This window comes from Amblyomma americanum, chromosome 1, assembly GCF_052857255.1.
Source record: "Amblyomma americanum isolate KBUSLIRL-KWMA chromosome 1, ASM5285725v1, whole genome shotgun sequence".
NCBI lineage: Eukaryota > Metazoa > Arthropoda > Arachnida > Ixodida > Ixodidae > Amblyomma > Amblyomma americanum.
In genome coordinates, this window is record NC_135497.1 from 177808746 (window position 1) to 177869693 (window position 60948).

A 60948-nucleotide genomic window follows, 5' to 3' on the forward strand; every position below is an offset into this window, starting at 1 on the left:
AATCTGAATGCATGTGTGTGCCTCCCAGATTTTTGATGTTTTGGAAGAAGGGTTCATGCAGGAGTAAGGTGGTTTGGTGTTTTGTGGCGTAAGCGTGCTTAGACTTTTCTTTCCGGCACTATTTCCATGCAATAGAGAAAAAATAAGGGGGAGGGGGGTGCATAGCTCAGTGGTAGAGCTTTCGACTGCAGATCGGCAGGTCCCTGGTTCTGATTAGGGCGTCCCATTGTTTCCTTTTTCCGAGATGTAAGCTTTTTTTTTCTTCAGCTTCCTTATTTCAGCATCTTGGGCCACCCTCCTTTCGTCGTCTGTAGTGCTCAATTGGGCGCAAAATTGGTTCAGTCGGAGTAGTATCAGGTGCTTGGCGTGGCTCGGTACCAGGAAGGCAAATTCAATGCCGTCATGCCATTATCTTCATCAGCCAAGTGAAGTGTCTTCAAAGGCCTCATTCAAAGATATTGTTCCTTCGGCAGCCGCAGCCATCATGTCCCGTGAATTTTTCCTCCGTGGCTCCCGTAATGGGGTCTTGACACCTGGGTTTCTGCCGGTCCCTTTCACGTTTTTTTTTTCTCCCGTAATCTACGCTTAGCCTGAAATATCATCTGGAACACATTGTGCGCACTACACATCCTTTGAAAATATATTATCTTCTATTGACTTCTGCTAAGCTATCGTAATTTCGAGTTTGTTCAATGGCAGAGGCTGTCCTCTTTCTATCTCTTAACGTTTCCCTTATAAATATATGGGCGCGCTACCCTGAATCTAGTTTGATTTGCTTGCTTCAGCCTTAAATTTAACCCTTCCAGGTGAATACTCGTGGTACACATCTGCTCTTTACTGTTCCTTGGGGATGGGGGAGGGGGTGGCTGTGTCTAAGTTGCTGTTTATAACATGTGAGTTGCTACCTAATGCACTTGAGTCCATTGTTATCGTCGCGGTGATTTATCTTTCATGGTCCGGATGTGTCGTGTCTGCTTTGTTCAGGGGGATGTCCTTTGTTACTACACAGGGTAAAAAGCGCAAAATACGGTCACGGAGGCACGTTTTACCCTTAGGAAATGTTTCACCAACTCGCTTCTTGGTCATAGTGTTCGTTACTTCTCCCAGCACCTCAAAAGCTATCGCAAGATGTCAGTTTCTTTCCCGACTGTACGCCAAGGCTATAGCTTCCGTTTTCCTTTCTAGGCTTTTACGCATGCGCTACGATTCAAACCTAGAGTTACAGAGCAGGAAAATAGCATCAGCAAAGGAGGCATTATTAAGGTGATGTTGTATAATTCGTATACTGAGTTATTTAAACATCCAGCACTTAGCACATGCAGCGAGTAACACTGGACAGCCTGCGTCTCTTTGCCTGCCATCCTTTCAGAAAGGTATTCTTTCGGTCATGCTGCAGAATAACGTGGTCAATGGGGGGTTTATGTATATACTTTAGTTTATAGCTTATTTATATAAGCTTCCTTCAAGCTCTCATTAATCAATGTATGCTAGACTGATAAGTATCAGCAGTCCGATGCACGCATAACTGCAAATTTGAAGAAGCTGATATTCTAGCCTATTGTCCTTGTGTCAGAGACGAAATCTCTGACGTCTTGCTTCCCTTTGGCGGTGTAGGACTTTCGATTCATCGTCACCTTCCTAGGTGGCAACCTCACCGGCGCATCAGCTCTAATTAATCATATCATTTTACTCTTCATGGACATGGTTTACCTGGGAACCTTGGGACTCTCTTGTTTAAGCTGTGTGCTGTGTGATGGTCGCCTAATGTCTGCACCATCGTGGGCGGGCCCTCAGTTCTTACTTACTGCTCAACGTGCAGTTTTGACGAGACAGTCACTTCTCGCTGTCTGATGCTTCACTCTGTGCGTGCTCTGCTTTTCGGATGAAAGCCTCCGCGGTGGCTTAGTGGTTATGGTGCTCGGTTGCTGAGCCGAAAGACGTGGGCTCGATCCCGGCCGCGGCGGTCGCATTTCGACGGAGGTGAAATGCTACAGTCCAGTCTACTGTGAGATATCAGCGTGAATTAAAGAGCCGCAGGCGGTTGCAGTTATCTGTAGCCCTCCAATACGACATCTCTCATTGCCTGAGCCGATTTGGTACGTTAAGCCCTATAAGCAATAAAGTCAAAGCAAAGTTTTTGGCATAGGGCCGGCAACATTAAATATCAACGACAAAAATATGCTTTACCATCAGTTTATTAAAACAAAATATCCTGATATCTGAAAGAAATTTAAGGCGTTCGGAAATAAATTAAACATGGAAGTTAAAATAAGCAGATCTAGGTACATTTACTCTGAATTCCAGAGTTGCCAAAAGAAAACAGTTTTAAAACGCACGAAACTTTCACCTAGAATCGAGAAGTTGTCAATAACTGACTGTGAAGTGTCTGGCTGCGCCCTTGCATATTGCTTTAATGAATATTTACTTCATTATTCTGATCATGGTATACTTGAAGATTTTTACAATTGTGTGTCCGTTAGAAATAATTCATCTGCTTTTCTAAGCCCTGTAACAGAAGATAAAGTTACAGCAGTTTTTTTTTTTAAATAATAGTTCAAGTTGCGACGCTGAAGGAGTCCAGACACGTCCGCTGAAATATGTGTTGGATGTCTTTTGTCCATATTTAACCCCTATTTTTAACCTTCGCCTAACGAGTGCATATTCTCCAAAACGGATGCAAATCCCTAAAGTATCTATGCTCTTCAAAAAGGGTGATCCTAATCATGTAAATAATTACTGGACCATTTCCGTCTTACCCATATTTTCAAAAGGCTTGGAGAAGCTTATCCATTATCAGCTTTGCTCGTTCTTTGATTTACACAAACTTCTTTCAGAGGCTCAATATGGATTTAGGAAGAACAAATCGACAGAATCAGCTTTGCTGGAACAGAAGGAATTTATTTTGTCCGAATTTAAAAAAAAACTTGATACTAGGCATTTATGCTGACCTTTCTAAGGCATTCGATTGTATTCATCCCTCCACTTTGTTGAAGAAACTGGAAATTTATTGAATCCGAGGACATTTTCTTGAACTTATCAAATCATACATCAGTTTTCTACAGCGGTTCGTTCAAATCGAAACGTACCGTTCTGATTTAAAATCGATAGTTAAAGGTGTTCCTCAAGGCAGCATTCTTGGTCCGCTTCTTTTTAACATCTGCATCAATGATCTTACTAACCTCTCTACTAAACCTAAATACGTTTTGTATGCCGACGATGGTAGTGTATTTTTATCTGCTCCAGATTTCCATATCTTACACAATGACGCGAATTCTCTCCTTACCAAGCTTAAAATGTAGTCAATAGTGAACCATTTAAACATAAATGTTAACAAGACAAAAGTTGTAATATTTAGACCTAAATCCAGGCAGTTAAATAATCATGTAAGCTCAATTTATGGTGGTGCACCAATAAAAATCACAAATAATATTAAAATTCTGCGTGTTACATTTTCTCAGAGCATGCCATGGGATAGTCACATTGATGCTGTTTTAACTTAGCTCGAGCAGTTGGCATTATTTCTCATTACAGATCATACCTCCCACATCAAGTAAAGATCCTGCTTTATAATTCCCTGTTTTACTCTCTTCTTAATTACTGTTTCCTGGTATGGGACACAACCACGTATACAAATTTGCAAAAGATCTTTATACTTCAAAAAAAGCTTATCAGAATACTTTTTATCCGCCATGCAACAGTCACTCGCAAGGTCTTTTCTCCAAAGCAAACATAATACCAGTATTGAATCTTTACAATTATAAGCTAGCACTTGCATTCCAGCACGAACTAAAATATCATTTGAATCTCTGCATGAGTGGTCAATACTGGAAAAGAGCACTGTCTGTTACCCTGACAGTCATAAAAAAGAGGGGATTGTACCAACTCCTAGAACCTACTACGCATTGGAAAAATTATCCTTCACACTTCCTATGCTATTAAAGAGCTATAAAAAATCCGGGAATGACCTGCTTAAAATATCTAAACATGAATTACGACAACTTCACTGCATTTATTCTTAAAAACTGCAGCACGGCACCTGTATTCCTATAATGTTTATATTTAATCCTCTGTTTATTGTACTGCCTTGTACCTACTGTTTTTCAATGTATAGATTGTTGTTCTATTTTCTTTGTTTCTATTTCACTTTTTGATCCCCTTATTTTTGGCTCTGCGAAATAGCGAAAAGACTATACGTATATTTGTGAGTACTTTGATTTGGGCTAGTTGGTTCATATCTTGAAAGAAGTTAGGACGGCGCTAAAACGACAAAGACAAAGAGGCACGAACACAACAGGACGGGCGCCCGTCCTGTTGTGTTCGTGCCTCTTTGTCTTTGTCGTTTTAGCGCCGTCCTAACTTCTTTCAATATTTGTGAGTGTCTTTGCTTGGCTGTTGTTGCCCTCTAGACGGAGGCTGTGGGCCTTTGTAAAGCTGCCGTTTACGAGGAGCTTTTACCCACAACCTCCTCCGTCATCCCGATGGAAATAAAATTATTATTATTATTATTATTATTATTATTATTATTATTATTATTATTATTATTATTATTATTATTATTATTATTATTATTATTATTATTATTATTATTATTATTATTATTATTATTATTATTATTAATAATTGCCATTAAAAGATTTAATTTTTAAGCTTGTTGGTATTGTGACATCACATTCATCTGATTTAGAGGAAATGAATAAGGTTTTCCTTCTAATAAATGGGAAGAATAAATGAATGATACAACTGGCATTACTTGCTATTCTGGAGAACATTTTCTTCCTTATGGCCTTGCGTTTCAGAGTGACCAAGCCCTTAGCGCAATTTTCAAATTTCTAAACGCAAGTGGATTAGGCGGCCGATTATCAAACAATCCGTCCAGCAGTGACGCCCAACTTGCGCACACAATTTGTGGTTTGTGTAGCTTATTTGCCACATGTAACCAAGAAACGCAATTGGAGTTGTTTCTGAGCCGTGCAGTGGAGCACTTATGGTAGTCCTTAAGAAAGCTACGGAGAACCTTTTTTCACAGCTTTCTAGAGCTTTTGATCCCAGGAGGTGCTGTAAAACACCAGTTTAAGGCTGAAAAGATAATCCCTTTGCGGATTATTTTTTGGCGAAGTCGGTAGCAGGCTTAGTGCTGTGTGCCTTTCTTTGTCCAAAAAAAGCATCCTTGGGAATCTTTTAGTTCGCAGAAAAAAAACACCCTTATTTTAGCGACAGTCATCACTCGTAGCTCGTTAGCGCACCGGTGCTCCATCGCTCGGTGCCGTGGCAGAATTGATGGGCGGCCCGAGGGAGTAGTCGGAAGAACTTCGCGAAAATCGCCACGAACGCAAGGGTAAGCGACCAGTACGAGGTAATCCGGAGTTGCACGACCGCGAAGTGGATCGGAAGCCTTAACGGAGACATGACCCTGACGTTTGAGCCCGCCGTGCCGAGAAGACGAGCGAAAGGTGGTCGAAATTATTCCGGAGTCCTCCACTACGGCACCTCATTCTTCCTTTCTTCTTTCATTATCTCCTTTATCCCTTCCCTTACGGCGTGGTTTAGGTGCCCGCAGATATGAGACAGATACTGCGCGATTTTCTTTCCACACAAAAACCAATTATAATTAAAGGCACCTAGCTCCCATTTCTAGGACCATCGCTCCGTCAACGTATAGAGCGCAAGGATGGTGAAGACCACATACTCTGTGCGGGCGAACAACCGCCAGCGTATGCGTCAGCGCCATCTAGAACGCAACCTCCAGTGGGAAGAACCCGGCCAGCTCAACTACCAGCCATACTATCTGTATAGACCTCGTATAGTGCTCGGTGCAAGAAGTTAATCCCATGACCGCTTACTTCTCGAAACAGAAACCGGTATTAGTCCAAAATTCTTCAGGCCACAAGGTTTGCTCTGCAGCTGCATTGTGGAGCATTTAAGGCTGTAACGACGAGAATGACTCTTTTACTAGCCTTTCAAGGCCGTTTGGTCTTTAAGAGTTCAGCGAGTGCTGCAGTCTATGCGGCTCAATAGAAAACTCTGTGCTCCTAAGACGTTTGACCAAGACTGCAGAACCTACAGGGTCATATGTGGATTCATTGCGAATATAGCTCCCAGAACATCATCCTATCACTGCCATTATCACCATCATCTCAGTCGGTTAGTGGAAAGATTAATATGCAGCTTGAGCTCAGGTACGCAGCATATTTTATGGTCGCCCGGTAAGTTTCGTGCCCTCTCCCATTAGCTTCTTTTCATGTGCAAATTCATTCTTGAACCCCGCCTCTGATTTAACAAGTGTAGAAAATAAAAAGAGGAGTCAGCGTATCAACGGTGAGAATCGTCAAGGTCCACCGTCGCTCCGGTGGAAAACACAGACCGGTGGGTAGCGTAATAGATCATCAGTTACCTCAGTCCTATTATTATCTGCTATCCAAGCAAGTTCGTAATTCTCAGCCAGATTTCCTTGGTGTTGCATTTTCGCCTACAAGACACACCCCGACCAGCTACGAGACACCAACCGCTGCCAGTGACGCTAAGAAGACTAACGTGTCTGCTGTGCCTTCCGGAAACAAGAATGATACTCCGGATCAGGAAGTTTGAAAGTTTGTGAACTCCGGGTACCTGTTAAGTTTTTTTCCATTGTTCTGACAGTTATTTTCTGTCGGCTGCTAAAAACAGATTACACAGAAGATCTTGTGCGTGCTTATTGCACTGGTCATAAATCTGTGCACTACATTTGTAATGTTTTCCTGGATCATTTGTGGGTGAAATGCATGATACCACTTGCAATGGGCGGCGGAATTTCCAGGCAAACGGCGTACTCTGTCTTGTCACAACAGGGCTACTAAAGGCCTATGTCATTCACATTCCAATGTTCTTTGTTTCTTGAGCAACGCAAACGCCTCTGAATTTTCTTCACGCTACAATCACCTGTCTTCCGTATAGCTTTAAAGAAACTTAATGCCGTGCATTTTGAAGTAACATCCGCTGGGTTGCAGCCGTGAAAGATGATGCGGAACGCTCAATTGGTACTCGTGCGCAAGCGAACAGAGGAAAATTCTGATGGCGATAAGCCGTGTATGCACCTTTCATCACTGCCGCGACAGTGGTACTGAAGCGTTGCCGTGAGAGTTCAAGCCATGACTGAAGACGAACAGAAGAAGTCATTGTTTGGTCCTACGGCAGCTTTCATTCCTCCAGAGCAAGTTCTTCTTACCCAGACAGCGCAGAGCGCGTCGTATCTCTCGATGGAGCCTTCGCTGTTCAGGCTATCGGCGGTCTCCGGACGTGGTTTTCCCCTTGTAAGAACGCTGGTGGCACAGCGCATGGCCTCAAGTGGTTTGGATGTGTTCCCATCTCGTCCAGCCACAAAGCCGGCATCATCGCAGAGGTATGCCACGTCACCACTGATCATGCGCAACTATCTAATCATCCTGGCCTGGACACCACGCACTGGGCGTTTCACGCGAAGCCAACTTCGTCGCATCGGGGCTCCGTCGCTTCCAGTGGCCAAAATTCTGCTGTGAAGATAACGCACTCGGCCTACCAGGACCGCCGACATCTTTGCCCTGGGGCTGCGTGTCTTCTTGCATCGGCTGCTGCTGATAACCCGCAAACAAACGGCGCCACAGTTGAGCGCCCTATGTGTCGGGCTCTGGTAGACTCCCGGCATCTAGTGCCTGTAACGAGTGCCACTCCAGGCGTCCAGATCCACCGGCGGTACTTGTGGGCCGGAGTCACCCTGCACGAACAGATTCCCCAGTGGCACGCATTTTATGCAAAACTCTTCGAGCTGCAGCAGAAAAGCTAGGGAAAGAAATGACCCACGTCACGTCCTACAGGTCGGACGCCCTCGCGCCCACTTGTTCATTGCGCTAACATATTTTTTTTATAGTTCACGGGCTCGCGGATACTATAACAAGTATTTATTTGGGTGCAATAAGTACATTTCGATTGTAATTCATGCGCATAATTTCTGACACAGTCCTACTTGGGTTGCCTTCGTTCTAAAAAAAAAGGTTAGTTTTGCCCGCATAGCACATTCACTGACACGTCTCCAAGGCATATCCATAATAAGTTAAGCTAGGCCATTTTATCGTGCGGGAGGGGAAGGGGTGCGGAATAACAGGGATTTAAACTCTTAGCCCTCTTAGCCCTCTTCTACAGTGTCGCTCATTGCCACCATATGCAGCTTTAGGACGTTAAACCCTACATAAAATACAATACCATACCTTAGCATACCACACCGAGCCGCCGCGGTGGCTCAGAGGTTATGGCGCTCGGCTGCTCGCCCGAAAGACCGGGCTCGATCCCGGCCCCGGTGGTCGAATTTCGATGAAGGCGACATTCTAGAGGACCGTGTACTGTGCGATGTCAGCGCACGTTAAAGAACCCCAGTTTCTCGAAATTTCCGGAGCCCTTCACTACGGCGTCCCTCATAGCCTGAGTCACTTTGGGACGTTAGACACCCATAAATCAAATCATGCCACACAACACCATGCCATCAGCTGCCGGCAAAAATTGAATGTATTTGCGCACTTTTGTGCGTAGGCCATGCGCGATTAGGAAATCAAAGCGCCACTACAGGCACTTCATCTTTCCCCTCCACCTGCCTTATAAAAAGGCCCCCTCATCTAGACCAGGGCAGGAAACAGCGCAAAAGACAAGGATATGACACTACAATACAGGCGCTGAAGTAACAACTGAGGTTTATTGCCAAGCAAGAAGTGTTTTTAGGTAGCAAAAAACAGAAACAAAAGTGCGCCAGTCGGGCTACTGCCGCGTCTGGTGTTCTCGGCAACGAACAAACGTGCACAGCTCTGCCGTATGTTCAGCGCAGATGCTACGTGGGACACACACGGTCGCTACATAAACAACCGGTTGTCAGAGCACAAAAATGACTTCCGGACTGGAACCGGGAGTAATTTGGCAGTGCATTTTGCGTCGTACGATGGCTGTATTCTTTCTTGGACGCGGGGAGCATGACAAGAGCTTACAAAGAAAAGCGAACACGTGAGATATACAAAGCGCTGTTCCTTCACAAGATATGTCTAGATTGTGTGAGTACCCCGGATATCGCCCTGCACAAAAAGTAACTTGCTTACCTGGATGACCACTTTGCTGCTTGTTGACACTTCAATCATTCATTCCCTTCCATCACCGCTACTGTATATAACATTATGCACTATTGTTTCTTGTTTCTCTCTATTTTAGGTATTAATGTTTGTTTTATCTTCTCTCACAGTTTTTAACTTAGTTTTCATACGCCATCTGGCACGTTAAAGTTACCCCTCATGCTCTTGATCGGCTGATAGTAGCCCGACCGGCGCTACTTTCTATCTGTTTTGTGGGACTTAGAAACATTGCTTGAATGAAAAAAAAACCTCGATTGTTTGTTCTACGCCTGCGTTTTCTTGTCACTTTTCATTCTTTTGCGCTGTTTCCTTCATTTTACTTCACGGACCAACAAGCCCGCCAAAGAGACCTACAGGATCGAAGCAGCCTAAGCAAAACAATTAGTATAGGCCACAGAAGAAGCAGCAGCTGCGCGCTTCGTTACGTACTAGTGAATTTCATTATTGGCAGACTTAGAGCCTAGCAAAGACCACCCGAGTGTGACGCAATGAGAGCGCTTGCTGACCATCCAGGACGAGGAAGCGCAACGATTTCTCGTACGCCGAGCCGCGATGGCAGCTGTCAAGTGCGGCATCCTAGACCAAGGATCGACCAAAGCTCCCAGTGATCCGTAATGGTCAAGAACACTTCAAATTGGTCACAGCTTAAGTTTTTTCCATCCATTCATTCATTATTGAGATTACGTCCTTGACACAAAACTTTGCTTTTTTCTTGTTACTAAGGTGCACAGGTGTCTGAAAACATGGATGCGTATGCAGCGCGCCAACCGGAGGAAGGTTTATGCTTAGCCTTGGCACTTCAAAAAGCGCGAACAGAGCTCTGGTGCGTCAAGCGACTTCACTACTGTTGCAAGAATCTCTCAAGGATGACAGTGGGAGGCACAAACCCTGGAACGCCAACCATCTGATGTCACTTCCTGGAAATCTGTTCTCCCAATGATGTAGAATACTCCATCTTCCGATTCCACATTCTGTCTCGTCTCACAGGTTTTTGAACGGTGATTTTTGCTCAAAAAAGCTCGGAACCTAAATTGTGACGCACACTCAGGGGAAATCCTTAATGACCTGCTTGCTGATAATATTTCATGTGAAATATAAAATAAGAAAACAATGTCCTCAGAAAGGGGATTAACAGTGCGGTCTTGCGCGTTCTGTAAGGCAGGGCTAAACGATTACTCCACAGAAAGTTTATTTATTACGGCACAGTACCAATAAGAACCTTGTTACAAAATTTATCCCATTTGCCGCGATGAGGCGCAGCTTAACCACAAGCTGTGGGAGCGAGAGACAAAAACGTGTAGTGCATACAATGTTATGGTGGGCCCTCATTCCAGGCTTGCATTGGCTTTTGCTACTGGTCTTGGCCGGTTCACGAGCGAGAGCTGGTCTTCCGAATGTGAGCTGGACAGTGCCGGTCCCAGTCCTCAGTTGCTGGGGTACTGATACTTGGTATAGTTGTGTTTTTCTGGCATGCCCACACCATACGGAATAATTCAATCACTTCTCCACAGAAGGCGAAGTATGGATCGTACGAATTTGGAACATGTAGCTGAATCTGACAGGATTTATATTATTCGATTGTAATTACTTAAAATGACCGCTTGCTCCCTGTTTAGATCTTTGTGTGGTTCGGCGTTTACTTTCTTTGTTAATCTCATGTTCAGGAGTAAATCCCTGTGCCTTAATGTTCGGAATAATCATGTTCCTGCGAATGTTGTGGGAGCGGGGGAAATAGCGCGCGGGCAGCGTCACAAGCGCCTTTGTTTCCAACATCCCCAGAGTGTTCTCGTGTCCCTTTATTTGAGTCTTAATTTAAAATTTGTATTCTTTTTGTTTCTGAGTATTCTGTTTGCGTGTTTAGCAATCCTTCCTCTTGTACAGTTACGGCATGGAGTCTCGGAGTTCGTAATTACACACGAGACCTTCCTGGAAACCATCGCCAAAGCTATCGCCGCTTCCTCAGCCAGTGCGATTCTCTGGCATCGAATTGATGTCCCATTAACTAATTTCCCTTGCGCATCTGTGCATGCTATCGTTGATATCCCGTTGACCGATCCTGCTGCGTCCACATAAATTGTCTTTTCCATCGAGCTCCAGGTTCTCCTGATGGCGTTCACCCTAGCCTTTCTTCTTTTCTTACGATATTCGTTGTGCATATTTGTCGAAATGGTCCGCACCTCGATCTTGCTTCCAAGATGATCTCCCTAGTATTCTCTGTCCTGCGGATACCAAATGCATGGGAGCCCTAGTCTATCGCGTACGTCCCTTCATTTCCTGCTTCCTGAAAGCCGTATCCTCTGCGATATCGATGGCCTTCAATAATTCCTTCTACTGTATTGTGAATTCCTATGAGTTGTAATATTTCTGTTCCAGCGCTGACTGGGATACGAAGTGCTCTTTGTTATTCTTTGCGCAGTATGACGTCCAGCTTGTTCTTCTCACTTTTCTTGCATTTCAGATAAGATGCTGTTGAAGCTATCCTGCTAACAATAAAAGCCGGTATCAACGTTATGGTTTTTTTTCTTTAAGTCCATGCTTGTGGTTTGATACCGTACTAATAATTCTCGCAATTGACCAGCTGTTGCTCGCAATTTCCGAATCACTTCCGCATAGTTGCCCTAGAGGTCTGGTAACAGACCTTAATTTTTGCAAGTGGAATCTCTTGAATTTGCGTTACCCCACAAATACTACAGAAGGGTCAGAGTCTCCTGTCCTCCTAAATATTAGTAACCTCGATTTGTTGGGTGCGCATTGGTGTCCACAGCTTTTTGCGTATTGTTGCAAGGCATCTTGCGCACATTGGAGTCTTTCCGGCGTGCTCCCAATTGACCCTCCGGAGGTCCAAATCGTAACGTCGTCAGCATATAGCAAGTGTTTGACACTGTATGCTGTCCAGCCTACTCGGTAGTTCTAACAGAGCAATGTTTTGACAAGCAAAGGGGACAGCAATGCCCCTCCGGTGTGCCCCTATCTCCCAGTCACGTGAACGCCGACTTTACTTGTCCTACACTGAGCCTAAAATTATTTGATATAATTATACGCTCTTACGCCACAGTTGCAGTCCTGTATCTTTGTGAGTTTGATATCATGTGTGACATTATCAGTTGTACCCTTGAGGTCTAATGCTAGAATTTCCCTGCTGTGATAGCCTCTAGGTCTGTCGATGATTTATTCTTTTAGCTGTAAAACTGCATCTTCAGTCGAAAGATTTGTTCTGAACCCTAGCATCGTGTTTGGGAAGAGGCCTCTTTAATTTCAATGTCTGTAAATTCTTTTATCTCTTTTTTCATCAACTTGCCGGCTCACGACGTTAGCGATGTTGCACTCCACTGCAGTCTACAGGATAAAGTGATCGCTTTCCAAGTTCTCCTTCGAATCCTGCCAGACTGTATGTCTTAGATTTTTACCCAGGGTTAAATCCGTATTAGTGTTCTTCGAGTCTCTATTGCCCAGTCTAGAAGTGTCTGTTCGGTCCGTTAAGATCGTTAGCGACTGATTAGTGATTGCATCTGCTGAGTGTTTTCCCTTCGCAATCTCATATGAGTAGCCCCATAGGTAGCTTATGGCGTTGAAGTCCCCTGCAATTAGCAGTGGGCCTCCATTAGCTGCAATTTTGGCTTTTCTAATAATTTTCTCGAACCTGTGCCTTGTATTTTTCGGCCTCCTACAGATGTTTACGATCAAAGTAGTCTTATTTTCAGTACGAAGTGGTAACATTTCAATGCGGGTATGTTCTACTCCCTCCACTTCAAGATATATAATTTGGGAAATGTATTCTTTGCGTACTAATATGCACGTGCTTTGGTCAAGATGAAAGGTCTTCTGTCCGATTTGCTTCGCGTCCGCATTGGTCTCCAGCAGCTCTATTAGGGAGGGTTTGAGATCAACGCTAATTATATATTGCTGTAATGTGGCCTGTTTTTTCCTAAATCTTCCGCAGTTTCATTGCCAAATTATTAATTTGTTCTTTTGATTATGACTGTACATCATGTTCCAGACACTCATCATGATAACTTAAAACCCTATTGGAAGTCCAACTTTTCACCAAGGTCCCTTTGACCAGCGTTGTTCGTGCCTTGTTTTTTTTTGTCCATCTTAATCTTAAGGTCGCTATTTCATTTTTCTCTACGCCTACCGCCCGTTGGAGCTGATGTTGGCTGAGCAGTAACCGCTGGATGGCGAGTTGCATTTGTTCCAGGCTAGAACACATCAGCAAACTTTCCTCTCTAAATTCTGCTTCCATCAGTACGATCATATCCTTGATATCTTCAGGCTATTTCCAGGAACCTCAGTTTGTTTGAGTTCAGAGCTAAGGAGGATAGACTCCACACCATAGATTTTCATGGTTCTTTTTAAATTTTAAATTTCCTCCTTTAATTTACGATCTTCTCTCCTAGGTATTCCAGTTCTTTTTTCAGCTGTATACATTCATTGTTGTTTTCGACCAACTGGGGCCCTGAGGCTACTCGTGCTGCTCAACTCACCTCTTCCGCTCGTTTCTCCGTGGTGCACTCCTTAACTCGCTCCGTTTATCCGCCTCTGCTTCTGTCGATTGACGCCCAGCTGATCGACCGCGAGTGACTGCTTGATTTTTGGCCTCCGGCTGCGCCCGCCTCGAACCTAGTCCTGGACCTTGAGTCCCTGCACTTCGCAGCTCCGAAGTCACGCATCTTCTCCTCCTCCCTCTTCTTAGTAATGAACGGAGTCTTGAATTTTTGCCCACAAATTTTCGAGCTTGTCTTGTGCTCGCCGTTACACGCTGAACAGAGCACTACACCTTCATGTCCCACAGCAGGATACCGTGTCCCGCACAGTTCACAGCTCGTTTCCTCCGAGTGGGGACAAACGTCAGCCCTGTGGCCCATCTTCCCACACCGGTTAAAGGCCGGTGTCGTTTTCTTGTACATGTAGCAGGGCATTTTTCCACCGTTGTAGTAGACTTGAAAGGGAACTCTGCTACCCGAGAAGGTGACTGCCACTGTGGCCGTTTTTCTAACTTTCCTTATAGCGAGGATTTCCTTCCGTTTGGCTGTGATATTTCTTCGGATGTCTTCTTCAGTTTTCATCCTTATTAATGCCCCTCAGTACTCCCATGGGAATTTAATGTACGTGGAGGCCTGATATTTTGACCCGTTTAACATAATCTCTTCCTATCCGAGTATTAGGCGAGCCGCTTTTATATTATGTGTCCCCACCACGATGATATCCCGCTTCAAACTGAGCCTGACTTTGATCTCAAATTTATGTCGAGCAGGCCAGTAGCTGATGCAGCGCCGGGGATCTCGGAAAGCCTTTAACTTGGCCAGGGCTTTCATGTCATCATTCCGGCCCAACACCTGCCGCTCCTGCTTGGCTTTCCGTAGTGCACTCTTGGAATGTTACTTAATGCACTGAAGCGAAGTTGGATCCAGAGCTTGCTTTCCTCCATCACCTGCTTCTTGAGGACTCCCAACTTGCATCTCGTCTGTATTGTATCATATACGATCCCCTCCATGTCGCCACGCCTGGCCGAGCGCCTCCGCCAGCTCTCGTAGAATGCCAGTTTCTGAACTCACAACTTAGTGGTTGGTATCCACGCACTCGTGAAAACTTCGTGTATCCCACCACTTTAACTGTTCGCCATCGCAGCCGCTGAGGTGACAACAACAGCGAGGCTTTTTCAGACCGCCTCAGGACAGCGTCCAAGCAGATGCACTTCATCTTCTTGGCAAGCTGTGCGACTGTGGCGTTGAAAGAACGGAATCGTGAGTCACTTCCACGCCCTGGGCGAAAAGTGACTTCTACAGGATTTTTTTAAAATTATTATTGGTGACTTGCAAATGCCGCGTGGTCTGAAATTAAGTCTATTAAACGGTTTTTGTTCCATACATGCAGAACGCTTGATAGTCTGTGAAAATTAACCGCTGTGTGCTTTAGGAATAAACAGTTGCCCTTGTACTCGAGAATTCTCACGCCCGTGGAATGCAGCGGTAACCTTCCTCACTTGATGTAGAGCACTTCGAAATAAGCAGAGAAACCTCACGTTCCTCGAGGCGGCTCGTCTACGTTCTGCCAAACTAATTTCATCTGTGTATAAAGCGAAATGCATTACCAGTAGAGACCGCAGCATTCCCGAGCCGAAGCCAGTTATGCCAGAGGTCCATCCGCAGCAAGACCTTCCGTTTCGCTGCCCAAATGGGTATTTTAAATACGAATAAAAGTTTTTACGCACGCACGCAGACGCTTATTCCACGTGCTGGTTGCATGCGCAGTCGTTGGCTGTATGGTCAGACTGGGTATATATTTTGAATCACATCTTGCCGGCACCAGCGTTACTGTTGCGTTACTTCTTCACCCGACTACTTCCGCTTCAGTTAGTGCAGCGAAATCTTGCAATTCAGTTGGGGCTGATCGGGTGAATTGGGCGGGAACCCCTTCGATGCGGTTCTGTTCGACGCCTGCTGCTGATGCATCGAAGCAGGTGGCCCTGCTGGCGACATATACCTGGCGCCACAACGCGCGCTACTTCTGTACGGACGACCCACCCAAGCAGACATTCGACACTGGCCACCTGTCCTCGTCGCCTATAGCCAGCATCAACGTTAGTCAGTTCAGAGGGTAAGTGCTGTCTGAAAATTGTAGAAAATTTGGGAAGGGCATAAAGAGAGCATGCCCTTCTTCTCGAAAAAAAAACAGCCGCTCAAGATCGGTATGCCGCGTTTTTTTCATCGCTCAGTTGCCGACGCGTGTGTAGCACTAACAAAATATTGGCTCCTTCATCCAGAAATTACGAAGGAATCAAAGAAACAAATCATTACGTCCACATTGCTAGTGGCGTGAAAGAACAAGTCGATGGCCTCGAACAAAGTCGAAGGCATATAGACAGTAGACAACTTTTTATGCAACAAATGTCTTCCTATTTTTCCCGCAACGTTTGTCAGAAAATAGGAGGAAGTGTTCACGGTGGCTGGAAATGCACAGTATCACACTCTTTTTTTTCTGCGCTACTTGCTCACTCCCGCTACCTCCTTAAATCTTTTGTCTTGCCTATCTACGCTGATGAGCAGCCTGCGCCGTCACATCCGACAAAAAAAAAGAAAAAACCAGGACACTTGCCATATGGCAGCAGGTCTTTCCCATTAACAAGCTAAGCCCGTTTCTCGCTAGCAGAGACATGCGCAATAATGACATTCTGCTTCTTTTTAAACTTGTGGTTCTTTTTAAACTTGCCATGTGGCAGCTGGTCCTTGAAGTTAACAAGCTAAGCCCGTATCTCGCTCACTGAAACATGCGCAATAATGACACTATGCTTCCGGAAAATACGCGCAAGCGCCTCGCTGATTCCTGCGACATACAAGAGAGCGTCTCCTATAATTTTCATTCTTTCATTACTTCTGCTGTAATCCAAATCAGGCTGCTTCCGGGAGACGCAGGCGAAGGAGGGGGCGGATGAACCAGGGAGTGCTAGTGCCATCACCAAAGCGTCGCCGGAAGCTACTGGATTCCTGGACTTTGAACCCCACCCAGAATCGGTTCCTGTCTCCTTTTATACAATAAAAGTTTTTCTCTCTCTCTCTCTCATATTCCTAAAAAGAAAAGGGGTTTGTAAACCCGGATGCGTACGCCAATTTAATTACTGTGAACAAAGGAGCCTTAGCGCCCACGAGACGTCATTTCTTTTTTTACCTCGTCCAATGACCACTGAACTTCCGGCAAAGAAGGACAGCATTATCAGAGTTGTAACGAAGCTCAGACAGTAGAAGGTACTTAGCATCGGGGTCCAATCTCTTTGCCATAGTCCTAGACACGTGTTTCCTTTTAGGCTTGTGAAACAAATCCTCTTTAACATGAGGGTGGCTGTTTGGGCGAGTGGGTGTATAATGACGAAATGTAGCGCTCGATCAGACAGGGCAAACGAACCGGACACCATAGCGCATGTGGTGTCCTCTTCGTTTTGTCCTGCCAGATCGAACGCTACATTTCGTCTTTTAAACATCTTGTAATATCTGTCTGCTAAAATTGTTTTTTTAGACATTCCTGTAGCGTTTAGCCCTATTACAACATAATGTATACTAAACTGTTAAATTACATATGTGAAATTACGATGCAAAATTCGGCACAGGGCCCCCGTGCTCTATCTGCCGGAAGAAGAAAAGCAGCGAAACAAAAGAAGCGCAGAGATCACGCTAATGGCCCCTTAGGCGCCCGCTTTACGAGGCCTCGTTTTTGTTTCCGCGCCGCTGTGGACTCTTGAACCGTGTCAGGGCTGGACACCCTCACCATACTGGCCCTTTTGAGCACATTCACGGAGCTCTCAAGAGGGTATACTAATCTGATCGAAGGCCGAGGCCGCCGCTGGAGCAACGCATCATATTTCTGCAGTCCAGTCCATGGCCCGCACTTATTGCCTTGACCTCCCAGACTCTTCCAAGCACAACTGGCAACTTACACTGTGTAAGTGACCAGACGCTCACGAAGCACTTGCTCGTAAGCTGCTCCAGTTGAAATCGACCCGTCACAGGATCTAACCAGCCCATCAGTAGCGTCCAGAAGCGCTCGTTGTCTTTCTGATGGAAACACCAGCGGCTGACGGCACTGCCATGAATGTGGGAGGTCCGCAAATCCCGAAAAATGCAGAACTGAAGCTGGAAGAAATAGAGATGGCTTTAGCGCTCCAAGAACTTCAGATGAATGAAAGAGATTCGCCGCAAGGACCCAGAAGAAAGAGGCGCAGACATGCTTCACCGACGAAAGAAGGCAGGAATGAAGTGGCGGCCAAATCTGGCAGAGCTCAAGGAACGTCATTAGAAGATGGCACTGGATCAACGAAGGCTGCGAAGGGACCCACGAGAGGACTCAAGAGATCGTCGTCCGCTGATTCGATTGCGGTCAATTCAAAGGCCAGGAAGGTCGCCGACGAGGTTGTAAGGGCAATCCGTTTCTAGCCCAAAAACGAAAGTGGTAGTCATGAAGCGCGAAGACCAGTAAGGTGTTCTGGACCTTGCAGTGGCCGAAAGAAGTAAAATAAAGGGGTCCACTTTGCGGCCAGCCACCCTGACAGCCCTTCTTGCGTGAGGAAGTGAGCATGCGTCGTCATCTGTGACAGACTTCTGTGTAGTGACGAAACTCTTCGGTGCTTTAGTCACATACCTGATAGTTTGCATGCCCGTATGTCTGGTTGAAACATGTATTTTCTTCAGTTTTTTTTTCAGTGCAGACTGCGAATAAATGTTTATGAAGGAACGCTTTTTGGAGTATCAACGCTTTCGCGTTCCTGGTTATGTTTCAGCCGCTTGTGTACGACTCTGAAACCACTGAAAGTGAACGCATAAAAGTCACAGAGGGCTCACGCAAAAAATAATTTGTGCTGCATATAGCTTAATGTGCTTTGTGAGCTTTTGAGACGGATAGGTTAATACCAACAAAAGTTATGGGACACGCTGAACCAAACTAAACTCATAGCAGCTGAAGAAATTGTTCGGCAGAAAGCGGCTGAGCCACCTCGACAAACGTGAAGTTTCTCTGCTTAGCTTTGAAGTACTCTCCATCACGTGGAGAAAGTTACCGCTGCATTCCACGGGCGTGAGAAATCCCGAGTACAAATTATCAATCATACTGCATGTATAGAACAAAAACCATTCAATCGGCTCAATTTTAGTCCTCAGGGCATTTGCACGGCTCCAATAATTTTTTTCAACGCCTACAGAAGTAACTCTTCGCTCAGGGCGTGGAAATGACTCAGGATTTCGTTCTTCCAATGGCGCATCCCGACAGCTTACGTTTAACCTGCGTCACATAGCGGTGAATAGGATAAATATTGTAAGAACGTTCCTATTGGTTCTGTGCCGCAATTAATAAAGAAAATTTTCCATGGCGTAATCGTTTAGGCCAGCCTTTTTGAACGTGTAAGACCCCAATTTTAATCTCCTTCCTGAGGAAATTATTTTTCTTGTTTATTTTTGTACATAAAGAATTAAAAGTATGCAGTCATTAGTGACTTCCCCTCAGCGTGCGTCACTATTTAGGCTCCGAATTTTTCTTGAGCGAGAATCACCGTTTGAAAAACAGTGAGACGAGACAGGAGGTGAATTTGCAAGTTCGTCTATACTACATAGTTGGGAGAACGGAATTTCCCGGAAGTGACATCAGTGGTTGGCGTTCCAGGGTTTGTGCCTCCCGCTGTCGTCCTTGAGAGGTTCTTGTCACAGTAGTCAAGTCTCTTTATGGACCAGAACTGCGTCTGCCCTTTTTGAACTGCTAAGGTTATGCATAAAGCTTCATCCGGTTGTCACGCTGCATACGCACCTCTGTTTCTAGACACCTGTGCACCTTTGTAACAAGAAAAAAAAGTTGAGTGTCAAGGACCTAATCCCAATAATGAAATGAGCTTGTAGGTAACGAAGCCTGCAGCTGCTGCATCTTCTGTGGCCTATACTAATTGTTTTACTTAGGCTCCTTCGATCCTATAGAGATTTTTGGCGGGCTAACAACTGAAGTTTGTTGTCAAACATGAAAGGTGTATAGGTGACACAAAACAGAAACAAAAGTGTGCCAGTGGGTCTACTATAAGCTGATAAATAGCATGAGGAGTAAATTTAAGGTGCCACATGGCGTATGAAAACGAAGTTAGAAACTGTGAGCGGAGATAAAATTGACATTCATGGCTATAAAGGTATTAGAAACAAGAAACAATCGTGCATCATGTTGTACAGTAGCGGTGTTGGAAGGGAATGAAAGATTGAGGTGTCAGCATGGTTGAAAGTGGTCATCCAGCTAAGCAAGTTTCTTTTTCTGCAGTGCGACTGACGGGGTACTCATACAATCTTGACCGATCTAGTGAAACTACAGTGCCTCGTAGATCTCTCGTGTGGGCTTTTCTTTTAAGTTCTTAGTATGCGCAACCGGTCCAAGAAAACATACATTCATTGTACGACGCAAAATGCACTACCTTGCTACTCCCGGTTCCAGTCGGAGGTCATTTTTGCGTTCAAACAACCGGTCGTTTCTGCAGCGGCCGGTCTGTCCTACGTAGCATCTGCGTTGACCTTGTGGCAAAGCTGTACAAGTTTGTTCAGGGCCGAGAACACCAGGCGCTACAGTGGCTGTTTGGCTCACTTTCGTTTCTGTTTTCTGTGACCTAGAAACCTTTCTTCGCTGACGATAAACCTCAGTGGTTAGTTCAGCGCCTGTTTTTTTGTGTCACATGCTTGTCTTTTGCGCTGCTTTTCCTTCACTTGACTTGTTAGATCATTCTCAAGATTAACGTTTAAGCTATCTGGAGGTGGTCTTGATGAGAAGGCCTTTTTACAAGGCAGGTGGAGGCGAAAAAATGAAGCACTCGGAATGGTGCTTTGATTTCCTGGTGGCGCCAATGCACAAAGTCCGCAAAGCATTCAATTTTTCTCGACAGTTGATTGTATGGAATGGTATGGTATGGTATGGTATGGTATGGTATGGTATGGTATGATATGGTATGGTATGGTATTGTATGGTACGGTATGGTATGGTATAGTATGGTATGGTATGGTATGGTATGGTATGGTATGGTATGGTGGGTTTAATCTCAAAAATCTCCACATGGCGCAATAAGAGACTTTGTAGAGGAGGGATAACAAGGATAAGTGGGCTAACATTTTAAATATTTGTTATGCCGCACTTCTTCCACTATTCGCACGACAAAATGACCTAGCTTAACTTGCAGAGGATATGCCTTGGAGGCGTGTCAGTGAATGCTGCTACGTGGGCCAAAGCAACCTCTTTTGAGAATGAAGGCAATCCAAGTAGGATTGTGTCAGAAATTATGCGCATTAATGAGAATCAAAATGAATTTATTGCACCGATGCGACGAAATTGGCTTCGCGTGGAACGCCCATTGCGTGGTCTCCAAGCCAGGATCTTTAAATTCTTGCGCCTGATCAGTGGTGGCGTGGCATACGTTTGCGACGATGTCGGTTTGATGGCTGGACGAGATGGGGAAATGTCCAAGGCGCTTGAAGGCCATGCGCTGTGCCGCCAGATGCGTCCTCAGAAGGGGGAAAGCACGTCCGGAGACCGCCGACGGCCTGAACTGCGATGGCTCCACCGAGAAAAGCGACACGCTCTTCGCTGCCTGGGCAAGAAGACCTTGCTCTGGAGGAATGAAGGCTGCCGTAGGCCCAAACGACGGCTGCTGCTGTTGGTCGTCTGTCATAGCTTGCAGACTGTGGGCACGCATGAGTACCAGTGTCGCGGCAGTGAAGAACTGTGCATACAGGCCTTGCCGCAAGCAGAATATTCTTCTGTTCACCTGTGCACGCGTACCAGCTTCTTCTTCTTCTTCTCCTCAAGTAATATGGCACATACCCACGTGGGGGGATTGGCCAAGGTATAGGGTAGAATGCCAATGAAGCATTTGCGCGGGGAAGGAAACGTCAGAAGACTGAATCAAGATAAAAAAAAATTGGGAAAAATAAAATGAATTCAAGAGGTATGAGTCATCCGGAATTGAATCAATCTAGCCTTTTTTGGACATGCGAAAGAATTTTGTGTATAGCTAACAAGATAATCGATTAGTTGCACTTATGTAATCGTGAAGGTAGCCGCATACACTGCTTAACGGGAATCCCTTGGCACTCGCACCGAACGATAGAAGAACTGTAAGAGACAGAGGCAGTCCTAGTCTTGAAAGAGGAACCTCCAGATATTGCTTTCTCTGAACCGCGAACCGCCGGCAAGAGAGGAGAAAATGATCGATTGATTCAACTTGCCCACATGATACACAAAGGTTTGTCGCAGCGAACCCGCACCTGCATAAGTACAAGTTTAAGTGAGGGATTCTACATCGCAGGAGCGTCATGGACACTTCACAAAGCCTTGACTTACACCACCGGATATTCCATGGGTACTTTAGGTGTTGAAAGTCCACGGTATTCAGCAACGGATCACTCAAAGTGGCTGAAATATGTTGGAACCGCTGGAAACGTGAAGCTGCTAACAGAATGAGGTGAGGGACGGGATATATTACAGGTGCGCTGAGAGCTGACCTTGCCAATGAATCAGCCACCTCGTTAAAATAGACGCCTGAATGCCCAGGTACCCAGACCAAACGGATCTCGCGCACTGTGCTCGGAACAAAAAACCTAAGTGAACGAGTCAAGAAAGATTTTTCCGAATTTTGGAGAGAGACAATAACTGAAAGGCAGTCTGTGAGAATAAGAACCCGTGCGACATGTCTGGGAATTTTGAGAAGAGCCAAACCAATGGCCAAAAACTCTGCGAAGAATATAGGAGTATAATCAGGGATACGAACGGAGTAGCTCCAATCTAGATCCTGCGAATATATGCCAATCGCCGCCTTCTCACAGCTGCCGGAGGCATCAGTGGAGAGAACAGTATGATGTGGAAAATTCTGTAGGTGTTCAGAAAGAAGACCATTTAGGGTATGTGCGGGCATATGCTTCGCATGGGACGGGAAAATAAAGTCGTAATAGAAGACGGGATCAGCCTGCGTGTCAGCAACTCGTTGCAAGGAGATCAGATCAACCTGAAGCGGAGCTAACAGATTCTGCGTGAACCTAACTTGCGGAAGCTGATAACGTGGCCAGTGATTAGTCAAAAAAAGGTGTGGTTGGGATACAAAAATTGGAATACTAACGCCTGGGGCCGGGTCAAAAGACTTGAGGAAAGTACGCACTGTTAGAAGTTGGAAGCGGGAATAGAGGTTGGGGATACGCGCTTCCAGATAAAGGACAGCGTTGGAAGCTGATTTTGGGAGCCCGAGGCATAGCCGTAGGGCACGTCTTTCCAGTAAGGCTAATGGCTGCAGCTTGTAGTTCGCGCTACCAGAGAACAAGGGGCAACCAAATTCCAGAATCGGTCTCATATAAGCCTTATAGAGCAACAGTAGCGTGTCACGACGCATGCCAAACTTTTTATTGCCAACTCGGGTCAAACGGCCCAGTGCACGTTCCCCTTTAATAACATTATTCTTAATATGGTGTCGCCAGTCCAAATTTTGGTCATAAGTAACACCTAGGTATTTAACCGACTCCACCTGCGGAATTGGAGTGGAGCGGTAGGCTAGCGAGATGTACATAGGAGCGTCGGGTGGAAATACCAGCACGCGGCATTTGCTGACATTAAGTGATAAATTGATTTGGTCCAACCAGACTTCAAGAGCATTCAGATATGCCTGCAAATACCCGTAGAGCACATGAATATCATTTGCTGATGCGAAAAAAGCTATATCATCTGCGTATACATAAACTGTAACGTTAGGATGAATGGGGATGTCCCGAACTAATATGTTGAAAAGCAGCGGAGAAAGAACAGAGCCTTGCGGCACACCTCTTGATTGACCATAGGTATTAGAACAAAAAGATCCGTCTGTACAGAAGAAAAATCTATCTTTTAGAAATTCACAAATCCAGGCGTAGAGGTAATGCGGTGGTTGTAGTTGAGCAAGCTTGTTAATGAGGACTGTGTGCTCCACGCTGTCATAGGCCTTCGCAACGTCAAGCGTCACCAAGGCCGAAACTTCTCTCTGGCGCATTGAGAGTCGTATTCAGCTCTCGAGATCCACATGCGCGGACCATATGGAACAACCGCGACGAAAGCCAATCTGTGCGGGGCTGAGGCCGTTAATATGATGAACATGCTTTGTGAGGCGACTGTGTACTACTCTTTCTATTAGCTTTACTAAATTTGAGGTTAAAGCAATCGGCCGAATATTGTCTAATTGAAATTCATTGTCTGCATTTTTTAAAAGTAAAATTATTTTCGCAATTTTCCAACTGTGAGGAATCCAAGAGGTTTCCAATGACGCATTTACAATATCTAGAAGGTGAGTTGGAAAGTCGTGCGCTAAAATCTTTAACATGCCCACAGTAATCCCGTCAGATTCCGGAGCAGCAGAGTGCATCGAGGAAACAATTTGCAGGAGCTCCGACACGTCGACCTCAGGATAGTCCGAGCTGGGGGTGAGAGTGTGCAAAGGTTCTGCTTTCTGTACCTGGAAACGTAAGTCCAGCCCCTGCACGATGCGTTCAAGGTTTTGCTTAGCCTCCTGCGGAGACATTACCATTGACCTTATGCGATTGGAGGCCGGAGAGCTGTTATTCTGCGCCATGAATATATAGAGAGCCTTCTTATTCTGGGGTTTTGAGAGATACGTGTTTAAATTTTGATTATAATTCTCCTTTGCCTTTTTAACAGTTCTTTTGAAACATGCAGAGAACTTATAATTTATCCAATTAGCTGGGCTCTGATTATAGGAAAGCCTTTTCCAGGCTGCTTTTCTACGACGATAAGCTTTCTCACACTCCTCCGTCCACCAAGGAGACGGCTGTCTGGCAGGAGCACTAGTGCACACCGAGAATACAGAACTCTCAGCAGCATCTTGCAGAAAGGTAATTGTCCGCTGAGCTCTTTGTGCTCGACCTGAGCTAACTATGGAGGGGAGTGAGGCAGATATCAATTTTTTGTACATAATGTGGTTTAGAAATTTCATGGTTGCACCACCTTTTCTGATAGGCGAGGATATAATAGAAAAGGTTATTGGAAAGTGGTCACTAGATGTACCTGATTCTTCAGTTGACCATGCAGATACGCCAACCCCACGAGATGCTAATGTTAAATCTATGATCGAACGGGATCCTCCACGCATAAAGGTTACTGCTCCGGAATTACAGCAGCGCACTGCATTCATTGACATCCAGGACCACAGAAGCTGGCCGCAGGAGTCAGAGCGACTATCCCAGGCACTGTGGTGCGAATTAAAATCTCCTGCGATGACTGTGCTGTTTGCGCCGCTCAGTAAGGTGTCCAAACAGTCTGTCCTGTGAACACCGATTGGGAAGTAGACGTTAGCAATAGTGACTTTGGCGCACTGTGGAAGGGAGATTTCAACCGCCAACAACTCACAGTCAGGGCGCATAACTGTCTGCGAGATTGATGCCCGGTGACATATTTTCGTAGAGATCATAGTTATTAACCCACCACCCCTGCCATTAACGCGATCTACCCTGAAAACACGAAACTTTTTAAATGTGAATGATTTAAGTGGAGAGAGCCACGTTTCTTGTAAAATCACAATATCTGGATTATGTTTATGAAGAAGTAATTCAAGATCCGGTAAAGAAGAAAGTACGGAGCGACAATTCCACTGCATAACTTTTAGACCCGCCATGATTATCGACTGGTTAAAGAGGCATCGACAGCCTCCTTCAGCACATCAGTCTGGGGAATTAATTTGGGGGGTCCTTTCTTTGCTTTGACTTGCGGAACAGCTGACTTCGAGGGTGAGGAAGAAGCTCGACGCTTCTGGGAAGTGGTGAGCATTTCAACGTCCATGCTACAAGGATCTACGTGAGCGACACTGTCAGGAGCGCTGTTGGCAGGCGATACTTGGGGCACGGTAGGAGGCGACATGGAATGACTCTTACTAGCAGCACTCGGGAGTGATGCCGGCTTAGCCGCCGAAACATGTGATTCAGTAGGCAGAGATTGGCCAGCAACAAGTTGAGATAGAGCCTCGGTGAAACTGCCCAGCATGCGCTCGACCACCACAGAAAGAGCCTGTTCTACTGAGGACACTATTTAAGTAGTCAAACTTGACGGTATATCAGCAACAGAGCTTCGTGCACGGCTGGCATATGTATTATCCCTCCGATCCAGAAGTGCATACGCATCTGCTCTCGAACATCGTTTCGCTTGAATGATATCGAGCAGGCTTTGTTCGTCGGCTCGTTTCGAGCAGTTGACATCATCAGCTGAGTGGGTGCCCTTGCATAGGCAACACTGGGGCTGATCAGAGGCGCAGCTGTCATCTGAATGCCCTTCTCCACAAACCCGGCAGCGGGTCGCCGACTTACACGCTTTACCACTGTGACCGAAACGCCAACAGTTGTTGCACTGAAGAGGACGGGGCTGCAGAGGGTCCACACGATACACTATCGGCCAAACCTTGAGTTCAGAAGGACAGGAGGAACCAGCAAACGTAGTGATAACTGACTCTGTCGCAACACGCACACCATTGAATTCTCTACTGCACCGGTAGACAGAAAGAACCCCCACACCTGCATCCTGAAACTCCTTCAGTATATCCTGCGGGGAAGATGCTGGGTCCACGCCACGAACAATACCTTTGGAACATGCGAGCTGTTCCGGGATGAAGGCTTTAACCGCTAAGGACTGAAATATTTTGCACTGGAGCAGGTCTGTGACACAATCAATGTCAGCGGACCTGCAAACAATGCCTCTCCGGCCGAACGGTCGCACCTCAGAGATCTGGAGGTAGTGGGTAGTGAGAGATCTTAGCTCCTGCTGAAGGACCTTGGGGCTTTTCATCTTGATCGTTCCCTCACCGATCGGCACGAGAGCCACAGGGATGATGTCAACCAGCTGAGCGAGCCGCGTCATTTTTCTCGGCTACAACCCAGCGGATGCTGCTGCAAAGTGCATGGCGACAAGTTTAGCATTTTTCACAAAGCTCTGCGCAAGATAGGCGATTGTAACGAAAAGAAGACCCAGGGGCGTTTGCCTTGCTCAGGAAACAAAGAAAATTTTGAAATGGAATGTGAATGGCATGTCTTAACGAGCCCTGTTCTGTGCGAGACATTGTACGTCGTTGTCTGGAAATTGTGATGCTCCTTGCAAGTGGTATCATGCACTTCGCCTGGCGATGATTGAGGTAAAGGTGGCAAGTGTAGTGCAAGGACCTATCTTGTGCTTATACACGGACAAGATATTCAACATGACCGAAAGTTGCAGCAGCCGATCATAGCCGATGTACTATACCGTGGTCAATGCTTGGCGGCATTCAGCCATTATCCTGCGGCAGTGAGGGCGACTGCAGGCAGCGGGCTCTGTTGCTTTCGCGGTTTGCTAAGACTTAAGCGATTGAAGAGCTTCCTGTCGAAAACTTCCCAATTCGGGGTCGCTTCGTCCCGGAATTCTTTTAAGTTTGCTGTTAGCTGGCTATAATGTTTAATCAATCCTTCCAGCGCGACAGCTTTAGCTATGAAGTGCAAGTTTTCGTAGAGGATAGGGGAAAATAAAATAAATATTGCTTTCTCGCCAAAGAATTTGTCTTCGTTGGCTCCCGCTTTTGTCTGCGAATATATTTGTTAAACTCAGCAATTGTGTGATGCTGCTTTCTTTAATAATTATGAACGGGGACACAAACTCAGTTGTAGCCAGTCTCTTAGCGCCAACTGTAGCATATATGCAATTTATACGAAAGCGCGAATGTTATAACTACATATTTGAGTCGGTAGGATATCAGCCTTTCGATTGAGTGACCGAATTGGACAGAGCTCATTTAAGTTATTTAGAATATACAGTATTTCTTAATCAGTATTCTCAATCTTTTTATAGTTATTTAAGACTAAATACTGATGCAGCACCGAATATTACTGACAAGCATCTCAAAAATGTCCCCCTATCAGACACCACACCTTTCAAGCCTAACACGGTATGAAGTTTGTCGTGGTCGTTTCTTCCGAGCAGGATCAATAAATTATTTCTGGTATGAAGGTCACTTATTTTCCAACAAAAATGATTAACAGAGTAGGGAAATCAAGCGGCTGGCGGAACTCATGCGTTTCCTTCAGCAATCTTGCAAAAATAAACTATTCTAGAGTACTTAATGCAAGTATATTAAGTCCAAAGCGATTAGCTTCAAGTCGCGTCAGTCTGTACTGCTGCTATCGGTGCTGCGGGAAGCAAGGATTAGCGCCCTGTGCCTCGTTCCGCTCACCCAGCGGTGTGAAAAGCCCGACAAGCGCCCCAGTGCAATATACTGCGACGCAGTGCTACCAATATCATCCATAGCCACCGGCCTGCAAAGAGCATTTGTTTACATTTGGTGTTTCACTCTCCTTTCGTGCTGCTGACAACTCTCGCCGTGCGACCGACACTGCCCTCGTCTATCTACTCTGCTGAACACAGTTTATTCACGTCAGTATACGCGCCTTCTATAACGATATGTCTCGCGGTGAACGAACAGCCGGCCGGGAGGTGTTCGAAGGAACCTGGTGGCGTCTTTCCTTCAACTCAATACAAGTAATGTCTCGAGCAAGCAAGGTCTTTTTTGATGGGCGCCCTGAGTAAGTCCTGTCACAAATAGACGTGCTTATTCCGACTGATGCCAGCCTGCAAGATTTTTGTTTCTTTTGAACGGGTGTGTTCGAGAAACATCGAGGTGATAATTGAGTCACGCATTCGTTGTACAATTAATCTTCGATGTCCCTGTCAATTTAACTCGAACATCTATATATATGTTGTTATTCGGGTGATGCCACAAGTTACCCGTTTGTTTTTTTCTTTTATTGCCATCCTTACTTCTACTCTATACTCTGACACGGCAGTACGATCCTGAAAGCCGTTCATACAATGGCATTGTCAGTTAAAGCCCTCTTCAAATACTCTTCCATGATTTATAGGCAGCATACACATTGTTTGAACACCCATTGGAAAATATTAAAGCAAAAGCTTTACTGGCCTAGCGGTGCCGATTTCGCCGTGGGCTGCAGTTTGACCCTCATTTCACCGCAGCTGCGCCGTTGCATTGGCAACGCCGCCGCCGCGTGCATATATCCTCTCATTTCCTCTTTTATCCCATCCCTTAAGCCGCGGTTCAGGTGTCAACCGTGCTGTGAGACAGATACTGCGCCATTTCCTTTTGTCGAAACCAATTCTCAATTTTCTCTTTCTTCTTTCCCCCACTCCTTTATCCCTTCCCTTACGGCGCGGTTCGGGTGTCCACCGAGATATCTGAGACGGTTACTGTGCCATTTCCTTTCCTCAACAACCAAACAAAACAAGTGAGCCGCCGGCGTCCATTGGGTTCATTGTCGTTGACAGCGTGTCAGAGGCCGTTCATTTTCACGAACGGAAAGACGCACAACTGGCTCCCTAGGTCAGTGGACACCTCAATCTCGCTCTCATGTACGTGGCGGTGGTGTCCAACTGCAAAAAAATTTTCTGATTGCGTTCCACACACGGATAGGCATCGCACCCACCCTGCCACCCTGGCATGTGGCAGTTAATGGTTTATCGCTACCGGTTGGTGACCAAATGAACACTGCGGCCTATTGCTGCAGTGCCACGTGTCTGCCACAACGTTGTCAGCGCTAATGTATGAGGCCCACATCGCTCTCTCACTACCGCCACGTACCTCAAAGCGCGGTTGAGGCGTCCACTGACCCAGGGGGCCAGATATGCTCCCTTCCTTTCCTCAAAATCGTCAGCGTCTGGAACGTTGTCAACGCCAACTCCAATGAACACAATAAACGCCGACAGCTTTCGCTTTCTATATCCTGGATTATCTGAGCCAATCCACATTCATTTTTCGTTTCGCACTCGATTTTATAGCGAGCCTACTCTATCCGTTTTCGATTAAGTATTGCAAAAAAAAGGTGCCGCAGCCACCGTCTGGAAGACGTTGAAGTAACGAGCGTTAGCTGTTTGGTTTACTAAATGAAGACAGCGAACAAGAACGTGCCGCTCGTCTCGAGAAATGGAATGTAATACCTTTTAAAACGGGGTGAATTGATACCATGCTCGGCTACGCGTGCACGCACGCCGCCTAGCTGAACGATAGCCGCCTAGCGCCATCTATCAGAGAAATTACGATGCACGTCTACTTATTGCCGAGTTGTGCTCCCTCAAGCTACGTCCCAAACAGAATTTGGTTCGTTTGTGGCAAGGGGGGGGGGGGGGGGGGGTCAAGGTTGGCCTAGAATTCGGCTTGCAGTGTGATATGCTAACGCTTCAATTAGTAAATGCATGTATACAATGTTGACCTATTATTTAATTGTGGTTTTATTTCTACCACAACCCATAGGGTTTTATTTGCCTACCAACTTCTTTATACAACTGTCCCCGGATGGGTGCCCGTTGTTGTCGGAGTATATATAGCGGAACGAATGTATATGCATGTATTGCTGTCCCGTAACGGCGCTGTTTTCCTATCCGATTTAGGATATTTTTGGTGAGGGGGGGGGCGAGAAAGGGATCAGAGGGCGCAACGAATTTTATATGACCGCCATCTTGGAATCGAGAAACCGAAACTATGCCACCATTTCTCCCCTGATGTCATACTCGCATAGTTCCACCTCTATCCACCATATTGGACCGTGGCGTCATCATTTGCACGCGGCAGGTGGTTTTTTTCTACAATTCTATTTGTAGATGGCGCTACAAGTCTAAATTCGAGATGCGCTGTTTTCTAGTTGCAGCCAAAGATGGCGCTTTGATCTCATGGTGGTAGGAGACCTCACGAAATCTCGAAACGTGATGAGTGGTTACTACCACAGATGACGCTGTGATCAAGGATGGTAGCAGACCCCACGAAATCTTCAAACGTGATGAGTAAGGGCTAACGCTCTTAAAAGTGCTTTTCTCATTCGCGTATTCATTTAGCGTGTGGCCAGGGCTCGTTGCCACTCAGAGATTGCGTATACCTGGAATTTTTACCATCGTTCGGGAACGGGCTAGTTGGTGCATAATCATATCTTTTCCAAAAAAATGCACACTAAAAGAGCTGCCGAGACAAGCGCAGTCATGTCTGCATCTTTTAAATGCTGTCCTTATGCACGCAGTTTATGTGCAGACAACTAAACCTGCTTCTGGTCAACATTAGAGGCTAACCTTCGTTTGTACATAGTTTCTCTTCCTTCAACATAACGGCGCTTGGAAAATGAATCGGGGTGTGCATTAGTACTTCTTCAACACCGCGACAGAATACGAAAAGTGTTGCTGAAAATTGAATCGAATACAAATCGAGTATGTTTACCAATACACTATGCTTGTACGAATATTCGTTCTCGACGAATAACCGTGTGAATTAGCGAAGCGGTAGCGGCAGCGTTGCTTTGCGGTGCTATAAATTAATGACCTAAAATTATAGCGATCAAAATATGCAACACTGACCTACACTGGGAGGTTCGCAATATGCACACAGTACGCTAACACTGACCGGCATCTCATACGTGTAGGAAAATTTCATTGTGCTTCTGATGGTGAGAGCAAATAATCCAGCGCCATATCTCAGTCGATGAGAGGGCGTGAGCTGTTTATGAGCCACGGCCTCTGAGGTCGGGTAACAGAGCAGTTTGCTGAAAATGCCTAAAACGTGTTGCTTCGCTCAACGTTGGAGGCCATGTATTCGAACTGTCAACTGCGCGTATCGAATGGAGCGCGTTGTGGCGCTCAACTCTCAATTCCTCACAGACCGATCAGAGCAGCAGCCTGTGCTGCGTCGGAGTGAACCCCAATTTTGAAACAGCCGTTGAAGAAATCTACGGCATGTCTGATAAGAACTTCATGGCAATTATTCGAAAAGCAATCGAGAATAGAGACCATGCTCGATTCATATCATTTAGTGCAAAGCACACATCACACAAAAGAAAGGAACACATGGGATCAAACACTGGTCTTGTGTGTTCCATTTTTTGTCTCGTGCGTGTTTTGCGCTAAATGAGGTGAGTATAATTACTGAAAACCAACTAACCCCTCAGTTAACTCTTCAGATGTTTGATTCATTTAGAACAATTTTTAACATGCACTATTTGATTCGTTTAATGAATCGAACGGTAGGACACTCGATTTGATATTTGAAAATTTTTATAATCGCATACCCATGGAAAGGTCCGAATTGCCAAGGCAAAGCCTATTTTCAACTTTTGAGTGCGGAAGCCCTTTGGGGTTTCGTGTTGAAGATTATAAATCATAATCTAGAACTTAGCAGTTTTCTCAATAGAAAGGCTTGAAAAGTCAAATAAAAAGTTTCACACCTTTCACGTTCTGCATTCCTAAGATACGGCTTTGTTTTGTTTTGTTTTTTGCAAGAATTCATAGATTGAAATGTTGCAGATGTACTAACTTGGTGGGCTTTCTCTCACCTTAAGCTCCTATTTGCACTCACTCCTAATTTGCGCTCACTCCTGTCGAGGTCCTAATAGGTCTCGCTGTTTAGATGTAAATCGATCCAAAAGGCTACCCGGTAATCTGATTTTAGCAGCCGACACAAAATAACCGTCAAAACAATGGAAATAAACTTTATTGGCAGGTACCCGGAGTTCAAACTTTGAAACTTCCTGAAACGGAGTATCATTCTTGTTTCCTGAAGGCACAGCAGACACGTTAGTCTTCCTAGCGTCTTTGGCAGCGGTTGGTGGCTTGTAGCTGGTCGGGGCGTGTCTTGTAGGCGAAAATGCAGCACCGCGGTAATCTGACCGAGAATTACGAACTTGCTTGGCTGGCAGGCGGCTCTCCTTTTTCACCACCAATCCCATCCGCCGTGGCCGCCACCGCCGCCGCCTCCGAATCCACCACCGCCGAAACCGCCGCCGCCGCCGCCGAATCCTCCGCCACCAAATCCACCGCCACCGCCGAAGCCTCCGCCTCCGCTAGAGATGGTGTAGGTGAGCACAGGCTTGAGTGCGTGCGACACTGTCGCCACTGGCTTCGCCACGTAGCTGACCACGGGTTTGGCCACGTAGTTGACGCTCACAACCGGCGTCTTGACGTAGGACACGGACGAGCTGATGACGTGACCACCGCCGCCACCGCCCCCGCCGAAGCCGCCGCCGCCGCCGCCGAATCCTCCGCCGCCGCCGAAACCACCGCCTCCGCCGAAACCGCCGCCTCCACCGCCTCCGCCCAGAATTATTCCAGCGGAGGCGACTGCCACAAGGGCAGGCAGAACAAGAATCTGCAGCGAAACGAAAAGCGCGCCATGAAGTCCCAGGGTTCGTGGGTGGGCCCAAACAGCTGTCAGGGGCAGAGGTGCCCGAAGGAGTCGCTCCGATCGCGCGCGAAGTCATCTTGCTTCTGGTGGAATCGAAGGAAATATATTACCTCTCTTATTCAGTAGTTTCCACTCTGCATTCGAGCTCCCGTTAGAGTTCTGACAGCTTATTCAGCTCCCAAACCTGTGTTCACTACAATCATGTACTATGCAATAGCATGTGTATGCAGAAAATGCGGTGTGGTCCGTCGTGCATCCGTCCTTTCTTACGCAGAGTTAACTACGGCTCCCACTCAAGAAGAGAAAGACGGGCACTACCGCGGCCACTTTTCGTGAAGTGAGCAAGAGACGCGGCAGGCTTTAACGCATCACTTCAAAAGCATCACATATGCTGAGTGCAGTCCCTCTCGCTAACTGAAAATGAAAAATCAGAACGCAGCTCAGTAACTTCAAATCCCTTTAACTTCAACATTTCTCGGATAAACCACGAAGTACATTTAAATGCTTGACCGGACTGCCTTATTCTCAACGAACTGTTTTTGACGACAGCTGCAGACCCTTTCTGTTTTGCTCGTAGCATTAAAATGACTAAAATCAAGACTAAAAACGAATTCAAGTGCATCAAGAAGGTTCGGCAATGGCGTCATTTGTAGCGCATTCTCTGCCCAATCGCGCAAGCTGTCGGGGTGTTCCGCACGGTGTACTACTGCTAACACACCGCATTAAAGCAGCTGTTCGGCCATGACGCCGTTGCTGCCTAGAGCGCTGAAGCGGCAACACGTTCAATCATCCAACAATTACTGTGTCGAGAACTACCGCGCGGCTCTACTGACCTAACCAGCCGCCCCTTGCAAAGCGATAAGGTGACCTCCTGGGGATCGGGCAGGGCGCTGCGCCTACGCAGGTGAGCTGCGCCGCAGTGCGCGAACTGCGACGCAGCACGACACGCACAGGCAGCCCTGCTTCACTGCGTGGCGGAAGCACCTCTGCGGCGTGCAGGCACTGTGCTTATTTTTATCACAGCATTTTCTAGACGCGGTGTCCTGCGTGCATCCACATCGTGTCGCATCCACGGCCTAAGCGGCAACTTCCGGCAGTTGTTCTGCAAGCGCGAAGTACCCGAGGCCTATCATAAATTATGCTAAGAGACGCATAAGTGTTAAGGACGACAGTGCTCTCAGCAGCCCGTTCCGCTAAATGTTTCAAGTGGTTAAAGCTTTAAGGTGCAAGACTTCAGCGCACTCCATCGAGGTCGGATGCAGCATGCCGAAGCCTTGGAGACAAATAGAAAGTCTTGGCGCCCGAGAGGTATCCTATCGTACCTTCCGATTGTTGTTCCGTAGGGACCTTTCGTCCCCCTTCAGAAAGAACCGCTATCCGTGGCTACTTGAACTTGGCTGAACCAACTCAACCTCAGATAGACGTCACGTAAAATGCATGTAAGCGGTTTACCAATCGAAGCATTTTGACTTGAAAAATATATATGTACAGAGAGAGATGTATGTGTTCCTTGTTACCCTAGCATTTTGCGTTCAATACATAACTATAGTCCTCTTGTTCCGCCAAGAAGTAGTAAAATGGGTTTCCTAATTCTTAGCTCGAACCTGACATCTGGTGCGTTCGTTGCGGCTATGCGTAAGAGGACAAAATCTTCCCCACAGACCACCGCGCTCGCGTCCTTGACGGCAACTGCAGACGCAACGCTAGAGGGGACCCAGCGACCTAGCGCTGTCGCCGACCGTAGCTCCAGTAGCGCGCCGTGTTCGCTAATACCGAGGTGCGCGCCGGTCGTACTCACAGAGGCTCGCATGGTTCCCGGCTCAGCACGCCAGTGGTGACTTTTGACCGGGCCCCGGCGCCCTTATATACGGGACGCGACGTGTCGCCGCGAGAACGAGGAGGTCGCGCAAGCAAGGAACAAAGCGAGTGAGAGGTGGAAGTGCGCGGTCATTACGAGAGCCTCACGCATCGCGCCTCCCCCCTCCCGCGCGAATCGCTTCCTGTTGGCCGAATTCTCCTCCGCGATGTCAATCATGAAAGGGAACTCGCGGGAAAAATTCGGCGTGCATCTCGTCCGAGGAGGAACTGGTTTACCGGGTGCCCAGCGGCCAGGAAGTGCGCCCATGGGAAGCGGCCGGCCGGAAGAGCGCGTAAACACGCAGGGTAAACAGGCGCGCTCCTCGCCGTTACGTAACGGACCGCCACCGAGAGGACCCGCGAGGGCCGATCACACGACCCGGACGGTGCGCTATACGGAACCCAGTTCGACTGATGCCGCCGAGCTCTAAAAATGGGAGGTACGCGCTGGCATCATTACTGACCGTGGTCGCGGAGGGGACACACGTGCTCTCTCTCCTCTTTGCAGCGGATCGCGCGGGGAGCTTCTATTTCGGTACGCTACCAAGTTCCGACGCACCAGCAGAGCATGAACTTGCGGGTTAAGTGCGCTCCGCTCGCTCTCCACTTTCAGGCTCGCAAGTTAGCGCCAGCTTTCTTCGACATGTGTATCAGAGCGCGACACAGATGGACAGATCTTCCCGGCTGGACCACTTTCATGGCGCCCAACAACCTTTGCGGAAGCCTTCGCCGGAGTTGGACGAGGCGTAAATAATTTCGAACCTGGCGATTAACACGCTGCATTGAAATATGCATCCGGAAGTCCTTTTGGGCCTGTGGTATTAAACAATTAACCTCTGATGGGGCGTCGTATGATGCATAAAAAGGTAACGCGTTACTTTACTTTCTTAGTCACTCACCGGAGTGAATTAAAAAAGAAAGCTCATTTGTCGCTGGTTAACATGACGTCCGCCGAACTGATTTTTATTTCATTTATGCTTTAAATACAAATGCTTATAAAGTGAAAGAATAAACAACCATTGAGGCTGCACACAACGTCTACCCGCTGTTTAAGCGAGCACTTTAAAAATTGCTAAAGTTAGGAAACCCAGGAACATACTGTCAGCCACGGCGTTATTCAAACAACCACCATAGCTTTGACCAGTTTGTTCCTAAAAAAAGTTCTTTTATTTCGACCTGCCTATGCACCGGAATATTCTAAACTGTTAGCTGAATGGCCCAGTATATTATTACTCATGAGTAAAAAATGGCTAACCGCGTCAGTTTTAACGATGCAGGTGCACAGGGCGGCGAGGAAAACCAAGCTTGATGGTATCGAAATTATTTTCCCCTTAAAAATAACACAAAACGCACGAGAATAGGTGCTATTCTCAAGGGTTTTATTGCCGGCTGTTTACACTATTCACAGTCGAGCCAGAGTCTTGACGTATCAGCTTCGACAAATATGCTGGCTACCGCTCTACGAAGATTCCACGAGGGCCACTAGTGCCTGCAGGTCGAACTTGCACGTGGCGTAGTTTTTCATGCAACCAGTCTTGCCGATATACCTTCCCTGGCCGTATGCCTTCTCGAAATCAACGAAAGCTGAATCGCTCCCGTCGGGCCCAATGCTGTCCATGAATGAGGCGACGCGGCGCCCGTACGGGCCGTAGCTTGGGAGATCCGCGCTGACCTCGCATGACAGGCGCAGTATGCAGCGGTCCGTGTCCAGCTCTCGTACCAGCCCGACGGCTTCTTGATCACCCGCGGGTCACCCGAGGTGCTGCGTCGGCCCTGTAAAGATATAGCAACAAGGTGTTAGGCTTAAATACGCGCAAGGGAGCATGGTTGGAGATAAGGCCACTAAATCATCCAGCTTAGCAGTCTGCCGCAAAAGCCGCGTCTGGAATCCACATCATGAACATGCCGTGGTAAAAACATAACAAAGCGCAGCTACTTACACGCAGTGTGGCACTCTTCTGGGTGTCCACGTTAACCAGCGGGCTCCTTAGCTCTCCAGAGGCGTGAACTGATGATCATTTCGCTCCCTTGAAGCTAGCGGCGCCATCGGAGGAAAACTTGTCCTTGGAAGAATCGAACTGCACACACTGGTTCGCCAGCAAAATGAAGTCCTTGACCGGGAGTTGGACGGACATTGGGTTTTTGAAGTGCCCTCCGATGACGTAAGGCAGCAACGCTATGGGCACAGGGATGGCTGGGCCGGCGAAGATGCCTCGTGGCTTGGGCAACGGGGCTACGCGATCCGGGAGCTTGTTGTTCTCCATGGACGCACGCAGACCAACGCCGTAACGACTCACGTCCCATCAGCCGAGCATGCCGAGGATTTTCATGGCTGTGGCAAGCTTAAGGCCACCGATTCCGCCGAGACTCACGATAGCAGAGATGGGAAGCAAGGCCAAGCTGGACCGGAAAAGCTCGTCGGCTCCCTGCTGTAGCGTCAGGACCCCAATGGAGGCGACAGCAAAAAGCGAAGACAGTTTCATCGTGCTGGATATCTGCAAAGGTCTGCGGTTTCTGCTTCGGGGACACCGGCTTTTATAGGGCGTTTTTCTTTGTTCGGAAATCGGACAGCATGAACGCATGACTCAGCAGCTTCGGCAGCCTTCCCAGGCGCCTTGCGCTCAGTCACCCATGTATACTGGCCTAAATAAAGAAGGCACTCCCTTGGGGTTCATGGAATCCCAGACAATGAGGGGTGGTAGTGATGACTATGGGGCATTTTGGGGAAGGGATACTGCTTATGTTGCCAAAGGGAGGTAGCATGTCTTGGCGTCCAGGGGAAGGGGAGAGGGGTGACGAGTTTAAAAGTAAACCTTATCAGGAATACAAGGGCGGAGGTAGGTCGATAGAAAAAGACCTCAAGAGCACAAGAAAAAACAGCTAACCATACACAGCCAACATCTATAGGCGATTTTTAAGCAGGTAGGATTAGCTCTCCCAGAATTCTTTTTTGTGCACGCAAAGACGACACAATAAAGACGAGGAAGACAGGACAGGGCGCCTGTCTTCTGTGCGCAAAAAAAAGAATTCTGAGAATGGACCAACTACTTACTGGAATTAGCTCTCGCCTTCTTCCCCCAGCTCTCTACTGCTTCTTGGGAGGCATCGGCTTCCTATAGATTTATCGGAAACTGGTCGACCTCTTTTGTATCGCCTGTTCGCTGCGTGCTGGCACACCAGCAAAAGAAAAAAAAATAGGGGACGTCAATTCTGCCATACTAATTCGGGTGAATAAGACCGTATATCAGTTCCAGGCATTGGCATTACTCACTGCGCATGCGTCATAAAGAGAAAATCTAGATGCGGCACATGAAACTGATGAAAGCCACAAAAAAAAAAAACAGATTGAGTACATTTTTTTTCTGGTCTTTGTTGAATCTTGGAACCAGAAACTGCACAGAGAGAGCTTGCAGCAGGCAAACACGAGAGAAACAAATAAAGATAAGTGAGCGTAACAAATAAAACAATATACAGACAAAATGGTGAAATAAAAGAAAAATATTCAGAAGCCGGAGCGAATTCCCGTTTACACCTTTATTAGCACCGACTTTGTGAGCACCGCATCAAATAATATGACCTTCAAACGAGATGTACGCTATGTTTACTTTATGTTGAACTCTTACGTGGCGGCGAGCTCCCAGCGTAGTGCATTCACAAGCTCATTTCGCTAAGAAATTATAGGAAGTTTCCTTGCAATAGCTTGTGATCGTTAAGTTTAATAATGACGCGCACTTCACCGGCAGTAAATAACGTAAGCTACAATAGATTCCGCAGCTTTTTTTTTAACTTTCTTTTCTGTGGGGGATATGGAGAAGTGGAGGGCGTAAGACAGTGGAGCTTAATAATTCCTAACTGTGTGGCTGCAACTACACGGTTAGCTGGTTAGCAATTTCGCTAATGAAAAACAGCGCACCGGAAACGCAGGGACAAGAAAGTACATATAGACGGACACAGTTGTAAGTCAGGTCTTGTCTTCCTCTACCTCTATTTCGTGTCCCTGCGTCTTCGGTGCGCTGTTCTTCGTTGGCAAAATCCTAAACTGCAAACGCTTGGGCCTTTAAGGCAGGGGCATTCCTGAATTACAGCTTGCTTTTAACCATGGCAGCATTGTTTATTTTGATAATGCGGGTCGCATTGTTTAGATCTTCTTCGTGATCTTGCATCTTGAAGCAATTCTTGAAACCATGTCGCCGAAATAAACTGTGTTCTCTGGGCTCTGCGGAGCGAGGGATGAGCGCTCCCTGCTTATTCTGAACAATAGCTAACTACATGTAATCGCCAATATGACGCTAACTATCTTAAACAGAGAACCACTTGCTGTAGCGTCCCCGTCTTTCGCCATGCACGCGTGTCCTGTCTGTGAACTGCGTCTAGCCTAATTACTCAACTGGCCTAACTAGCCTACCAACATCACTCATCTCCGTGTTACAGATATTCGGTGTCGTAATTGCAAGTCCAATCAGTTCACCTCATTTCTCATTCGATTGATTTCATTCAAAAATAAATAAAGCAATGACCATGAGTTTTGTAATCCGGTGTCGCAACTGTGACACCTTTGTCCGGCTATACGCGTTTTTTTATGAATATTCCAGGTTTCGTCCCGCAACACGCTTTTCACGATTGTTACATTTAATTTTCGCTGTCCAACGATCGCTTCTTTGATTCCCTTGAGAGTGTCTGCTTAAACACAAGAGAAAAAGGAAGCCGAGTTCCAAGTTTCTTCACATCTTCATGCTTGCTGGCGCGCTGTCTTGCGCGCCGCAGTGACTGACGCTGCTGCCGGGCCCTAAACATCGAAAGTCTCGACGTAATTGCCGGGCTTCGAGATGGCTTCCTGGACTCAAGTCAAGCACTCACGACATGTGTAACCACACCCATGATCCAAATGCGCCGAATCCCGCCCCCTTGGAACGACCGCTGTGCCACATTTCCTCCTCCGGTCACGCAGGCGCCGAGGCCAGCGTTGCGAGCGCCTCCTCGCCGTAGGCCATTGTTCCTCGTAATGTTGCTACGATGGTGTCTGTGAAAAAGAACAGCCACGCATTCGCATCGCTGTTTATTGGCGCCGGTGCATGTTCGTTCCAGTGATATTCGAGAAAGACGGCTGCTTAGCACGGCATGAATTTAGCATGCACTGATATAGTCGGATAAAGCTCAAGAACGAAGCCTCAAAAGCTTCTCAAAGGAGACCCTCCAGCCAATGGCGCCGACAAATTTTCCTCCTCTCTCCCTTTGACCGATTCCCTTGTACCCGCTGCTAGGCATAAATTGGAGGGGGTGGCGGACGCATGGGGTACTGTATAACTGCGGCTTAATCGGATTAACCCCAGCGCCATGAAAAAACGGTCAACACCATTTGCTGGAGGGCCTGCTTTGTGGGGCATCTCTCACTTCGTTCTTGAGTACCAGTGCGTTTCATTTAAGTTTTGTGTGTTCATGCAGTGGATACGTTGGTTAGGTCGGTGTGAACAAAGAAAGCTTAAGGTTTCTCCTGTTTCTAGTATTTACTTTCTCTAAGATATATTGTCATGATGTTTTTATGTAAAGTTGCACATTACCTTCAAATACAAGAGGTAGTCAAAAAATAACCTTCTTTGTTTTCTGAAAAACATGCAGAGTCAGGCCAAAAATATTATATTTTTGAGCACAGTACCTAGCACGTTCAACGCATGTGCGCAGCTGCATGGAAACACAAAATAAATGTTTATGTGGAGAGCTCTTGCGAACATTTTGGTTAGGACTCTTCAGTACCTTTAGCTTACGAGACAAATCACGACAGTAAACCGTTAGCAGCCTTGCCGCATTACTGGAATGCAGGAATGGCCTTAGTAGCTAATGTTTGCTGTACTTATTTTGCTCTGAGTGGAATCCAGAGCACTGATGTGGTCTTATATAATGTCATCCATCTGACCGCAGTGTCCGTCAGACTCTTCCCTTCTGTAGACGAGATAATAATTTTTGAAAATAGCGTTCTACGTTTCAATAGTAAATGAAATATATAAGGAAGAAAAATTCCAGAATCTAGACGCCTCAAAACACACATTTCAGATACCAAATCTGGCAAAACTCCCAATTATATTGCGTGCACCACAAGCACTTCAGCGAAATAATTGCTGTCAGTCAGTGTATTTACTACCCAAAAAGGGCAACAAGAAGGTCAAGTTAAGAACGTGTTTAGAACGAAACAACAATGTCGAACCCTTAAAAATAACCCCGTCCGTGATATTGCTTCCATTAATGCGTTCAAGCGAGTGCTTTCAGGAAGTTGCAACGAAAATTGCTAAATATATCTGTAGTGTCAGTAATAAAACATGGCGCCAAAATTGTGTGGCTGCCAAGAGATGGCGCTTTTCAGTTATCATGCGCAAAAAATGTGAGCAGTAAAATGTCTGCGCCGAAGCATCCAGAGTTCTATTTCATAAATTCTCGATTGACACGATTCATCTAATGGCTTGGTGATTGTTTCAGGAACTTTGGAAGTACCCGTATTTCACCTTCGTTTCCTGATTATTTCTGCACTACTATGACCTATATTTTCAAGAGCTGGCTAAAGCACGTGTCAGCCACGTGTTCCGAACGCTCTGCACCACGTGCAGAAATCTGCACCTTAAGCTCTGCATTCCGCCTGCACACTCGTCGAGAAGCCACGGGAATAAGTGAAGTACAAAGGAGCGGCTAGTCTCCTTTTAGAAATCCCAGAAAGTTGCCCTGATATCGATCGCCAGACCACGTTCCGTATCTACTCTGAGACGATTTTTAGTTATGAGTCGTCTTTGGGGCTGGGCAGACTTTGCCTTCACCTATCTATTCCTCCCCCCTCCTTCTCCTATCAGCCTTATCTGCGGCTTTGTTAGCCTCTGCTAGTAGACCGCTGTAATCTCTAAGCGCACCTCTCTGTCGCGCACCTTCAGTCTTCTTCAGCCCACAGATCGTACTGATAGACGGCAGTGATAGTCACTTCGACCTATAGCAGATTTCAGCAGCTGCGCTGTGGCCACGTTAATAGGTTGACTAAACAGAAATGTGTAGTGTAGAAGTCAAGAAGACAGCTGCAGATACCCCGTAAAGGAGGCCCCCTAGCCAATGGCGATGACGAATTGTCATGACGACGTGGTTAATTCCATTTCACGGAGGCATTTGCCCGTCACCCAAGAAAATCAGGATGCCCGTTCCATGCCTCGAACTACACGGCGAATTGTCGAAAAACTATATTTGCAACTGTATGCGACATCAAAAAAAAAAAAACTGCACTTTGCCTACACATTTGAAACGGATCATTTTCATTGTGTTTGCATTTTAGAAAAAAAATTCTCACATACCACGTTCTTAACAGGTACTGTTTCGAAGGCATGTGCAATTTCTTTGCTTTTATGTTGGGCAGGGTGCTTGTAGCAAGACTGACGGTGCAATTGAAAATGCATCGCTTGCAGTCATGCTTGCATTATACGCAACCCAAAAGGCTTCGTTTGTCGAATTAATGACAAACTCTCCAAATGTTTCTAGGGCAATGCAAAATTTCTACACTTTCTTGAATGAAGGTTTTCTAAAGAACAACCTATGCCCATCGTCAAAATAAAAGCTAGGGCAAAAAAAAGTATTCTTTTGAGCCATCATGCGAGCAAAGTTGACGCTGTTAACGATTTCCCACGTGAAACGTGGCAACGTTTTTCGACATGATGCTTTTTCAACTGAATAATACCGCAGCTGTACACGCACAAAAGGCTCCAGCATGCTGCGAACTAGGCATATCGCGCAGACATTAATCGGCAAAGACGGGAAAAAAAAGACATGGCGGATCGTTCAACAATAATCTGGTTGCGGCAACTACCCTGATTTGTTTTTAGTGTTGTGGCGTCGTGTGAAATAGCCTTGAGGCTCTTTCTTTTCCTTCGCTAATGGCTTAGTCACCTGCATTGTTAAAGCGCTTCCACTTGTGTAAAAATGATACGCCGTTTAGCTGGGTTCTCGCAGCGGTAGCTTCATCGCGCAGGGCTTTTTTTTTCCTTTTTATTCTGGCACCCGTTATGGGGGCTCCCTTGGCTTACATTACGTGGGATGCCCTGCATAAGGTGTAAGTTCTCGACTTGCAGATACAACCTGGAAGCAGCTTTTATTGGCTCGCTAGTTGATTTACGCCTCGATTGTTTCCCAACGACTACTTCTTTCCTACATGCCGCGTCCAGGACGCCCTAGCCGGAGATGCCGCGCAGAGCCATCGAGGCGTAAACCCGGTCATTCACCCGCTGCTGGCCCCCGCCACACTGAGCGGTGACCTGCGAAGCAACGCCTATCTGCACGGGAGCGCTGCGACGGTAGCCTGGCCATACCTCCTTCCCAACCGTCTGCTCACTTCCGGTCATGGCGGCGACAGCAGCTGGCATGCCGAGCTAGAAGTCATTCTTCATCTAACGGCGTCAGGGTGTAGTTGGCCGGTCGTGTTGGGTGCAGGAAGACTGCCTCCGCGTGATTGTCATTGGCCGCGCAGTGGATGCTCTGGCTGAGTACGAAGCTATCCGATCGTCCGAATGCCCTCTCGTGGCTGACTCTGGAGCAACGGGGCCTGTCCCCACCTCGGCACCGGCTTCGACGAGCCCTCGGAGCTCGTCACTACAGCGCCGACAACAAGCCGTCCCTAACGTGGGTTAGGAGGCGACTTATGCAACCGGTGCTCCGAGCACGACCACCACGCTCATCAACGTGGTGACGTCGAAGGGGCGAAGTACCCTAGACGCGCTCTAATCCACGTGCCAGAACAAAACTCCGGTTTCGTAACAGCGATGCATGACTGGCCGGCACACGATCCGCTAGCCAGTCGTGACAGCCAATGAGAAAGGTCGCCACCCCATCACAGACTGCACTTGCGCAAAGTTTCATGAACCTAACCTCGTATCTCGCGTGGCGCGTTCTGGCCTTTGAACCGGACCTCGCAAGCATTCCAGACTGGCTGGCTTGTACTCGACGCCTGCTGTCGTAACTGCATTGCCGGAATATTTCACCGGTCCAAAAGCACAGGATAAAAGAACGTATTCAAACTTGGAATACACTCTCCCCGGCCCTTTAATCGGCAGACTGCGGGCGAGTGGTGCAGCTTAACGGGCGCGACAAACAACGTAGAATGGCGATTGGGGTGCGCACTTGCCGCAAAAGATTCATTCACTTATTTGCACCCTTTGTACTACGTCCTTGATGCGAACGCATATGCTTCTTCAGCACCTTCAGCAGGAGGTGCCATTCAAAGCGCACTAAAAAAAAAGACACGCTTCAGATGAATCCCTCAAAACAGAACTTTTTTTTTGCACCTGAGTGCGATTAAGTTTGCGACGCATGTTCTGTCTAACCTTTCTTTCTAATCCAGGAGATATCCGTCACTTCTCATATCATCACATCACGGCATCTGCCCAGAACCCTAACTGTATTCTGTCTTGGCTGCGGTAGCTCAGTACCTATATCGTTCGGTTTCTGATCCGAAGGTCACGGGTTCGATCCCGTCCGCGGCGGCCATATTTTAATGGAGGCGAAATACTTTTAAAAGCACCCGTGCGCATTGCGATGTCAGCGCTCGTTAAGAAACCCCAGGTGGTTTAAATTAATCTGGAGCCCTCCACTCATTATCATCATCATCAGCCTGACTACACCCACTGCAGGGCAAAGGTCTCTCCCATGTCTCTCCAGTTAACCCTGTCTTTTGCCAGCTGCGCCCACCGTATGCCTGCAAACTTCCTAATATCATCCGCCCACCTAACCTTCTCCCCATGCGCCGCTTGAGGACGTTAAACCCCACGTTTTACATTTTTTTCTGCTTTAGTACGCAGGCGCAGGCTTTACATTGCACCAGGAAGGTAGGTGCATTTTCGTTCTTTAGTAATTTATGCTCCCGTGTCCTGTAGCTGATGAGGTTACTAGTCCGGCCGGCAGACCCCTTCCATATCCTAGTCGGATTTCCCAAACCCTATCGACCGCAAAGCTAATATGGTCTGGCATACTCCTATCCTTATTGAGGCTTTTGCCCGCGTGCGATGCCAGAGCAAAACCCGCTCAGCTTATGCAATGCAGTAGCGCAACAGGCACGCGAACTAAATCGCGGCTTTTTTAAGCCTGCCCCACCTAGACCACATGTGAAATGATCTTTGGCATGGTTGTTCTCAACCTAGGCGAGGCTGTATTTTGTCCCACTCCATGTTCTCAAGTAGAATCTGGGCGGCACCAACTATGATAGAGCGGGGGTCCGGCTGAATGCATTCTTGTAATTAGATCGGATGAATTAGCCTTTACACTGTGAGCCTAGGACTTCAATAGCACAGAGTCCAGGCGAGGAGAACCTCCCCCCCTCCCCCCGCCAAACGCCCTTCGTACTCTGTCCGAGTCAAAAACAAGTGCACCTTTTGATGGCTGTGGTGAACAAGACTTGTACACGCGTACATGCTTGATCTGAATTCTATAAATTGTAGTTTGTCATTTCTCCGAAGCTCATGGCGGAGGCGAGGACTTCTTTCCGTGCACTGTCGTTTCACGAACAACAAGCGTTTTCCGATGCACTGTAAAGCCGTTATCTGCGAGCCGAAGGCTTTTAGCCGTAATATTCAGGGCACAAGCTGTCATGAGGTAGAACGAGAGCAATCACCTATATTTAAAAATAAAGATACCGAATGTGTTAGGGCACGTCAGTCGCACTCAGCGGCAAAGAATTCTGCTCTTGACGGAAATAATGTAACAGCGCTAAGGTGAGACAAAGGGAACGAGACCCACAAACTCTGCACTGTTGCATCCTTCCCGTCAACATGTGCCAACCAGCCCGTATCAGCCCTCTTTTAAAATTCTGCTTTTATAAACCGTTAATTTCAATTGGACTTTTTATCTTAGTTTCGTGTTGCTCGTTCGCCTGTTTTATGCGATAGCAGCAGAGCCCCAAGTCCCCGCACACACTGGCATTGTCACAATTTTCCACCTGTAAGGTATAAATTGGCACCTTGGGAGGTTGCCACCTGCCAGGGGAAATTTCTTTACCCTAAGGGAGATTCCTGAAGGTGGCTGCCAAGGCAAGAAACCTGTCGCCTGCCTAGGTTGTTGCACGGAAGAGCCAGCTACGACCTGCCACGGTTGGCAGGTGTCAAACTAGAGAAATGGACATTGCCCTCTCCAACTGAAAGGTGTGTGGTCCTGCAAGGTAGCTCAGACAGAGGTTAAAACGCTATCGCAATATCACAGCTAACTTTAATTTGTTGTCTTCCAAGTTTTTCAGTGCGTTAGCACCAGAGCTCCAACTCAGCCTCAGCCATTGGATGTACGGTCCCTCTGTGTGCCCATCGGTTTGTGGGCAACCCGCCCTAGGTGGCCCACCTTCCCCTAGTTAGGCCCCCTAGGGGCAGGTGGGACATCTAGGTCACGTGACCTTGTGACGTAATCACAGCCTGCCACCGGATTGGGAGCAAACTGCCCCCCCCCCCCCTGGCAGATGGCAGTTCAATTAATGGTTGGTCGCGAGAGGTTGCTCGGGAAGAACAGCCTGGGTCTCAAGTCTCACCGGTGGCAGCGCCTGCCATATCGCAGGACAGTGGCGCATCGCTCAAACGCTGAACCACTGGGGCTCCCAACGATCAATGAATGTAAAGTAGAGAATGACCAATTCCGCATACATGGGCACTAACCCATTAACGCTATCGCGTCATAGCCTTAAGGCGGAGCTTAAGTCCGATTTCGACGATATTTGTCTGAAGCCTGCTTGAACTTGAAAACGGAGCTTCGAACCGAAACCGAAGCCAACTTAATTTGCATCCTGCCTAACCACTCCAAGTCTGAAGAATCAGCACCATACACAGTGGTGGCTGGGCTAAGACAACGTTTATTGCTTTGAAACGTGTTAATATACGCGTTGTGTGAAACGGTTAGAGGAGTGCAATGAGGACAGCGGCGATAACAGTTGCCGTAAGTGTGAGTCACGCCGTAATCTGGTGTGACGTCATTCCGATGTAGCATCTCGTTCACCCTATGGTACATAGCGGTCTGGGGGGTTTTCGTGTCCGGCCCGACCGGCACAGTGCTGGCATCGGGGTGCTTGGGGCAGCCTCGCGTATTCCTGGCCCCTGTCCCGGTGTCCCAACAACTTGGGGGCTGGCGGCTCCATCCTGGCGCTCAGTGTCACCGGCTCCGTCGTGCAGGTCATGCTACCCCACACATGGCTTGATCTGGTCGGTGTGTCGACGAATGTTCTCCCCCTCTGGACCATCGGCGTTCACCATGCGAGTGCCGTCCGATGACGTGATTCGGGCTGGAATCCATGGATCGCCTCGCCCGAAGTTCTTTACCCAGACAGGTTCCCCCGGCCGCGCAACACACCAGGAAGTGGCGGTCAACTCGAGACTGCGAAGCGAGAGGCCCCGGTGCTGATACTGCGTTGTCCAGTCTGGAACGGAGCTCATAGCCCATAAGGAGTTTCGCTGGGGTACTGCCCCCGGCCATCGGCGTCCTTCAGTACCTGTGCAGAATCCTTGCCAAGCGTGTTTTCAAAGACCCATGGACGTTCTTCTTCAAAAACTCTAACAGTTCGCATGGCGCGTTCCGCGAGCCCGTTGGACGGCATGTGATACGGTGCTGTCCGGAGATGTGTTATGGTATTCAGCGTCATAAACTCCCGAAATCCAGCACTTGTATATTGCAGGCCATTATCAGAAACCAGTGTCCGGGGCAATCCGAACGTGCCAAACAAGTTGCGCAGGGCTTCTATGGTGGTATGGGTTGTGGTACTTTTCAGAGGTACGGCCTCGATGTATTTACTATGAGAATCCACAACGATCAGTAGAATGTGTCCATCGATCGGCCCCGCAAAGTCAATATGCAGCCAGGACCAACGCTCGCCCGTTTCTGGCCATGCTACCGGGGAGTTCTTGAGGGGCATAGGCGCTCCCTGTACGCAACTGGGACACGACTTAACCATGTTCTCAATCTCGTTATTAATCCCGGGATACCACAGCAGGGAGCTGCCTAGCCGCTTCAATGAGCAAATTCTTTGATGGGAAACATGCAGCAGGTGTAACATTCCCGCTCTTGCGCTGTTAGGCACGATTACGCGATGGCCCCAGTATAGAAACCCATGACTCCACGTATCTCAGCCTTCCGGTTGAAGTATGGTCGCAAATGCAGGTCCTTGGGCCCCAAGTTTCTTGGCCATCCTTGCCGCACCCATTTTTGCACCTTTGCTAAGTCATCATCGTGCGAGGTGAGAGCGGCTAGTTGCTTCGCAGACATAACACCGTCATTGAGGTTTTCCGTGAGCAACACATACTCGCCATCCCCGGTTTCTTCCAGGGTCTCTGGCTGAGACGTTGCGAACGTCGGGAATCGGCTGAGGGCATCTGCTGAAACGTCGTCCTTTTCCGGCTGGTGTTTGATGACGTAGTCGTATGCACTCAGCAGCAGGGCCCATCGCTGGATGTTGAACGCCTGGATCACATCGCGTACGCACAGGTTGGGGCCGGAGCAACCGAGGACTGTGAAGGATCCGTCCATCGACCGGTTTCCGCACGAAACCTTGAGTTGCCCCGAACGGGAAGCCTTCCCAGGAAGCAAGTCAGTCTCAATGGCGAATCACGCAGCTTGGGCCACACTGTCGTGTTTTGCTCATGGGTGGGCCATGTGATGACCGACACTGGTGACCCTGTATCGACCTGCATGTCCACTGGAACGCCCCCACAATTCGAAGTGCGTACAATGGGTTGCGTGATGGCGATGTGGCTGACATGACTGTCCACTGCTTCCAACGCAAATATACCGGCCGTGACCACAGACGTGCTTTCCTTCCGAGACGATAGGGTATTTACGTGACGCGACAGCCCTGGTGGCCCTTCAATGAACTCTCTCTCTCTCTCGACGGAAACAGGCCCGGGCGATATGGCCCCGCTGTTGGCACTTAAAGCATGTTGCCGAACGGAACCGGCAATCCTCTGATGCATGCCCTTTCGCTCCGCAGCGGTTGCGCGAAATAATCCGTGCCCGGTTTCTTGGGCGATACGCCTGTCCTCCCATCGCATGTACGCTTCCTTCTGCGGCGTAGCTCCTTATCTGCTGTGCGCTCGCTTCTGCCATTTCAGCTGATAGCACGATTTTTTCTCCTTCACTTCTCGTCAACTTTGGCTTCGCCAGCAACTTTCGACGCACTCCTGCGCGTTGCGGCCCACAAGCGATGCGACCTCGCAGCATTCGATCCAACGTTGCGCCAAAATTGCATGTGTCCGCTATTTGACGAATGACAACTACGAAATCTTTGACAGGTTCGCCTGGCGGCTGGTCGCGTGTAAAGGACTTGTAAGACTGTGCTATTTCGCTTAGTTGCGGCGAAAAGTGCTGCTGCAACAAAGCTACCACTTGGACGTAAGAAAGTTCGTTCACCTTGTCTGGGGCGCATCGACCACTAAGTAAATCCGCGGTGTGGGTCGTCAGCGCTGCAACCAACATGGCCCGGTTCTTCTTGTCATCCGTGATGCCATTGCCTTCAAAGAAAGCCTCCACTCGAATTTGGTAAGCTGGCCACTTGTCGTTCGTCTCGTCAAACTGCGACGGGCTGGCATATCCTCCCATGGTGGCGAAGGCTGCGGCGTACTAAGAGGGCGGCCCGTTGTCATCCCACCCTCGTCGCCACTGAAGAATCTGCCCCATACACAGCGGTGGCTGGGCCAAGACTACGTTTATTGCTTTGATGCGTGTTAATTATAGGCGTTGTGCGAAACGGCTAGAGAAGGAGTGTGAGGAGGACAGCGGCGATAACAGTTACCGTAAGTGTGAGTCATGCCGTAATCTGGCGTGACGTCATTCTAATGTAGCAAAATCGTCCGCCGCTTTTTTGTTTTATTTAATGGGTAGTATGACCGCCACCTAGGATCTGCCACATCCGGCCCGCGGTGGCTCGCCATCCCGTAAATGGCGTCCAGCGCTCGGCCCTCTGCGACCACGAGGCCTGGTCTTGCGCACACATCACGTTGAGGGTTTTATGAAGGACCTTTTTCCGATTCGTTCTCGGCCATGTAAGCCGAGTTGTGTCTTTTTTTTTAGTTCGCTCATTTGTGCGGATCGCACCTGCAAGGAGTAACTATCATCCTGGGGAAAAGTAAGAGGCCCCCTCTCCAAGTTCCGACCCGTGCCACTCTACGTGGGGGCGCCTCCTCACAAAGCGATACCGGTGTCGAGACAAGGCCTACTTCTCCGCTCTCGACACCAGAAGTGCTTTGCCAGGTGGCGCTTCTGTGAAAAGCTAGAACTCCATACAGTGAGTGCGCTCCGCGCTACGACTTGGAGGAAATGTAAGCCATCATTTTAAGAAGACATTCAAACGCACTTAAATGTTGTCGAGGGCAGATATCTAAGGTGGCGTAATATCTCTGAAATATAAAGTTTGAAACAATTACAGCTCGGAAACAGTGTTTAGAAGAGTCAGCAAAGTGGGCGCATCTCTCCTGTTTATTTATTTGTACAACGAAAGACAATAAAAATAAAAGCAGTGAGGTGCATCGCAGGTGTTCACCAGATGCTGAATATCGTCTTCATCCTTGATCGGATAAGAGTAGGCGGAACCGTTCTGGTAGCAAGTTTCGATGCTAGCAGACCGAGTGACTAGCGCCAGCCACCGTATCCGCCGCCAAAACCACCTCCTCCACCGTATCCGCCTCCGTAGCCGCCTCCCCCGCCGTATCCACCTCCACCCCCGTAGCCGCCTCCGTAGCCGTGACTGATGGTGAGCACGGGTTTGACAACGTGTGATACCGTGGCTACCGGTTGCTTGACATACGTCACCACCGGCTTGGACACGTAGCCAACGCTGAGCACCGGTTTAGCCACGTAAGAAACAGATGTGTGGCCGTAACCACCGGCTGCCACTCCAGTGGCCAGGGCGCACAGTAGAATCACCCACTGTAAGGAGGGAGAGGAAAAGAAACAAAACAAAGTTACGCTGAGCATAAGGCGCGCAAGTATTCTTACGCTCTTAAGGGATGCGAAAGTAATCACGCCGGCGAACGTATAGCGACAGGATACGGAGAAAGAAAACGATGTTACGAGTACTCTCGTTGGACGGCGACATTGCTCCAAAAGAAGAGGAAGCACAGGGCTGCGTGACGCTTCCGCTGCTGTTCCGGCAAATATGTAACGCTGAAAGGATAGTTGTCCAACACGGGCGCCACAGTGCATCGCCAGCCTGGTGTGCACGTCACGGAACCGATTTAATTCAAGCAGGACCATCGCTCTGGCTGTCTCATTCCGGCAGCCAAGCTCTCTGCCATCGTTACGTTTTCGCCGGCCCACTCGCGCATTCTACCTCAACTGCTTTCGTAGCTTCCGCCGCATAGCCACAGGGAGTCGTTGACGGACGTCGCTTCCTGTGCTATTATGCACAATGAAGTTACATTCTTCACGTAACGCAGCATTTCGCGCGCTTAAAACTCACTACATCAAGAACCGAAATTCCCATTAATCATGCTCGATTCATCGTTTTGTCTGCGTGTATACCGACTGAACTTTTTGATACGTTTCCTCAGCTTTAACGCTGATTTTGGCAGCTGTAGCCTAAAGAAAAACTTTCCGCGTGCGCGCGATCCAGACCTCAAGGCTGATTTGTGTTCCCAACCAACTGCCTACTCTAGTTCACCCCTTCTAGTACCGTAACTCCGCTCTGCAACTTACAAAGAATCGCTGTTTTCTTCTCCCTAAAATGACTGGCAACGATGCCTGCTTCAACTTAAAATGATCACTTAGCATGTAAGTAAAAAAAAAAACTTCGTGAGTGCTTTAGGTTATCGCAAAGGTTTATGGCATGAAATGAAGGCCTTGTGGTCTGCCATAAGGGCAGTTTCTCTTTTTAAGTACGAAATAGAGGTGGGTAAATGAAATTAAGTTACTTTTCACGCGCGTCGTAAAACTAATTTTCAGACTAAATTAGAGAAATGCGAAAAATTATAAAATTTGGCCACCCCATTGCAGGATGCTTAATTTGCTTTGTTAATTTATCCATTTTTCTGTTGCATTTTCGACCAGCTGCATGCGTTGCAGCGGTTTAAATATAAGAAATGTGTCCATCCCTGATAGTTCCGTCCGCATAAGTCCATTTCTGATATTTCACGGCGTCCGCATATACCCCTGTCGGCGCATGCACTTCCCATACCGAGCTCTAGGGTTCGTGAAACATCAACCTCATAGCTGACTGATGTGTTGATTACGCTGCCCACTGTAAGCAAAGCAAGTTCGAGCGAAAACTGCGAGGCTAACCACCTGACCACCACCATGCTCTAGCGATAAGCTGGGTGGGAAGGAAGTTGTGCATAAATCTGTTTCTGCACACACCTGGCAAATCGTTCATCGTGTCTGAGTAACGTATGTAGCTTTATTATGGTAGATGTACAAAATATTAAAGTACAAAAATAATATATCCGCGTCAACTTCCCCCTAAAGTTGTCTCGGTAACAGAAAACGCACACACTAGACCAATTGTTCACACATGTCGTCATGGCGAGACATTACATGTGAAAAGAATCAGTTCAGTGCGGCTCTTTTTGTTCTTACGGAAAGAAAAGAAATGCTATGGCAAAGGCAGGATGCCATCGTGACAGCCATTTCAAGGAATTGGAGTTTCAATGCTAGGCGAAACTTGCATAACATTCAAGCGTAACAGTCGACATACACCATTTGGATTATTAGCAAGCAAGACGAACGCATAGTGAACATGACATGTAAAAAAGGCCCAACAACGTCACTTTGAACAGAGCCAGAAAGTCCTTTTCGCGTCAAGGCTTCCTGACTAAGCGTTTCAGTCTCACACAAGAAGGCGCTAACCAAATCGTTTACGAGATGCATATACTCACGTAGACGTGCATCGTGCTAGGCAGGAACAGCGAAAGAGAAGCTTAGGTGCTTTTCCTACAGGAGGCTCTGTCTCGAGGTTTCTTGCCTGACGCCTTATATACGTCAAGATATGGCCTTAAAAATGGGCAAGCATGCGGCATTTACTTGAAACAGTTGACCTGGTGCGGCTTGTTGCGCAATGTGGCTGGTGTTTTGCCCTGTATTCCAGCGGTCTTTTTTTTTCCGTCGGTCGTTTTATTTTCTTCGAACCAGTCATTAACGAAGTACTCAGCGGGAAGTGTTTATTGTTGCTCAGGCGTGTCCATTTCTGAGTCTCATTAACCCGGGCTCACCGCGTTAAGCTTTCATTACTCCCCCACTTTGGGACGGAAGAATAACGCCCACGCCGAGCGCCAGCGAGCTTCCGGAACAAGTTACGAAATTATTGGGCTACGAAGGCGGACCACGCGTAGAGGTAATCCGGAGTGCGAGCTTCATTGCGCTGCGCTTGAAAAAGCAACTAGTGTGCACTCGTACCCTTAAGACCCTGGGTATGCCCCGACCGATATGCACCTTGCATACGAGCCATGTGTAAGGTGCCACGCACCTTACACATGGCTCGGTGGCCTAGGTGCCACGCACCTTACACATGTGCCATACATCACGAACTGCACTCAGTCTTCGCAGCAATCGTTGGCTAAAAGCACTGTGGTAAAACGCAGTGAGGAGGTTGTTCGGACGATCTATCAAGTTATCATGGCAATGCCGAGCATGCTTGCACAAGACGAGGCGCAAAATTAAGTTCTCACTGCTTCTGGAAGCGTTGAAATCTGTCTGAACGGAATATTTTTGTCCTTCCAAGTACTCTGATCTTCAAAATGTTGTAGGAATGCCATCCGTAAGTTTGTTTCATGGTAACAAAGGTCATCATGGTTTTGGCTATAATCACGTGATCTGAAAGGATGGATGCTGCCGTATAAGTTCGCCACGTGTCTTGTACGCGCAGAGTAACGGTTGGCTGTAAACCGGCGTTGCAATAATGGCTGCCTAAATGGTTGGAAGAGAATCTGAAGATGAAGTGCGGCTGCCGCTTTCGCTTCAGTGCATGTACTCTGGCACAGAGCCCCGAAGGTGTCGGAGAAAAACAGTACTAGCAGTAATAAAGTGGGGGGTTCGCTTGGCAAAGAAACCTGGCTCACAAGGTCGCACCTCTCGGAGGCAAGAAATCGGGGAGCCGAATCCTCATTACAGGGCGATATAGCCCAACAGCCCTGTGGAAGCACATAGCTATTCACATGAACAGCCACCATTTCCATATGCGGAACTTATGCTATCTCGCAATTTGAAAGGCTGACGTGTAAATTACAGTTTGCGCCAATGAATTGGGGGAGGGGGGGCGGGGGCGAGCTAATAGCATCTCGCACGTATACGAACACTCCTTGAATTGAGCTGAATTGAATTGAAATAAAATGAATAAACGTTTATTGAAGAGGACGGTGGCTGGAGCGCATGTGGGTGTGCCCTCAGTGCAGTGTTCCGGAGGCTTCTGCTGCCCACCTTCTGGTGATGAAAGGGAGCGCTGCCTGTTCGTCGAGGCGTGCGCTGGCCGGCTTCACCTCCCGCAGCTTAACTGGGTCGCATTTATCGCTTGGGAGACCATCATGACTCAATGTGCAGTAGCACAAGTGCTGGCCAGCTACTCCTGAGACGCAAACTCCTTTGAGATTTTGTCCTCAGTTTTGCTGGTTCCCGCCGCAGCTCCGGCTTTAGCCCCGACAAATTGTGGGATAGAGTGCACGTACAGTGTATTGTTGCTACCAGGCACATACCTTCCAGGCTCAGCACTTATGTGTACACGCAAGAAGTGCAGTCACATCCGGCAATTCTGGATAAAATCATTGTTGAGCAGGAAACCGTTTATGAAGGCAGTTTTTTTTCATATCAGGTACAATATATCCGGAGATCACCCTATGGCAGTGTTGTATTTTTTTTTTGCTATTCCCGTTTTTGCTATCATCAAAAGCGTTCCCCGTTGGTTTTCTACGGCAGTCTTAACTGTTCGATGCCATCGATGGAAAGACTTTAAAAGAAAGATTTTGCTACATATCAGAATCATGGACCATTACCTTCAACATTTCCATAACGGTGTCTTACAGTTTTCTCATTTTCAAAATTTTTGCCCCGAAAAAGCTGGATATGCAGTGCCCAGGTTGCAGGCTATGTTTCATATTTTCATATGCGTGGGCATGGTTTCAGACCGTTGCGGCATATTTGCATAACAGAGGAAAAAAGCAGCCCGTCTAATATGTGGTCCGCTATGACTGTTATGGCTCAGTGCATAGCCAGAATGGTTTCGCCTTGACCCAGATTTTGCCGCCGGGGTCATTTCGGGGGTCGAAACGCTCGTGCGATTATGGTGGCACCCCACTGCGTCGCAGGGCGTCTTACACGTTGGGACGCAATCGCTTCTAGACAATGAGCTTTATTGCTTTGAAGAGAGCAGAACACTGACATTACAGGGACATTGTGTGGAGGCCTGCAACAACAGCGTTATAAGTAGCCTTTATTACGTCCATCTGAACATTTTCCTTCTTCGCGCAGAACCACTTATCTCGTGACGCTCATGTCAGTATGGTCTGAAGTCCTAAAAATATCAATCTCAAATCTGTGACACATTCATTAATGTCAACTTCCTGAACACAAGACAAGCGCTTACTCGACGGGAAACACGTCATCCCGGAACGACATGTCTTAAACTCCTTTTTGTCACGTGTATGTTTATTCAACCTCGAGGCGCGTGCATGAAACATAGTCGCAAAGTTCATTATTATTTTTTATTAGATAGTAAACACCGAAGGGACATCTGCGCCCTGCAGTCTACAGGATATCCTGCAGGTTACCCGAGCCTATGGTGTAAAAAGTAACGTGGTTTAAGCTGCAGAAGGAACTCAGTTGGTATTGCTTGTATGAAGGAAGCAGGGGTATGTTTTGTTGACTCTAATTTCATTAATTAGTAAGATTTAATTACACCACTTTTAAACATGCAAAAAGAGAGATAAAGAGGAAGAAGGAAGGCAGGGATGTTGACCAGAAGGGTGTTCCGGTTGGCTACCCTGCACTGGGGAGGAGGGATGAGAGGATTCAAAAAAGAAATGGAGAAGAGGTGAGGAGCACATTCAAATTTTGTCATTCAAGCCAGTCGCTCTCACGAATGTACACGTCTAGTAGGCCTTGAGAGCAGTCGTCTGCTGCAGCCACGGTCCGAGGATCTTGTCCTCTGCTAATGGGCGATGATCCAGGCGGTCCAGAGCACAACACAGGGGGTCTCTCTATCGCAAAAGGCTGTCAGCAATCCCAGTCGTTCATGAGGAGTTTATTGGCTGCCGAACTCAATTGCAGCCCGAAGGGCTGCAGTTGAGCTGAGCCACACGAACTGGACATGCAAGAGGTTTTACTTGTAAAATTGTAGCGTCAGGGGAAAAAAGGCCACTAGTTATGCAGTTTTCGCTGTTGTAGCTTTATGGCGATACTCTTCTGTGCTCTCTACAAAGTGGGTGAAATATCATGACCGGAGCGTATGCTTAGAATTTCCCGCGCCGGTGCGGTTTTGTTGGCCGTTTTCATGCCGTGTTCACGCTCGCCAAGTCTCAGATGCGTACGTTGCTGACAGCCCGTGTGAGCGGCCGCCGTCGTGTTCGTCTCTGGCGTTTCATGCGCTTCTTCAGGACCTGAAAAAACGCTCGAAAGGCAGCTACGTTTTCTGACCGTTCATGGGTTCTTTTCACGCTCTACAACTTGTTCACTGAAACTTCTCGCGTGTATCGAGCGCTTTAAACACTAGTTATTTTATTTTTTTAAGGACTTGCCATGTGGCATAAAGTGGGGTTGTCAATATGCTATAGAAAATCGTGGATCTATTTTCATCCAGAGACCTCAGCAGGCTCCGCTTCTTAGTGTTGTTCGCCAGCCACAGGGTGGGGTCTTCCTCCCTAGTAGCCTTTAGTCCAACTTCCTGTAGTCATATTGTTCTTGATGGTTTTGTTGTCGTCCACGTCAGTGGTGGGCGTAGAACAATTAGGACATGTGCTAAGCACTGTTTCTTCCTGAGGGCCAATCGACACGTCATCGAAGGGGTAACGGCTACCCCAGCACTAAGTCTTCAAAGGGATACTTCCTCCAATTTCGTTAAATTATGAGGGGGAGGGTAAGTGTACGGGGGATCAGGGCGTGTGTACTAGAGGACGTGAAGGCGGAGCGGAGATCAGGAAAGGGGGCTACTTGGGAGGCGTTACTTATTCCATGTAAAGAGCAAACATGGTATTGCCTATTTTCTCTTGGTATGTACCCACTACCAATACTGCTTCAGTTTCCTTCCCGCAGCGTGTACTATCGCGATCAAAAGTTTACTGGATTAGAATGTGCGGGAAAACACTTATTTCGGTGCAGTCACGCAGTCCAGTCGCCTGAAATGTGTCAGGGTATGAGGGTACGTACGAGCATGCTCTATCCGCTGGTAACAATTCGAGAGCACGCGTTCCGTAAACTTTAGACAACGACGATACAAGTCTTTTTTTTACCTTTGTTCATGAAGCCGTCCAACAAAGCAAAGCAGCAGATCCAAGAGTACCTTCTTGTCTTCTTTTCTTTTATGGGTGCGGCGCCGGGATGAGGAGATGGTGCTAATGAGCAAAGAAAGCCGCTTTGGTATAGCTTCTACCGCATGACCAGAAAAATATGCCTCAGGTCAGAGAATAAATCTGACGAGCTTACGGCTAATGTGAAGCACGTGTTCGTTGAACAGGTATAAATTAAGTGGCACGTCATTTCGATTGGAAGCGGAAAAAGCGAACTCAAGCGGGAAGCAATTTAAGCGGCTGCTCTACCTGACATAGGGTTTTAACTAGTCTAGCTGCCTCGTGGCAGGCTGCAGCATCAAAGTGTTACGAGCTGAGTTTGTCGCGGCCATTCGAACAGCGGTGTTTATCGTACTTTGTAGCTCGCCATACTGTCGGCAGCGTATAGCTATAGGGTGTGTATATGATGTGCTTGAATGACGACTTTTTTAGTATGTAAAAAGTAGAGAAAGAAAAAACCAATTTATTCCCCGAAGCGACGACAGTCGCGGCTTTGGACTTTAGGAGACTGGTGGAAGGTACCTCTTATAAAAACCAATTTACTGCCAGGTAACACCGTCCACGTGGCGAGTCGCACACCGAAGCGTTCCTATTTATGGAACGCGAACCGGCCATACAGCACCCAGCTGTACGCAGGCACCTCGTCTCGCGGCACGCGTCTACAGTAGTCTCTCTTAAAAAATAGTAAGAAATGTTATATATCCTTAGCGTCTGGAAATTCGTGGTCCGCGACCACACTGCTTGGGAAACCGGGGATTCGTCTCTTCCAGTGTTCTTGCAACCATTTTCTTTCTTCAATATTCGTCACGTTTGAAAAGCAACGTGCCCTGCTTTCTAGAAGTTTCTCCTCTTGCATGATGTTAAAGTTTACTGTTGCCAGACATTAATGTAAGGTAAATCCATCTCATCTTTGGAGAGATATCTGCGGAGAGACATGTCGGTTGATCCTTTTATTTCTGATTGCATGCTGTGTAGATAATCGGGTATTGATTGCTTCAGCTGCTCGATTTCCCTGAGCAACAAAAAATGCAGGTCGAAGAAATCCGAAATTTTCTTAAGTGCGAATAATGACTTTTGTTTCTTTTTATTTATTTATTGTTTCAGTTGTAAATTTGCTTCAAAGCCATGATCTTTATGATGCGTTTTAAAGTTCAAAACAGAAATAAGGATATATATCTTTCATGACTAAGAACTATATGTTCTTTTCCATATGTAGCAGCCTATCTGCCTCCATCTCCAGTATTTCTCATCCTACATCCTTTCGTACATTTCGTAATACTGTATAATCCTTACTGATCTCTGCAACACAGTAGAGGCATTTAGCGCATTGAATTAAATTTTAAAAAAAACGTTGAGCATATTGGTATTTCATGTGTGTCGCTTTTGAACGGCCCCTGGATTGCGAATTCATTTTGTGCATGTAGTTATTGAGGCTGGTTCACTTAGCGTGCTTACGTCATAGGCGTCGGCGTTTGTTATTTTGAACCTCTGTTGCTCTTGAAGCCCTTCTCTGCCAGAGAAACTAAGAATACGCAAAGAATATTTACTTCTTCGCTTCGAAATTTGCTGGCCATATGACGAAATGTGGGAGCAGCTGGTCGGCCCACCACGCTCCTGTTCCAGTCGGTCTTCGAAACTACGAAAGAAGTCGAGTCTATGTGTGGTCTGAATCCGAAGAGCTGATGGCTCTAATGAAAGCGGCTACGGCCGAGTGAATTCGGTTCTTTTCGCGGCTGCGTTTTGTTCTCCATACGGTTTGAACTGGCCGCAAGGTTTTACATTCTGCTGGCAGTGCTATTCCGGGCGTTCTTCGATTAGCCTGGCGCGTTCACATCATGCGCAGATTTAGGCAAGGGGACACGTTTGGCCCTCTTACGCGCGACGAAGTGATCTAAAATACGGATCGCCTCACAACAGTGGCTCCATTCTCTGCAAATGCATAACGAAATCTTCCGAGGCTGCCGCTCATCAGCGTATGGTACGGGTAAGGTGAAAACGAACTGCGCTGAGCCAGGGAACGCGTTTCAATTCCGCTCTCACGTGGGACGGGCCGTTGCCTCCACGTCGTTGCGAGCAATTATTGAGTAGAGTGCAGGTCTTTGCCTCGAGCCAGGCGAGTTGGCCGCGGTTACTCGGCACCGGGCAGACGGGGTGGCATTCACGTGGTGGTGATGCTCGCAGAAACGGGGTCAGTGGAACTTTTGTCGGCCCCCAGTAGAACCGGTAACCGGCCAGCGTCGGGCTGTTTTCTCCTTTCGCGTCCCCCGTAAGCCCTGGATGCGTCCGGAAAAAGAAAGATCTCCTCGCACCATCCGCTACGCGTCTGTTTCTATTTTCTCTCCCGCACACTAAAAGTGGGCATCCGCGGGCCACCAGAAGTAAGCAGAAAACGGAAAGGCGAAGCAGGAATGCTGCTTCGCATGACAGTGGGACGAAAGCGGAACTTAAACTGGTTGAAGAATGCATCACCGTTGCGGGTGATTTCAATGTGGCACTCGCCACGGAGATCACGCTTGACTGCCGCCCGAAGGATAGCCTCGTTTCTTTATTTTCTCTCTCTTTCTATCTTTCTCTTTAAGAACGCAGCACAACTCTTCTTGAAGGCAGGCTGCCACAGCGTGAGCTAATATGAACAGAAACGCAGCACACAGAAAAAAAAAGCTCGCATCGGCGTGGCCGAGGACGAACGCGTTCAGTTCGCGTGACACAGGGACATGCTCAAAAGACGTCTTCGCACTGAGTCACTGCACTACAATGCAGTTTATAGCTTCATGCTTGAGTGTGTATGGTTGTCAAAGTGATGCACTTCAGAACATCTACAACTCAAGCCAATAGGTGGTGTGTGCACGAGTTTCAATGTATGCACACGCCACCTCGCATTAAACTCCTGCTCATGTTGTCTGAGAAAGAGAAAGAAATCGAGAAGTTACTGCAGCGGGGACCACAGCGGTGATTTCCGAGAACAGTCGCTTGACTTAAAGAAGTTGGCATCCAAAAGATATGCAAAGCATAGGCTAACAAGAACGGTGGCGCTCAGCTGTACTGGGGACATACTGTCTTTCGAAGAATTACAACAGGCATGAATGTTAAACACATTACGCTCTATTAGGCCTTGCATTTGGGGCCCTTATTCTTACAAAATGCTTATCACCACCATCCTCATAAAAAAAACTGTACAACTAGCAGCGCGATTTCCCTAATTTAATTACATGCAACGTTGGTATCGGTGAATCTTTCACCACTGCTGCGAGGACAATCGCAATTGTGCTTCAGTGTTTGCAACCAGTGCAGTCAGTGTCCGACCAGTACTCCGCGCGCTTTTCATTTCTATGTCCCGCTGTAATAAATTTCATAGGGAGGAAGACGATAGTAAACAATGCATAAATTATGCATGCAATAAATTCACATAAAATTAGAAGTAAAATTTAAGTTTCTCCTTTCCCGCTCGAGACGCTAATTGGTCCCATCAGTGACGACGGCAAGCTTTATTTCCATGCATATATTTGCATGAAGGCCAAATACAGTCTGATACAAGTATACACAACAAGAACAGAGAGCCCGCTGAACGTATGCGGGGATCCTCAAGTCACACACGTCCGAATAGTGCCTGGACTCAAAGCAGGCTGATCCCTCGCGCATCCGCATTGCCTCTGGCGCAGCAGACCCAAGGCAGCGTCCCGTTTCGAGTCATCGTCACCCTGCCCTCCAACAGCGCGGACCCCCTTTAGGGGCACCAGACGGACGTCGGAGCGACCGGCATCGCAGCACGAAAGAGTTCGCGACGTAACCCTTGAACGCTCTCTGCACA

At 47.5% G+C, this 60948-nt stretch overlaps 2 protein-coding genes and 2 pseudogenes across 2 annotated transcripts; all 4 read right to left on the reverse strand.

Moving 5' to 3' along the window:
• Positions 1–32358: 32358 nt before the first annotated feature.
• On the reverse strand, positions 32359–34639 carry LOC144114994 (uncharacterized). Its single transcript, XM_077649094.1, has 2 exons — positions 34628–34639; positions 32359–32793 (listed from the first exon to the last, which is right to left on the reverse strand). The coding sequence occupies exons 1-2, from the start codon at positions 34637–34639 to the stop codon at positions 32359–32361; spliced, it is 447 nt and encodes a 148-aa protein (XP_077505220.1).
• A 1506-nt stretch (positions 34640–36145) lies between these two features.
• Positions 36146–37169, reverse strand: LOC144093749 (uncharacterized; annotated as a pseudogene).
• A 9678-nt stretch (positions 37170–46847) lies between these two features.
• Positions 46848–49257, reverse strand: LOC144114997 (uncharacterized; annotated as a pseudogene).
• A 919-nt stretch (positions 49258–50176) lies between these two features.
• LOC144093767 (uncharacterized) lies at positions 50177–52582 on the reverse strand. The gene is made up of 2 exons (XM_077627471.1): positions 52527–52582; positions 50177–50583 (listed from the first exon to the last, which is right to left on the reverse strand). Exons 1-2 carry the CDS (start codon positions 52536–52538, stop codon positions 50287–50289), a joined length of 309 nt encoding a protein of 102 aa, XP_077483597.1. The 5' UTR covers positions 52539–52582; the 3' UTR covers positions 50177–50286.
• Positions 52583–60948: the final 8366 nt, after the last annotated feature.